The 57,671-nt window shown below is 41.3% G+C and overlaps 3 protein-coding genes and 1 pseudogene across 3 annotated transcripts; 2 read left to right on the top strand and 2 right to left on the bottom strand.

The window, feature by feature from the left end:
• Window positions 1-12,941: 12,941 nt before the first annotated feature.
• LOC121875443 lies at window positions 12,942-16,721 on the top strand. Its single transcript, XM_042380002.1, has 7 exons — window positions 12,942-13,065; window positions 13,212-13,334; window positions 13,536-13,694; window positions 14,817-14,918; window positions 15,531-15,740; window positions 16,050-16,273; window positions 16,371-16,721. The coding sequence occupies exons 1-6, from the start codon at window positions 12,967-12,969 to the stop codon at window positions 16,233-16,235; spliced, it is 879 nt and encodes a 292-aa protein (XP_042235936.1). The 5' UTR covers window positions 12,942-12,966; the 3' UTR covers window positions 16,236-16,273; window positions 16,371-16,721.
• An 11,247-nt stretch (window positions 16,722-27,968) lies between these two features.
• LOC121875445 (glutathione S-transferase 1-1-like) lies at window positions 27,969-30,736 on the bottom strand. Its single transcript, XM_042380004.1, is given in 6 exon segments — window positions 27,969-28,122; window positions 28,125-28,252; window positions 28,285-28,301; window positions 29,599-29,740; window positions 29,871-30,078; window positions 30,590-30,736. Coding segments are annotated over 6 exon segments (732 nt in total). The 5' UTR covers window positions 30,708-30,736; the 3' UTR covers window positions 27,969-28,003.
• Window positions 30,737-31,343: 607 nt separating this feature from the next.
• Window positions 31,344-41,758, top strand: LOC121875444 (survival of motor neuron-related-splicing factor 30-like). The gene is made up of 6 exons (XM_042380003.1): window positions 31,344-31,448; window positions 32,559-32,664; window positions 35,494-35,614; window positions 36,756-36,923; window positions 38,392-38,527; window positions 40,953-41,758. Exons 1-6 carry the CDS (start codon window positions 31,395-31,397, stop codon window positions 41,097-41,099), a joined length of 732 nt encoding a protein of 243 aa, XP_042235937.1. The 5' UTR covers window positions 31,344-31,394; the 3' UTR covers window positions 41,100-41,758.
• A 7,418-nt stretch (window positions 41,759-49,176) lies between these two features.
• Window positions 49,177-49,295, bottom strand: LOC121875446 (annotated as a pseudogene).
• Between the last annotated feature and the right edge of the window lie 8,376 nt (window positions 49,296-57,671).

Below are 57,671 nucleotides of genomic sequence, written 5' to 3'. Positions count from 1 at the left end.
AGAAGCCATTGCTACGGCAACTCCCCAATTAAAGACAGAAGAAGGCATCCTTCAGCACTAGAAAGAGCACTACCATCTGCCGGGCACAACCGAACACTGGATGGGATGTCCTAACTATCCAGCAGGTCCCCAGCATCCAGAGCTGACCCTCCTCAGCTATCCTAAATCCCTGGATGAGGTAGCTACTGCCATCAAACAGATGAAAATAACAAAGCCTCAGGGCCTGTAGAATCCCAGCCGAGGTTTATAAAGCAGGATGATCCTCTGCTTACCAGCCGTCTCCACTCTCTCCCGAGAATATATGAGCATGATAGAAATCCCCAAGCCATTAAAAGACGCTCCATTGTCAATATTTATACAACAGGTGAGAGACTGGTCAGACTGTGGCAACTACCGTGGGACCCGCTGCTGTCTATAGGCCAAGATTATCGCCCAGATCCTCCTGAACAGACTTCTTCCTGGAGGCGGAAAACTCTCCCAGAATCTCAATGGCTTTAGACCATCACGCAATTCACTGACATGATCTCTTTGCTGCCCGTCAGATACAAGAAAAGGTGGAGAACAGCATCGTGACCTTGTAGGCCTTGACCCAACCATACCTCTGACCATCACCGTGCGTTACTGCCTGCTCCAATTATTTTCACCATTGTGAGCAACCCACGATGGCATGAACGGTAGTAATCCTGCACAATGGCACCTAGTCTGGAGTTCTCCCATCCAAAACGAGGGTAAAAACAAGGATGTGTACTGGCACCTTCAACTCTTTTCCGATTTTTGGCCCCTTCCTTACTTCCGTGCAAGTGCCAATTTAGCCAGCAGGGTGGACATTGGCACCGAATGAATGGGTCTTTTCAACATAAGATGATTCTTAGGTAGGGAACACAGACTCACAGCTTCCATTACTGAACCCCCAGTATGTTCTCACCCTTGCCAAGCTTACACTGAACGCGCACTCCACAGAAGATCCCTGAACACCTACACAGATGTATGTAACACTTGGTCTTTGAGGTGGTCACAACACCTAGATTCTCTTTCAATTGCCTTCTGGTTCAGCCACACTCCACCCATCTAATGTTACCCACTTTTGTCTCTGTCTCCCACCTGTTCAACACCATCATGACATCGAGGAAGAGATTCAACTTCAGATTAGATGTGCATCTCAAGCTTTGGCAGATCAGGACCTGCATTCAATAGAGCTGAATTATCTACAAGCTGCATATCAAGCAGTGGTCTTCCCCACCCTGATATATGGCATCAAATAAGGGCCAAGTATACAGGAGGCAATCTCCTCAAGGCACTTGAAAATCCTTTAACCCAACGTAGTTTACCTTCCATCCTCCGACATCTGGAAGACAAGAGAACAAATGCCAGTATTTCACTCGACACCAAATGTAGAAGCATCAGAGGGGCTACCATTATTCATGAACAACTGGCTGCTGATCCGGCCATGTTGCCCGCATGGACGACAGTAGACTGCCAGCAGTTACTTTACAGTCACCCAACGAATAGTACACGTAACGCTGGCGGGCAACTGAAAAGGTATCAGGACAACTGAAAAGTACCAAATCGACCTCTAACCTGGGGAGTCGATTGTTCCACACTGTAACGTCGAGGAGCACCACACGAGTTAGCATGACTGCATACCATACAGACAAGCACTCCAGCGCCAAAAGACCCCTGCTGCCGCCCTCCTGCACTATATATGTAGCTCACATTTGTCACACCTGTGAAGGACCCTGCCGGGTCCTGCAGGTATCGGCTCTTCTAGTCACCCGAACTCACCAACGTAGGTGAAGTATTCTCATTAACTCACATCATTGTATCATAGTTGATGATTGCTTACATCGATTCTGAGCATAAAAGTAGTAGTAGTAGTAGTAGTAGCAGCAGCAGTGTGTGTGTGTGTGTGTGTGTGTGTGTGTGTGTGTGCGTGTATTTCTATTCCTTTACCATTAAATAACAATAATAATAATTTTGTTTTGATATATTAAAGCATTAAACTTCTATGACTTAGATTTAATATCATAAATTGTTAATTCTACAAACACCTTATGATCTAGTAAAAATAATCAGGTAACTTATGGTTAATTTAGGTTAGATTCATATTAATGACATAATAAAAAATGTCATTTACAGAAACAGTTGATGGATATATAATAGACACAGACACAGACGTAGGCAAGATAGATAGTTAGTCACCACCACCCACCACTCCTGTAAACTGTCCAGGATAAGCCAATGGCTGCTGGGAACACCTTGCTTGCCAAACCTACTCGCCTAAATAGTCGTAGTAAAGGTCGTTCCTGAAGCAGTTAGTCATCATCCGAGGTAGAGAGATGAGGCACTCATACAGGTAACACTATACAGGTAACACTATACAGGTAACACTATACAGGTAACACTATACAGGTAAATACAGGTAACACTACAGGTGACACTATACAGGTAACACTATATAGGTAACACTATAAAGGTAAAAATAACACTCATATATAGTAACACTATGCTAACACTTTACAGGTGACACTATATATAGGTAACATACAGGTACACTATGTAAATAACACTACACAGGTAACACTGTACAGATAACACTACACAGGTAACACTACAGGTAACACTCATACAGGTAACACTATTCACGTAACACTATACAGGTAACAGTACACAGGTAACAGTACACAGTAACAGTACACAGGTAACACTATACAGGTAACAGTACACAGGTACCAGTACACATATAACAGTATACAGGTAACAGTACAGGTAACACTATACAGGTAACAGTACACAGGTACAGATTACAGGTAACACTATACAGGTAACAGTACACAGGCAACAGTACAAGTACCTTCCGTAAATAAAGCATTGTGTAATCCTCCTCCGGCCCAGACCGTCACCACCATGGCCATCACCAACACTAAACCGATCATCCTGTTACAGTGATGATAATGACAATAATAATAATAATGACAATGATAATAACGATAATAATAATGACAATTGTACTAATCACTAACTGTATAAAATGGTTGTAGTGTGTCATCACCAATCCTTAACTGGGATTCTTACCTGATTTCTGACTGTCTGAAGGAGTTTGACTGGAAGTGACAGGAGGAGGAAGAGGTGTCCTATTATATATATATTCATTGAAGGGAGGAGGGAGGGACACACCTTGATAGTTCTCAGGACACCCTCCCTCCCTCTCTCTCTCTCTCTCTCTCTCTCTCTCTCTCTCTCTCTCTCTCTCACCATCGCCTGGTAAGGAGAGAATTGAAGTGAGAAGTAGTGGTGGTGGTAGTAGGAGGAGGAGGAAGAAAATGTCAGAGAGAGTAAGATGAAGGAGGAGGAGGAGAAAGTAGAAGTTGAAGGAGAGGTAAGAGACGGAGAGAAAGGAGGAGGAGGTGGAGCAGGTTTCCTGGCAGCCACCAACGCAAAATGTTATACTCCATGTGTGACGTAATAGCTTATTATGAGAACTTAAGAGTGTTACAAACGTTCCACACACACACACACACACACACACACACACACACACACACATTACCCGTTCAACTACTCAAAGACCTTGTTACATTAATATAACCACTAACTACTTTAAGGGGTGTTGGGAGGTTAGGGGAGGTGTTGGGAGGTTAGGGGGAGGTGTCATGGCTAAATGGTCAAGGCGGAATTAATTATCCGTAGATGATGGAAAATCTCAGTCGAATTTGGCATGACATTAAACACCTGAGTTACGGTGGTGGTGTTAAGGTGGCTTGATGGGGAGAGAAGGAGGAGGATAATAGGAAGGAAGGTGAGGAAGAAGAAAGAAGAAGACGAAGAAAGAAAAAGCGAAGACGAAGAAGAAAAAACAGAAGAAGACGGAAGGTGTAAATCTAAACCTTCTTAAATAAAATACTCTACCATGAATCACGTCATTCAAAGGCGAGGGAGCGAGATACGAACAGTCTGTATTGGACACCACAAGGGCTCTAACGATGAACCACACACGTTATGCCCATCATTAACTCCAAGGCTACCCAGGACTTTATAATTATCCAGGAATAACAGAGAAAATCCTTCGAGGACCTTTTAGAATCATAATGGGTCTCTTGATTTAAATTATATACAATAACATAATGATACAAATATGATATATAATAACGAGGTGGGAAGCTCAAACTACAGGGCATTTCAACATAGTGACAGTGCAAAAGTAAGATTGACTGGGAGTGAACACACTGGTTGATTACAAGATGTTGATAATTTTACAGTGGTTGGGACGTGTGTGTGTTGTTGTGTGTGTGTGTGTGTGTGTGTGTGTGTGTGTGTGTGTGTGTGCACAGGGTGGTTTAATGCGTATAGTGTGGCAGCATATTAGTGTTAAGGTGCAGGCATTGCTTGCTCCTCTCGCTTTCAGCTACCGCCGCTGGCTAGCCTCGTGGCACAGAGAAGCATCTTATAAGTCTTCCCAGCCAGTACACAGCCTCTTCACCATCAACACTCCTGCCAGCCTCTCGTGGTAACACACGCAACTGGGTGCCTGGTGGGCCCAGGCTAGACCATCAGGATCTCAGGTAGCAGTGGGTACCCCAGAGGGCGGCTAGGCTCACTGGCATGTGGACACGTCCTGGCGCCTACCAACTTGCCTCGTTGTTTGGATTAACTTGGTAGGTATAATAGCCTGCAAGTAACCCGAACGAAAATGCGGTGGAGCCCCACTTCAGGCAGACATGCTTACACAACAAGACACGGCGGTATAGGCGGAAGAGGTGACCACTGGAACCCAACGACCCAGGCGGATGAAGGCATACATGATGGACAGGTTAAAAGGCAACCCAACAAACTAGGCTATCGGCAGTCCATTAATCTCCTCTCCCATTTGTGCGACACTTTCACAACTGGATCAGGAAAGAGAGAGCTCAAGATGTGTGGTTGCAGCCTGCGCCCTGCCTCACCACATATCAACTCACGCGCAGCCATCATCCAGCTCATCATACCTCTCATCATCATCTATTCATTCTCCTATCCGTCCATTCATCTATCTATCCATCCATACATCCATCCATCTATCAGTCCATCCATCCATCCATCTATCCATCAATATCCCCATCCCTTCCTCTCCCTATATAAAAAAAACCGTAAATACAACACTGCCGTCTAATTGGTCAAAAAGACATACCAGTATAGTAGCACAAATTTGAATAAGTTATCCTCTAATAAATGTTGGTTTTCTCTTTCATACTACTATAGAGAATGAAACTTTAATGGGTAACATGCACATTTCTGACTCCTTTTGATAGCTAACTAGTTTATTTATTTATTTATTTATTTATGTACTTATTTATTGATTTCCTGTGACGACTCGTCCCTCCTCACTCTACCACCACTTCTCCAACTTGACACAGGAGAAAAGCTGTTTCACGAAGCTACTAGGCAGTGAGCACAGATTAGAAAAGTGTGTCTGACTGGTAAGCTGAGTCTCTACTGTCTCTCTACGGCCTACAGTGTTCCTCGCTGATGGTGTTGTGATGGTTGATGGTTGTGGACTACGGCGTTAATCCCTGGTTCTGTGGTTGTGCCTACTAAACTTGCTACCCGAGCTGCCATTTCTATCAAGTTTTGTGTTGTTGTTGTATACAGTAGGTGTATTTATGTTTTAAAGTAAGAATAATTGGGTAATATTCTGGTGTGTTTTGTAGATGTATAGATGTTTACTTGGTTATTTAATGTACCTAATTAACTAACATAATCATAACTTAATATAAATATTATTAAATGACTTAGTTTACATAATAAACCCACCCTTTAATAACTTAATTTGTCTGCCACCAACAGTTATTCTTGTGTGTTCTTCCTTGCCTCCTCCACGTATGTCAACCCCTACATTAGTCACCCATATTTTTACTTGTCAACTTTACCTTTCCTCAATATTATTTATTTATGTATTTATTTATTTTAATTTTACCACCTATAAACTTTTGATGTGAGACAGACAGATAGACATATAGACAGATAGACAGATAGATAGATTGATAGATAGATAGATAGATATAGATAGATAGAAGAGAGGAGGTGATGAAGAAGAAGAAAGAAGATGACGAAGGAGATTTAACATGTGGAGGAGAAGTATTATTAGGTCTGTCTGCTCTCTCTGTCTGTCTCTCTGTCTGTCTGTGTTTATGTCTCTGTCTGTCTGTCTGTCTGTCTGTCTGTCTATCTGTGTTTATGTCTCTGTCTGTCCGTCTGTCTGTGTTTACGTCTGTCTGTCTTCGTCTGTCTGTCTGTCTGTGTTTATGCCTGTCTGTCCGTTTGTCTGTCTGTCTGTATGTCTGTGTTTATGTCTCTGTCTGTCCGTCGTCTGTGTTTACGTCTGTCTGTCTGTCTGTCTGTTCGTGTTTATGTCTCTGTCTGTCTGTCTGTCTGTGTTTATGTCTGTCTGTCTGTGTGTGTTTATGTCTGTCTGTCTGTCCGTTTGTCTGTCTGTCTGTATGTCTGTGTTTATGTCTCTGTCTGTCTGTTCTGGTGTTTATGTCTGTCTGTTCGTCCGTTTGTCTGTCTGTCTGTATGTCTGTGTTTATGTCTCTCTTCGTCCGTCTGTCTGTGTTTACGTCTGTCTGTCCGTGTTTGTCTGGTCTGTATGTCTGTTTATGCTCTGTCTGTCCGTCTGTCTGTGTTTACGTCCGTCTGTCTGTCTGTCTGTCTGTGTTTACGTCTGTCTGTCTTGTCTGTCCGTCTGTCTGTGTTTATGCCCGTCTGTCCGTTTGTCTGTCTGTCTGTATGTTCGTGTTTTGCTCCTGTCTGTCCGTCTGTCTGTGTTTACGTCTGTCTGTCTGTCTGTCTGTCTGTCTGTCTGTCTGTCTGTGTTTATGTCTCTGTCTGTCTGTCTGTCTGTGTTTATGTCTGTCTGTCTGTGTGTGTTTTTGTCTGTCTGTCTGCCGTTTGTCTGTCTGTTCGTATGTCTGTGTTTATGTCTCTGTCCGTCTGTCTGTGTGTGTTTATGTCTGTCCGTCTGTCCGTTTGTCTGTCTGTCTGTATGTCTGTGTTTATGTCTCTGTCTGTCCGGTTCGTCTGGTTTACGTCTGTCTGTCCGTTTGTCTGTCTGTCTGTATGTCTGTGTTTATGTCTCTGTCGTCCGTCTGTCTGTGTTTACGTCTGTCTGTCTGTCTGTCTGTCTGTGTTTACGTCTGTCTGTCTCCGTCTGTCTGTCTGTCTGTGCTTATGCTCGTCCGTCCGTTTGTCTGTCTGTCTGTATGTCTGTGTTTATGTCTCTGTCTGTCCGTCTGTCTGTGTTTACGTTCTGTCTGTCTGTCTGTCTGTCTGTCGTCTCGTCTGTCTGTGCTTATGTCTCTGTTCGTCTGTCTGTCTGTGTTTATGTCTGTCTGTCTGTCCGTTTGTCTGTCTGTCTGTATGTCTGTGTTTATGTCTCTGTCTGTCTGTCTGTCTGTGTTTATGTCCGTCTGTCTGTCCGTTTGTCTGTCTGTCTGTATGTCTGTGTTTATGTCTCTGTCTGTGTTATGTCTCTGTCTGTCTGTCTGTCTGTGTTATGTCTGTCTGTCTGTGTGTGTTTATGTCTGTCTGTCTGTCCGTTTGTCTGTCTGTCTGTATGTCTGTGTTTATGTCTCTGTCTGTCTGTCTGTGTGTGTTTATGTCTGTCTGTCTGTCCGTTTGTCTGTCTGTCTGTATGTCTGTGTTTATGTCTCTGTCGTCTGTATGTCCGTGTTTTATGTCTCTGTTCGTCCGTCTGTCTGTGTTTACGTCTGTCTGTCTCTGTCTGTCTGTCTGTCTGTGTTTATGCCTGTCTGTCCGTTTGTCTGTCTGTCTGTATGTCTGTGTTTATGTCTCTGTCTGTCCGTCTGTCTGTGTTTACGTCTGTCTGTCTGTCTGTCTGTCTGTGTTTATGTCTCTGTCTGTGTGTGTTTATGTCTGTCTGTCTGTCCGTTTGTCTGTCTGTCTGTATGTCTGTGTTTATATCTCTGTCTGTCTGTCTGTGTGGTTTATGTCTGTCTGTCTGTCCGTTTGTCTGTCTGTCTGTATGTCTGTGTTTATGTCTCTGTCTGTCCGTCTGTCTGTGTTTACGTCTGTCTGTCCGTTTGTCTGTCTGTCTGTATGTCTGTGTTTATGTCTCTGTCTGTCCGTCTGTCTGTGTTTATGTCTGTCTGTCTGTCTGTCTGTCTCTCTCTCTCTCTCTGTCTGTCTCTCTGTCTGTTCTCTGTCCGTATATCTTTGTATCATCTCTTTCACTCTATTTCTCTATCTTTAAAATCCTCCTTTACTTTCTGTCTTTTCTTTTCAGCCTATTGAATTTTGATGATAGATAGATAGATAGATGGATAGATAGATAGATGGGGGTGGAGAAGGAGGAGGGAGGGGGAGAGGGGGCCACAAAATGCAAGTCACGATTACGTTCATTTTCTGTGTATGTACATGCGGCCGTTCTCCCTACACACACACACACACACACACACACACACACACACACACACACACACACACACACACACACACACACACACACACACACACACACACACACACACGGACGATAGGACAACGTAAGTGAGGGTGGTGGTGGGAGGGGTGTATAGCTATGGGTGTAGGTGAGGGTGGGTGGATGAGGTGGGTGTATAGCTATGGGTGTAGGTGAGGGTGGGTGGATGAGGGTGGGTGGATGAGGGTGGGTGAGATACTGAAAACAACAGCAAAACAACAGATAAAAACAATCTAGCAACTCAAAACTTCAGCCCAAAAGACAAAAAAGGAAAACACAGGAAAACAGAAACAAAACACTCAAAACCATTAACTAACTGAGATAAAACATGTTGAGGCCCTGGGAACACCGTGATGCAGAGTAACAAATGGCCCGCTTGCGTAACTCACTCACCTACAGCAATCCCGTGTTGTGAGGCCCTGACCTCCTCTACCTCTCTACGGACCTCCAGGGACCTCCCAGTGATGCCCAGGGACCTCTATAGTGATGCCCAGGGACCTCTATGGTGATGCCCATGGACCTCTATAGTGATGCCCAGGGACCTCTTGTAATGCCCAGGGACCTAATAGTGATGCCCAGACCTCTCAGTGATGCCCAGGGACCTCAATAGTGATGCCCAGGAACCTCTTTAGTGATGCCCAGGGACCTAATAGTGATGCCCAGGGACCCTCAGTGATGCAGGGACCTCTATAGTGATGCCCAGGGACCTCTTAGTGATGCCCAGGACCTCTTAGTGATGCCCAGGACCTCTTTAGTGATGCCCAGGGACCTCTTTAGTGATGCCCAGGGACCTCTTTAGTGATGCCCAGAGACCTTTCAGTGATGCCCAGGGACCTCTTTAGTGATGCCCAGGGACCTCTCAGTGATGTCCAGGGACCTCTTAGTGATGCGCACATATGTATGTATGTATGCATGTATGTATGTATGTATGTATGTATGTATGTATGTATGTATGTATGCATGTATGTATGTATGTATGTATGTATGCATGTATGTATAGTATGTATGTACAGTGTATGTATGTACTGTATACTTAAATCTGAGTTAATGAGGGGAATGGCCGGTCAGGACCACAACTGTCACATAACACGAGGACAATTACCATAAATGTAATACCTGAAGGAACAATGTCTTCTTCTTCTTCTTCTTCTTCTTCAGCCTGCAGGAGTACCAACAGTAAGTCAAGACAGAAACTTATGTAAATATATAACATAACCCTCCAGGGCTACCAACATACTCCTCTAGGGAGGAGGGAAGGTTGGTAACACTGTGTGGAGGGCTGGTAGGGTTGTGACGTCACTGCCATATTTCATGCCACTGTCATAAATATTTTCTGCAACACAACTGAACCGTAAGGCCGCCATGTTGGTTTATTATAATGATGTAGCCGGCCATCATCAGCTGTTATACTGTCACGGCGCCGCCCGTCAGAGAAAAGCTGCCCAATCACGGTGGTGTGTGTGTGTGGGTGATTATCAATTACGGAAGTGTCATCAACCTGAAGTGTCAATCACCTACGACCAATCACAGTGCTTCTAGTCTATGATGTCATTTCTCAACAACGCTTCTGACCAATGGTGAGGTTTATTATCTCAATGTCACAATGCTACGTCACGAAACTTCTGACCAATAGCAAGGGTTTATTATCTCATGGTCACGATGATTCTTCAGGTTATAACCAATCACTGCCCAATAAATTCTGAAATGACGATCGGTAAATATTTTTTGTAACTTTTTCAGTACTTTTAACCAAATCAAGGATGACCACAATTATAAAGCTTCGTTAAAAGTATTTAATAGCATAGTGTCCCATTGAAAAGAAATTCTATGTAAAAAATCCACCTGACTTGCTAAGTGAGGGCTGCCGTGAGCTTGACTGAGTTCTGATGTTCGGTGGCAGCAAGCTCCTCTGGATCAGTAAATCCCATTCCTACTACTTTAAAATTAAATATCCTAATACATAAGTAGCTACCCTAGCTGTGTTGAGTTAGTTGAACCGCAGATCAGTGCGGCATTCAGTGACTGTTGCCTCAGTCAACATCTGCAACTGTTGTCGGCTTTGGGGCTGATGCCTTTTCCCTGAGGCAGAGCAAAGCCGACCTAAGAGAGAGAAGACAGTCGACAGCTCATCCAGGCTGTAACATAACTTCTGGGCTGCTGCTTCAGTTCGGATAACACCTCCGCGAGTTCGCGTAGAAGCATCTTGCACTTGGGCCCATCCCACCAGAGGTTGTGAACACTAGAGGAGTGAAGCTGCCTTGATCAACGTTCTGAATTCTCTACTACTACTACTACTACTACTTCTACTACTACCCGTGAATGCTTCGTGTCTTCATATCCTCCCCAACCACCCAGATGTTGACCCCTATTGACCTTCACAACTGCCGACCCTCATAAGCGCCGAGTCACGCTGACGGTTTTAGGTCATTATCGTTCCTGTGGCAGCCAGAAATCGAGAGTACTGGTTAATGTACTCAAGAGTAAAGTATTGTACTAAAGGATGTTAAATTGTCGTACTCAAGGATTGTCATCGTACTCACGGATATTAAGTCATCGTACTACGATATTGCCACCCAGATTGGGATATTAAGTTATCGTACTCAAGATTCTAAGTCAACGACTCAAGTCGTCGTACTCAAGGGATTAAATCATCGTATATATATATATATATATATATATATATATATATATATATATATATATATATACAATTCCCACAATTATATCGACACAATCTCAAGAAAAATAATATATTATGAAAATTCTCTCCTATTTTCCGATTCATATGAGAACAATTTTCCAAAGTCTTGAGATTCAGTTCCTGTTACAAAGTTGAGCAATTTGGTCCATTTCGGAAAATAATTATAATGGTGATAATTTTCACCTATAATCGCTAAGACCTTGATCCTCAGGTGAATACATTAAGAATTATATAATAATTTGTAGGCAGCCCCAGGTAGTTATATATTATCATTTAGTAGGAACCTTTGAGAATTCATCTTTGGTCGTAGCTATGAGTCAGTTAGATAGGTTCTCACATCACCAGTGGAGGAGAAGTTAACCTTAGACTTTAAATGAGAATATATAAAAATCTACTTGAGACTGACAACTTTGGGAGGAAAATGACCCGACAGAGGAGAGTTTGAGGGCGTCAGTCTAATGGTGGAGGAGGAAACGTTAATTGTGTTTATACAGAGTCATCTTACCTGTGGGGTGATATACAGTAGGCAAGGTGGGAATCTCGTCGGGGAGGAGGGTGAAGATGGGAAGGGCAGGAAACACACACACACATACTGTACACATACATACATAAACACACACACACACACACACACCCACACACACACACCGAGACATATACATGAGCACATACTGTACACATACATACATAAACACACACACACACACACCGAGACATATTCATGGGCACATACTGTACACATAATACATACATAAACGCACACACACACACCCATATACATGAACACACACACACACACACACACACACACGTGAGCGAGCGATTTCATTATATGTGTGTGTGTGTCTGTGTATCTATGTGTGGGCGACCTGTGGTCAGCATGCTCGCCTCGCAAGCGAGTGGACCCGGGTTCGATCCCCGGGCAGGATGAAGTTATGGGCAAGTTTCTTTACGCCATTTTACCCAGCAGTAATTGGGAACCTGGATGTTAATCGATTTGCGGATCGTATTCCGGGGTAATGGTTAGCCAGTGCAGTTGGCGAGTTGTCCGGTCTTCTCGGACTACTCCTTGACACTGGGTCATGCAGCTTGTTAACTCAGGGTGTGGTTGTTGTGTTGGCGACAGCTTCTACACCTTAACAAATTCACGCCTAGGAGGCCCTTGGGCCGGCCATCCTCGATTTCGAGGGGCTTTCAGTATTATTATTATTATTATTATTATTATTATTATTATTATTATGATGTGTATATGTATGTGTCTGTGTTCATGTAAATGTTTGTGTGTGTGTGTGTGTGTGTGTGTGTGTGTGTGTGTGTGTGTGTGTGTGTATGTAAGTTTACATCATTTAAACAAGCAATAAATCCACTTTAGAAATATTAAGTAATTTTTTAAGTACATTATTTAGACTTGAGTATAATATATAAGCAATAATAAATAAGTAGTGGGTGTTAAGTGACATTTAATCAATAATAAGTGTAATTTATAAGTATTCGGTATAGAGACACTTATATCGAACAATATAAGTCATTGTTTATAAAGTTTTAAGTAAATTAAGAAAAAACAATATATTTCTAAAGTTACGTAATTTGATTTAGAGAGAGAGAGAGAGAGAGAGAGAGAGAGAGAGAGAGAGAGAGAGAGAGAGAGAGAGAGAGAGAGAGATGCGTGCGTAGACAGAGAGAAAAATTGAAAGAGAGAAATAGAGAGAGAGAAAAAGCGAGAAACCGAGAAGGAAATAGAGAGAGACAAAAGAGAGAGAGAGACACACACTGAGACACTCACCTTTGCAGTATGTGGGTTCACCTGGCAGTGTTGGTCGCCTCCCTCGGCTCCGTCCTCACCTCTATGAGTCCACCTGAGGCTATGTTGAAGAAATACGCTTATATAAAGGTAAGTCGTCCAATTAGCCCCTTAATGTTTACTGTCTTCATCTCATTAGTGTTCTATCTATCTATCTATCTATCTATCTATCTATCTATCTATCTATCTATCTATCTATCTATCTATCCCTAACATATGCATACTCTCCCATTAAGATCATGTCGAGCTGTGTAGGAGAAGAACCGGTGAGACAGTGGGGTCAGCAGATGAAGGCAGCGTGTGACAAGTGCCATGGGATTGACACTTATGACATCATACCAGACTTCCAGGATATGTTGGTGAGTTTATGACTATGTGGGAGTGTAATTAACCTGTGTAGATTCAGATCATATACCTGTAGATCACCTGTGGTTGTGTAGTCTTTGTTTTGGTTAGGTTTAGGATCTACGAGAGTCTTACGTGGAGGATTAAGTTGATGGTAGACTTTTAAATACTTGATGAGCTGTTGTGTTGTGTCTACTGCCTTCACGTCTTAACAGAATGAGTTGAGGAGGAACGCTTACCGCCGCCCGATGTACGTCCCAGTGCCTGTCTATTCACCCTACCAGTTCCCCCAGTACCCACAGATGCCCCAGTTCACCCAGTACGGCCAGGTGAACCAGTACAACCCCTACCAGAATGTAGCAGGGATGCGGACGGTGAGTTTGTGTGTGTGTGTGTGTGTGTGTGTGTGTGTGTGTGTGTGTGTGTGTCGCTTACAGCCGTCGTCAAATTGTCAGAGAAGATATGCAAAAAAAAAAAAAAATCTCAAATAGATACAGAACTATATATTGTACTGGAAACAGGACATTTAAGCCATAGAAAGCTGAGTTACATGCGTGTTAAACTTGTGTTCAGTGATGATAATGAGCATTTTCATAGACATTGTGCTAAAGCCTTCCATGCTCGAAATTGTATAGTTATACCTTAAATATTCTTAATATATCGCCGTTTTCTCTGATGGTTTGATAGTGAATTTATTTTATTAGATGTTTAATTTATTTTACTTTACTTTACTTTATCCTCTCGTCTTGAATGAGCTCACACGGCGCCGCCATAACAAAGTAACAAAGAACAGACCAACCACCTGAACGGCCAGTTAGATAATAAATAGTGAAATGATAATATAAAAAAAAAGTGAAATAATCAACGTTTCCTCCGGCGGTGCTACAGATAGATACATATTTATACAGTAAAATAGTCATATAAGTTTGTATTAATTCAGCTTGTACAGTATCTCAATGTGTCCAGTCTGTGTAAAACATTGAGACCACGGATGATAGATATTGGGACATGCGCTTTCCTGCCCTGTAGTTTAATATAAGTGATGCGCTGTATATTTATTCCGTAGTTAATATAATGTTCGGTTACCAACTGTAGTAGGATCAGTATGCCAACAGAGCCACGCATACCAACCCTCCCGGGACATCACGAACAGAGCCACCCATACCAACGCTCCCGGGACATCACGAACAGAGCCACCCATACCAACCCTCCCGAGACATCACGAACAGAGCCACCCATACCAACCCTCCCGGGACATCACGAACAGAGCCACCCATACCAACCCTCCCGGGACATCACGAACAGAGCCACACATACCAACCCTCCCGGGACATCACGAGTTACATGTAGCATTTCGGAAGTCAGATAATTTTCTTTTTTTGAGATACTAGTCATACACAGTGGAGGTACACACACACACACACAATGTACAGTACATAGACCGTATATATCGGTACACAAAGGTAAATAATCTGTTTTCCATGACGTGTTGACAGAAGCGGTTTGCCCCCCTGAGTCCTGAGAAGATTGAAACACTGAAGGAGAGAATGACGGCCAAGATCAGCAACATTACCTGCGTCCTGCGGGAGGTGAAGATGGTGAGTCCTATGGGGGGTGAGGGAGGAGTCCTTGGTGAGTCCTGTGGTGGGTGAGGGAGAGTCCATAAGTGAGAGTCCTGTGAGGAGGTGAGAAGGAGTCATGGTGAGTCCTGTGGAGGTGAGAGTCCTTGGTGAGTCCTGTGGAAGTGAAGAAGAGTCCTTGGTAGAGTCCTGTGGGGGGTGAGAGTGAGTCCTTGGGGGTGAGAGAGTCCTTGTGTGAGTCCTGTGGGGGTGAGGGAGTCATGGTGAGTCCTGTGGAGGTGAGGAAGAGTCCTTGGTGAGTCCTGTGGAGGTGAGAGGGGAGTCCTTGGTGAGTCCTGTGGGGGGGGAGTCCTTGGTGAGTCCTGGGGGGGGGGGAGTCCTTGGTGAGTCCTGTGGGGGGTGAGAGGGGAGTCCTATAGGATTATCATTATGACAAACATTATTATTTCTCAACTTTCCCAAAATAATTTCCCCCACCAATTTTCCCCCACCAATTTTCCCCAACCAATTTTCCCCAACCAATTTTCCCCAACCAATTTTCCCCCACCAATTTTCCCCAACCAATTTTCCCCAACCAATTTTCCCCAACCAATTTTCCCCCACCAATTTTCCCCAACCAATTTTCCCCAGCTCGACTCCAACAACATGCCGAACTATGCCTACATCGGTCAAGAGATTCTGAACCTCCCCGTCGACGACTCCCTGAAGGCTGACTTCGGCGAGGCTCTGGAGACGTGTAGGGACTTCTCCATGTGTCTGCCGGTGGAAAAGGCGAAGAATCCCCTGAAGAAGGAACTGGGTACTGCCCTGGCCTTCCTCAAGTGTATGATGATGAAAGAGGTAGGTGTTGGAAGGAGGGAAGGAAGGAGATAGATAGATAGATAGATAGATAGATAGATAGCTAGATAGATAGATAGATAGATAATGGTTCAAATATACTGTAAATAAGTAAGAGGCATACATAAATAAATGGGTAAATTTATTGGTGGATAGATGGACAGATGAACCGAGAGAGAGAGAGAGAGAGATATTTTCAATGACCTTATTCACTTAAAGAAACCCAAACAGAAGTAATACACACACACATACACACACTCCCACAGACACACACACACACACACACACTCACCATGTCTACCGTTATAACAGGTGACAGCGTGTATGAGGGCAGATTTCCACAAGTACGCAGCAGAGATGGGCCTCGGTGACCAAGATGGAGTCCTATCCGACCCTCTCCTCGCTTCTGCCGGACTTGGGATGAACGCTGACGGACCCCACAGTCTCCTGGAGGATGTAGAGGCCCTTATGTTCTCTGGAGGGGACATGGTGTTCTGATTCAATGTTTTAGGGGAGGTTGGCTATTGTAGGGAAAGGTGTTCTCTAAGGTAATGTTCTCCAGTAATTCAATGTTCTCTAGTAATGTTCTAGGGTAATGAGTAATGTTCTCTAGTAATGCTATTGTAGGGAAAGGTGTTCTCCAGTAATGTTCTCCAGTAATGTTCTCAAGTAATGTTCTTTAGTAATGTTCTCCAGTAATGTTCTCTAGTAATGTTCTCTAATAATGTTCTCCAGTAATGTTCTTTAGTAATGTTCTCTAGTAATGTTCTCAAGTAATGTTCTCTAGTAATGTTCTCCAGTAATGTTCTCTAATAATGTTCTCCAGTAATGTTCTTTAGTAATGTTCCTTAGTAATGTTCTTCAGTAGTGTTCTCCAGTAATGTTCACTAGTAATGTTCTCAAGTAAAATAAATTAATCAATGATGGACATTGTATTTACAACTTGGAAACTCAAACTAATAAATATAATTGGATAAAAATTAATCACGTGTCTCGTTTAACTTATTTATACATGTAATTAATGAGAGGAATTATTTGTATGGGATAATAATAATAATAATAATAATAATAATAATAATAATAATAATAATAATAACAATAACAATAATAATAATAATAATAATAATAATAATAATAATAATAATAATAATAATAATAATAATCTACGAAGAACTGAACGATGAATTAAATAAAAAAAAGGTGTGGTTATTGCGACATTTGGCAACTCAAGGTCATCAGGGTAGGGCTGAAATTTACCATTCGATCACGACACCGCGTTCCAACTTTTATTTAACACACGCTAATACTGTACACGTAACAAAAGAAAAAATAATAAGAATAATATGAAAATAAGATAGAGATAAATAAGAGGAAATAGAGAAAGATAATGAGAACAATTGAAACTATTTTGAATGCGACGGAATGCAAAACAACAATAATTAAATATTCAATTATTACTGAATATGGTCTGACACCCACCACCAAGGCTTATGAAAATAATGCCGTTGAGTGGTGAGATTAGGATTAGTTTGGTTAGGTTAGGTTAAGTTAGTGTTAGGCTATATTAAGTTAGGTTAGATTACGATATGTTAAGTTAGGTAAGATTAGGATAGGTTTAAGTTAGATTAGGTTAGGTTATGTTAGATTAGGTTAGTGTTAGATTAGGTTAGGTTAGGTTAGGTTAGGTTAGGTTAGGTTAGGTTAGGTTAGGTTAGGTTAGGTTAGTGGTATGTTATATTATACACAGACATACAGACACATTAATACCTACATTATTTCATCTGATCACTATATGGCAACATCCATCTTCGTGCGCACCTGAGTTAGTGACCAACCGTTGATTGTGTACAAAGTAATGATTAGAAACTCACAACGTCAAGTATATCTTTATCTCTCATCCCAATATCAAACATCAAAGCCACAATATATATTTATATTATATAATACGACATATACTGAATATAGCAGCGGTTATATTAGTGTTTATATATTCAAGATAAGAGGGTAAGGTTGGTAGGCCTGTAGGGGTGGGCATGGAATATACCCAAGGAAGCGGAGTGAACACGACGCTCCTGGACCGACCAGGGAGTCTCGCGCAGCCTTGACAGTGACAACACTCTACTGGTGTAAAAAACAAAAACAAAAATAAAACCAATTAAAAAATAGTTTTATGAATTAATTTAGTGACAACTTATACAGCGGCAGTTGACCGTCACTATGGCAGCACTGAGGATCGGGTTTATTGGAGCTGGCAACATGGCACAAGCACTGGCGAAGGGGTTCATCTCTGCAGAACATTGAAAAGCTTGGCAGCCAGAAGGCTGAAAATATACAGTTACATATTTGGGGAATGGGTTACGAATTACAAATAATATACAAGTAACATAAATTGACACAAATAAGACATATAATAACTAGATGTGGAAAAGCTCCAAACTACAGTTCATTTCAACATAGTAACAGTGTGAGGTAGTGTTTACTGGGGAGTGAATACACTGGTTTTATTACAAGTTATTGATAATTTTTTACAATGGTTGGAGACTGGGCTGTTCTTATAACGATCAGTTCGTGCACGTATGGGCTGGATGCGGTTGTGGTGTCGAACCCAGCAATTCTCGGGCGCACCAAGGGATCTCCAGGTGGTAGTAAGGCCGGTGTCGAGATGGTGTGAACCTTCTTACTGCAAATTTGCAGATGAGGTCGTGGTGATGGTCAGTGAGAGTCGAAAGGGTCAGGGTGTTGAGCGCTTCTTGATATGTGGAGTAGGAAGGGGAGAGAATAATCTTGCATGCCCTCTTTTGCACTTCTTCTAGGTGTTTACGTTGTGTGGCATTTAGGGAGGAAGACCAGGTGGGGGAGGCATAGGTGAGCTTGGGAAGTATGAATGTTGTGTAAACACTGAGGAGCTCGTGTGCAGGAACTACGAGGGACTTGAGTCGGCGGAGGAGGTATGTGTATGTGTGTGTGTGTGTGTGTGTGTGTGTAAGATTCGTGCTTGTGTGTGTTTAATTGGCATCTTTGTCTAACTCTCTCTCTCTCTCTCTCTCTCAGCCTCTTCACCAGGAGGCTGGATTAGCTTAACTATCTGTAATGTGTTCTTATTATCTACCACTGTTATCGTTAATGTTATCTGCTGTTATCACTTGTTATCGTGAGAAAGAGATGATTACGCGACCTTTTATCTCATTGGTTTTCACTTTGGTTGGAATGAGTTGTTCTTATGGCTTGATCAGTACGAGACACACACACACACACACACACACACACACACACACACACACACACACATGCACACATACACACACACACACACACACACACACACACACTGTACACGTGATCAGATAAGCAGCCAAACCAAAGATGGAGAGGTGGGGGAAGGTGGGAGGGGGAGTAGAGGGAGGTAGGAGGTGGGAGATAGGGAGTGAAGGTGGGATGGTGGGAGGTGATGAGGAGGCGGAGGAGAGAGGAGAGAGGAGCGAGGAAGGTGGGAGGGAAAGTGGAATAGTAGGAGGGTGGGTGGTGGGGAGGAGGAGAAGGAGGGGCAAGGTACACATTGTGATATACAGAATCGCCTCATCCCCCTCCCCCTTCTCCTCACCCTCTTCCTTCACCTTGCCCCCCTCCCCCTTCCTTCTCCCCTGCCCCCCTCAGACTTCAGGCCACCTGACTTACTGTATCTTGAACTATGTAATTACTTCATTGAATCAGGTGTGCTTGAGGACATTCTTGCTGTTTACCCCAAATTTGCTAGCCCACACTGATTAGTCTTCAATTAGAATATGACTCCAATGTATGTGATCCACTGACCTATATATGCTGCTGGTGAATGTGATGTATTTCCTTCTTTGTGTACGAACCTCTGTCCTGCGTGGCAGTGAACAGTGGCATTATCCACATGAATCTGACCTATATATAGTGTCAATGACTATGATGCATTCTTTGTGTACGAACCTCTGTCCTGTATGGCAGTGGAAAGTGACATTACCCACATGAATCTGACCGACGTATATGTATGTATGTGTGCGTGTGTGCATGTATATGTACGTGTACATGTATATGTGTATGTATATACGTATATGTATGTATATGTGTGTGTGTGTGTGTTTACATATATTTATATGTACTGTCAATGAATATGATGCAACTCTTTGTGTACGAACCTCTGTCCTGCATGGCAGTGAACAGTGACATTATCCATTTGAACCTGACCTATATACATTCATAGTTGTTAATGAATATGATGTATTTCTTTGTGTGTGAACCTCTGTCCTGCGTGACAGTGAGAAGTGATACCACCCTCAGTGTCAAGACCTGACTGAATTGCTCAGAATAGGCAAACTGTACTACAAGCTCTGCCAATAAATTTGTTAAACTAAGACTAAACCCTCCACCCCCTTCCTTCTCCCCTTGCCCCTCCCCATCTTCCTTCTCCCCTTGCCCCTCCCCCCCTTCCTTCTCCCCCTTGCCCCCTCCAACCCCTTCCTTCTCCCCCTTGCCCCTTGCCCTTCCTTCTCCCCTTGCCCCTCACCCCCTTCCTTCTCCCCCTTGCCCCTCCACCCCCCTTCCTTCTCCCCTTGCCCCCTCCACCCCATTCCTTCTCCCCTTGCCCCTCCACCCCCCTTCTCCCCCTTGCCCCTCCCCCCCCCTTCCTTCTCCCCCTTGCCCCTCCACCCCTTCCTTCTCCCCCTTGCTCTCCTCCCCCCTTGCCCCCTCCACCCCCCTTCCTTCTCCCCTTGCCCCCTCCACCCCCTTCCTTCTCCCCCTTGCCCTCCACCCCCTTCCTTCTCCCCTTGCCCCTCACCCCTTCCTTCTCCCCTTGCCCCTCCCCTTCCTTCTCCCCCTTGCCCCCTCCACCCCCCTTCCTTCTCCCCCTTGCCCCCTCCACCCCCTTCCTTCTCCCCTGCCCCTCCCTTCCTTCTCCCCCTTGCCCCCCTCCACCCCCTTCCTTCTCCCCTTGCCCCCCTCCACCCCCCTTCCTTCTCCCCCTTGCCCCCTCCACCCCCTTCCATCTCCCCTTGCCCCTCCCCACCCCTCCCATCTCTCACTTGCTGACGATTCCAAGTTATTCAAGGAAATTAAGACCAAACGGACAGTGAAGCGCTACAGGAAGATGTCTCTCAGCTTCAGGAGTGGTCAAAGGCTTGGCTGACAAGATTCAATCAACGTCACAAGTGCAGAGGAGAGCACCTGGGTCATACCAACGGCAGGAGACGTATTACATGTCCCGGCGAGATGAAGTGTGAAATGGACCTAGGGTGTGTGTTGACAATGACCTGAAGTTCTCGGATCAATGTGAAAGTGACTCAAGCAACTCAGCTAGTGGGTCTTATAAGAAAGTGAGATACTTCCCTTCTGGAGTACTGTCACCCCGTTTGCTCCCCGAGATATGCTAGAGACTGTCAGTTGATTGAAAATGTCCAATGCAAGGCCACCAGACTGGTACCTGCACTACTGCACCTGAGTTACCCAGAGATGAGAGCGCCTGCAGTTCTGGCTTATACTATGGCGAACAGGTGGTTAATAAACACCATAGAGAACATTACTTTAGTCGAGTGTCCATACCTGGGACTGGTGGATGGCCGCCCTCTCACGGCTTAGGGATGAAGAAGCCACAAATAGGAGTTGTTAACTGTTGTAATAACCTGCCAGAGAGTGTTGTGACGGCACCGAGTGTTTAAGACACTTGACCAACACTGCCACAGGCACAGATACATCCTGGGTCAGTACATGCCCAGCAGCCCAGTTCTTGCCAACAGTCAGTATATGTCTATTGTCCAGTACTAACAAACAGTTTGTAACTTTACTAACTTGTACTTTTTATCCTCTTCACCAATTGATCGCCTCGTTAGCAGCTTGGGCGATCGGTCACGTCTCTGTCACGCACTGTTGGCAAGTACTAGTCATGAATTGGCTCTCTGTTACACTGTTGGCAGGCACTGGGCATGCACCGGCTCCTGAATGTACCTGAACCTGCTCCAGTGTTGGTCAAGTCTGGTCTTGAAAGAGCTCACACTCGGTGCCGTCACAACACTCTCTGGTAGATTGTTCCAAGAGTTCACAACTCTCCTCCGAAAAAGTTTGCCAGTACATGTCGAGTACTTGCAGCTAGTTAGATGATAAATGGAAAATTAAAAAACAAAACAATAACTCACCGCCTAAGGCGTGGCAGACTTATAACAAAACGAAAATCAAATAGGCCCCAGAGAGAATGGGTCTCTGTAGACTACAGTAAATAAATCGATAATTCAAGTTTGTCGAATGTTTGTGTTAATGGAACATATTTGTCAAAATTTCCATAAATCACCACACACACACACACACACACACACACACACACACACACACACACACACACACACACACCATGTATTGCACAATACGTAATATTTATCTTTACAACACCTATGTATTTAAGTGTATGTTTATTTATTGTTTAAACGTATGTATGTATGTATGTATTTATGTATGTATTTTCATTCTAATTTCATCACGGTTTAATAATGAAAGGGAGTCCCAGCTACGTTGGGTTAGGTTAGGTTAGATTAGGATAGGTTAGGTTAATTCAGGATAGGCTAGGTTGTTAGGATATTACGTTAAGTTGCTAGGTTAAATTAGATTTACGTTAGTGTGTTTAATCATCAGGTGAAATGCTGGGGTCATCCAGTAATTGGTGTCACTCATTACCTGTGTGTGTGTGTGTTTCAGGTGTCGCTGCCGGAGAACCTAGTCGCCTCCTCTCCCCTGCTGTGATGAACATTTACTGCAACAGATGAAGGTATGTGAGTACTCTGTGTTCTACTACTACTACTACTACTACTACTTTTTATAACGTGGCTTCCAGCCTCCCCAATAGCCACACCTTCACCATTTATTTACCTTAATATTAAATATCCTAATACATAAGAAACTATCTATCTGTGTTAAATTGTTGAGCCGCAGATCCATGCGGCATTCAGTGACTGTAGCCTCATAGTCGATATCTGCAGCAGTTGTCGGATTAGGGGCAGAAGCTCGTTCCCCGAGGCAGAGCAAAGCCGACCGAAGGAGAGAAGGACAGTCGACATCTCATCCAGGCTGTGACATAACTTCTGGGCTGCTGCTTCTGTTCGGAGATCAGCTCCGCGAGTCTGGCGTAGAAACATCTTGCACTTGGGCCCATCCACCAGAGGTTGTGAACACTAGAGGAGTGAAGCTGCCTTGATCAACATTTTGAATTCTCTCCCCATATGCCCTTCTCTTGTCGTTCTCGTTCTATGCGCAGCATCGAGAGTAGGTTACGGTGACAAACGGCCATGGGATCAAAAATCCTGATGTCGAAGAAAGTTCGCTGTCCCCGCGTCCAGAATCCTCGAGCACTGACGTCCACACGGGCTTCGTTAGATGTGTTTGATGTCCTGTGTTGGAAGATCTGCCATCCAGTGAAGGAGGGTCGGTTCACCATGACGTCCCGGCAGATTTCCTTCAACATATTTGCTGTGAGATCCCTACCTCGTCATGCCTCAGCATATGAAGCCCTTCTTGGAAACCATGGCGTGACGCCATCATAGAATAGCCACACGCATTGGGAGGGCTAACCATCTACTGGCCAACCGTACCTTAGAGCAATGGCATCTGTAAATTCTTGTTTGTTAAGGCTGAAACCATTTGCCCTTATCGGTAACGTAGTTAGCCAATTCGAGGCGCCCACCTCCTGCGCTATAGCTACTTTTTTGTCAAATTTTCGGAACCAGCAGCAATAGTTGCTGCAACATGTCATTTGGCAGTGCTGCCGATCTGTTGTAAGGACCTATGATTTATTAACTTCGCTGGTGTCCGCTTTGTTGCATTCTGGGCTATTATGTGGTCAGTGAGGGCTGCCGTGAGCTATGAATTTTGATGTTCAGAGTCGGAATCTCCTCTGGATTAGTTAGTCCCATCCCCAGTCTTGGTGGAAGTGCAAGAAGTGTTCTTTCTACTAGGTTAAGTCGGGTGTTTCACTAGTTTGGGAATGAACTTGACACTGATTGCTTCTTCCAAAGGGTGGAGGAGGGTCGGATCTCAGGATGGTACGCATCAGGTAGTTCCAACGATGCTGACTCATGTGTGAATGCTGCAAAGGCCGCATGTGGCTCTGTGTTAGCAATCTCGATAGAGCATGGATTTCGCTAACCACTCATTCACTTTTTCCCTACGTACTGGGTCTTGAAGTCCGTAGTGCCAATTACTGCGCCTAGATGTCTTTGGTCCTTAGTTATTTTGACCTCACTTTGCCGAAAACCTCCACTGCCCGATCATAATGATCTGGCTTCACGATGAGGAAGGATTTGCTGGCGTTAGGGTGGTACCCTATATGTGGACCTCGCGATGTTACCAGGTCCCACCACTTTTGATGTCCTCCACTTTTCCTGCTCTGTGAGGTCATCAGCATATGCCACTTGTTTGACCCCAGTTGTTTCATACTTTATTTTTGTTGGAGCACTGATAGGCCTATTGCATACATTGCTACTACTACTACTACTACTACTATTGCTACTACTACTTTTTTTATAACGTGGCCTCCATCCTCCCCTTATAGCCACACCTTCGCCACCATTTTATTACCTTAAAATTAAATATCCTAATACATAAGTAGCTATCGTAGCTGTGTTGAGTTAGTTGAAGTATAGTGTATTATATTATGAAGTTTGAAATGTTGTGTATTATTTATGGTGTATTTTGTATGACTAAGACTGTATAATACACCAATATTCATCACCTCATCACGCGTAGGTCCTAGGATGCACCACGACACACAACAACCAGAGGCCGCCGCGGACACAGACATAGTAGTGATCTGCGTCAAACCTAATATCATAGGTCAAGTCCTCCGTGACCTGCACCCGTGTGTGACCCTCTCTCCCGACCTCTAGTGACCTCCGTGGCTCTAGGAGTGACACTAGCTGACATCGAGACTGCCCTGCCCCGGAGAGTAGGGTGATAAGGGTCATGCCCAACACCCCTGCCCTGGTACAGATGGCTGCGTCAGTGTTTGCCAGGGTCGACACGCTACCTAGATGATGCCCGGCTGACCCACAGGTACGTTGATGTTGTATGGTGCTGGGATCCATCTTTGTGTCGTAGCTAAGTGAGTCAGTTAGATACGTTCTCACATCACAAGTTAGAGGAAAGTTTGCAGGGAACCTTTGAGAATCCATCTGCTTCTCCATCAGGATGCTCTCGGCTGTGGGAGAATGTGACGAGGTGCCTGAGACCTTCTGGACGCCGCCACGGACTAAGCGGTTCTGGTCCTGCCTATGTAAGTCTCAAAAGTCTGCCTTTATAGTAATAATTTATTTTGCTGTTTTAACCTCTTGAGTACGAACGACTGTACCTGAGTACGGAGACAACACCTTGAGTACGGAGACAACACCAGTAACCCCGTTTTCTATACCAGAACAGGACTACTTAGCCATGTTGCACAATTCGTTCAGTTATCCATTAAATTTCCTATTCAAGTGTCTCGTTTTCTTTGGTTGCAGATGTACGTGGCCCTGAGGCGCTGGCTGACGGTGGTGTCAAGATACCCCTCGATCCTTGGCCCTAAGTTAGCTGCCCAGACCATGATGGTAAGGAGATAAGTTTCAGACGGGATAATATTGGTAGGGTAAACGTCAGGTTAGGTCGGTCAAATATGCGTCGGCTATATGACCTAGATCCGACTTTGTATAGCTGAGCTGACCCATGACCAGAGACCCAAGGCACTGAATAAACTGGACGTGGTATTGAGTCACCTACTATGAATGGATTTTGGATTGTTCTAATATGCCCAGTCCAATTCTAAAGTTGTGTTAATTTCCATATCTCATCTACCGGTAACCCCAACACTGAGGTAAAAAATAGGTATTATAATTTTTTTGTTAACCTAACTAGACAGTGGACTGGGGTGGTTATTCTTCAGGTGATCTTCCTTTACATATCTGTCTGTGTCTCTGCTCTTATTATTATTATTATTATTATTATTATTATTATTATTATTATTATTATTATTATCACTATTATTATATTATCATTATCACACCTGTTCGGCAGGGGTCATGCGAAGATGGTGTTAGCCACAGGTAAACATCCGCCAGCTGAAGGATGACGTCTGCTCTCCTGGGGGTGAGTCTCATATCTAACCTAACCTAACCTGCCCGCCTCACTAACCTAAACAATAGTGTGTAAATAACGCTGTTTATTCGTCTACTGCCCACTGCCCTGACTTATGTGTGGATCATATACAGGGGAAAGTTGTGGAGGCAAGTGTACCAGTTAGGTGGACAATTTAACGTAGGAACCTTTGAGTACTCATTCTTTGTGTCGTAAGTGAGTCAGTTGGATACGTCCTCACATCACCATGAGTTAATTAGATAAGGTATAGTGTGTGTGTGTGTGTGTGTGTGTGTGTGTGTGTGTGGTTTACGCTAATATGGCCCGTGTCTGTGTTCACTATAGGCTGCACCATCCAGGGGTCCACACACTAGAGCGAGCTTGTCTGAGGGCAGCGCTCATCGATGCAGTCAAACTGCCACTGCCAATTTCTGCTGCCGCCGGGAAGTAAGCTGTCATCGGAATGTAACTATTGTCGTGCACTTAATTTGGTTCATCTTTCCTGACGCCGATGCAGCTCTACTATCTGCCTCCCGCCCCTCCACACTCAGTCATCAATAGTTATATATACTTGCGTCAGCACAAACACACAATTTGTATAAGGATATGTTACTTTGTTATGTTATATTTGGATTTTAGTATTTTGTAATTTTTTTATATATATATAGATAGATAGATAGATAGATAAATAGATAGATAGATAGTGTGTGTGTGTGTGTTTTTACAGTACAATGTTTTTCCACACTAGCTAAAATGTTCAATCAATATCACTGATTTTGTACTGCTCTACTGGACTGTACTACACTGATTGTAAGGTACTGTACTACTGCACTGTACTGTAATACGTTACCTGCACTGTCTACTACTGTATGTTGTATACTATAATGTGCTGTAGTATACTGTACAGTACTGTATTGTACTATACAGTGCAATAAGGAACTGAACAGCACTGAACTATGCTGTATTGTTGTTTGAATTTACTGTACTGTAGTGTATTGTAATATAATGTACTATACTTCACTGTAATATAGTGTATTGTACTATACTGGACTGTTATAATTTACCGTACTAAGGATATACTGTAATGTTGTGTATTATACTGCACTGTAATGTACTTTTATACGCACTAATGTATGTTGTGTAGTGAATTGTCATACACTGTACTGTACTCTGCTGTTCTTACATATATAAACAGTACTTTCATCAGACCTTTGTTTATCTTTAGTTTACTGTACAAGTTATCAGGATTTACTGTAATTTACAAGAGCTAAGCCTCACCTAACCAACCCTAACCTAACCAAACCTACAAACGACTGAAAGTGTCAATATTCTCTGTAGACCCTTGTGTGCATATTAACTTGTAGCGTGGGTCACTTAACTACTTGAAGACACCAAGTGGCGGAGAGCTTGTTGAAACACAGCTGAAGATTTGTTCTTATTTATGGCGCTCAACACTTTATAAACAGTCTTAATTACGGGTAGCAATAGTTGTGAGCGCCGTGGTTGGACTTTTGGGACTTTGGGGTCATAGTAAGAGGGCAATGAGGTGATCTTCAAACCTACTGCGGCCGAGGGGATATTTATACAAGTGGGTAATCCTGAGGAGATGATTAACTCCAGAAGGCGTTGTTCAATTTTGTTCACCTCTCCACAGATGTTCTTATCATTATAGTAAATATTTTAAAAGAGGTGACATTTGCTAGAACCTGACCTAACCAACCAAAGAAACCTACCTAACCTGACCTAATTTCCTTGCCTGAGGTCCCCGTCACATTAAACAGGAAGTGCTTGTTTTAATATATTTTGAGGCGTCATGGTGTAATATTCTGTTTCTTTGTGGACGTGAGATTTTCTGAGAGTATTTACGGTTAATTAATTTTTCACGTACAAAGCACGTACAGACATAATTATAGTGTCATACCATCAGTTTTTCGACGTGTTTACCCCGTTTCCTCATCCTTCATGCTCTGCCCACTGCGGGTGATTTATGATCGTAGAGAAAAACTATATAAAATACTGTATCAAAATAAAAAGTTGTCGCCTCTAAAATACTTACTATAGTGATAAGAACATCTGTGTTATCAATGAACTTACATAACGGTGCTAGAACAAGCCACTTAAGGTATAGAGGGTCACTTAGGTACAGTAGATAAGTGTCACTGTGGCTGTAACTTAGCCTTGAGAATCTCGCCGAAGCTATTGGCTCCTTCACCGTTGGCTTCAGCGTAGCCTGGCATGGTGCTCTTACACCTGGCCAGCCACTTGACCACACGAGGTACTTATCAATCTCTACACCAGCCGCCACTATTGTTGACACAGTGGCCACCAGGCACATGTCCGCCACCGTCGTCTTGTTGCCGGCGGTGAAGGCGTAGTCCATGAGGAGGTGTTGAGCCAGCCAGAGCCTCGGTAACTTGTCCAGTTCTCAGGGCCTGGCCGCCCCCAGTACGGATACTGTCACATACAGTTACCTTAGGTTAGTGTGTGTTGATAGGTTAGTGTAAGCTGGGTTATTAGGTTAGGTTATGTTGGGTTAGGTTAGGTTAGGCTGGATTAGTTTAAGTTATGGTGGGTTAGATTAGGTTGGGTTGGGTTAGTGAGGTTAAATGGGTAACAAAATATTTTTATAAGATGTGTAATACATGATGCAAAGCGATATAGCTGTTGCTTAAAGGTAATTGATAATAATAAACTATGATGTGCACAGGAGGGCACCGCTGCCTCCACCACCCTACTCCTGCGTGGGGTTGGCGGTGGACAAATTACTACAGACCATTACAGAGTAGAGTAATGTTGTGTCGTCTTACTCCCATGAGGCGAGTATGATGAGAATACACATACAAGAAGTGATACTCAAGCAACGGTCACGAGCATGTGAAGTAAAATAATTTGTTTGATAATCCATTATCTGGAAGTAGACCACGTCAGCGTGTGGAAAATAACATTTATTCTAAATAACACTTAATAATGTGAACGAGTAGCAGAGATTAATAAGACCTTTAAACAACAGCTTTATCGTTTGGCATCATAAATTGTACAGTTAATAATAATAATAATAATAATAGTATTATTATTTTGTACCCAATTTAACCTCCCTCCCTCTTTGGCACAACTGAACTATGTGGTGCGCGGATTCTACACCGGACAGCCGCCAACTGAACTATTTTTGTTCATGTCCAGTTTGTATTACAATAAATGTGTTACCCACTTCCTGACTGTTTTAATTGCTAATTAATCCCTTCGGTACGATGTATTTTTAACTATTTTATTATGGCTGCTGCCAGTCAAAGGGTTAAGCAAAACTTCATTGTTTCTACAAGATATATATCCAAATACTGTTTATCCATAATCCATTTGCTTTTAAATGCCCAATTTTGCAAAGGAACTCCTTACCTAGATCATGAATTCTTCCCCCTCCCATTCTATTGTAACTTCAGCATTTTCATCTGGCTAGCACTTGACGATTACTTTTAGCAGAGGAAACCCCGCCATGCAGTATTGTCAAAATGTTATCTTGCATTGTGATCTCTTCCAACTGATACACAGCACATTTTTTGTCCTCATCCCTCTACTCGTACCCTGCCTCCTCCCCACAGCAAGACACCTACCCCGACACACCCCTCCCTCCCTCCCTCCCGCTTCGAATTCACAGTTTGGGGGTTCAGACCTCGGGGGGAGAGAGGACTGGCATCGCTAAGTGGTAAAGTCAGGAGTGGAATCAACTGTACTGTACACCCACCCATATACTTACAGCATACTCCGCCCATCGGTGATTTAAGGTCCCCATATCAAAGTCAAGTCGAGCGTCTACCAGACAACGCGCTCGTGGGTTGCTGGGGTAGAGGGAGTCGTTCTTACCGTACTGTGTCGCCAAGTAGGTGCAGATAGCGCGGCTGAAAATACGGTCAGCATTACTACCATACCATAACTTATCACTACCATACAATACCACGTCACTACCATACAATACCACGTCACTACCATAACTTATTACTACCATTAAAGTAAAATAACCCATCTTACCTCTCCCACAACTTCAGGTTACCGTCAACCATGGTAGGGATGGTGTGTTGTGGGTTAATAGCTATGAACTCTGGCTTGAGTTGCTCGCCGGCCAACACATCGACTTTCTTGAGCGTTAGGGAGAGGTTGAGCGCCTTGGCAGTAAGCAACACGGCCCTACTTGGCGGTGATAGTGGGTGGTAGTACAGGACGACAGCCATTGTTGCTTCTGTGGGCGTGAAGAATATATTTATACTATCTGTCTACTACCAACCTCCACCCAGAGATGATAAATATATTTTATTTTACTGATTAGATAATAGACATGATATTACCACCACTACTATCCATGGGAGGGGGGGGGGGAGTCCTAGGGGTTCCGGACCCTCTTTTTCACCAGATGTTGGAGGAGTATGAAGGAGTACAGTACCACCATTACCACTACCACCACTACTAAACACTATTACAATCACTGTCACTACAAGTACTACTACAATCATACCACCACTAACACCATCACCACTACTGCCACCACTACAGCCATCACAACAGCAATCACTACACCATACTACATATATCGTTATACCTTCACCACACCACACTACACTATACCACACTACACATACCTTTATACCTTCACCACACCACATTACACCACACTACACTATACCACACTACACCTACCTCTGTACCTTCAATACACCACACCACACTACACCACACTACACCTACCTCTGTACCTTCACTACACCACACTACACCACAAGACGTATTATCTATCAAGACAGCGTACTGTTCTTGTGATGTGATATGCCTCCACTTGAGATAACCGATCACACACACAGTTGCAGGGGACATATGTTTTTGTGAATATTTGTTCTGTGTACGTGAATGCTTCTCTGTATGTGTGTGTGTAAATACTGTATAATATAAAGAGTTTCTCTAAAAACCTACACAAACAAAAATATTACAATAACGATAAAGATAAGAACAGAAAGGTGTTTGGTTCATCAACAATATTGGAAGTTTCTTAATATATGAAGCATACTGATTACAGATTTGCTCTGAATTTTCCTGTAATACGTCTACTGTAGTTATCAAGTTATTAAAAATCTTATATGCAGATATTAGAATTGTTAACCTGACTAACCAAGTGCAGTTCAAGATTACAGCAGTGGAATCTCCTGCGCAAGTTTGGTAATTACACTATTCTAACAACATTTAATAAAATATAATAGCAAAAACTCTCAATGTAAAGTTACGAAAAATTATTGAACTTGAATTAACACAAGAGTGAGGGAAACGTTTATTGGTTCTGAGGAGTGGAAACGCTTACGATTTTCTTCTTTGTGGTTCTCGCAATTTAAAATATATATATATAAGGATTGGTATCTAGAATAAAAATGATTATTGATATATTATAGTCACTTTTTCTTCCATTATATGTGAGATATTACGTAGATGGTTTATAAGCGAGTGAGAGGTTCTGGGGGTGGTTGGTGTTGTCTCTTGGCCTCACACAACAACCTATAGTAAACAAACACAATGGCGGAGGATTTGGGTCAGAGTTTACAGACTTATACCGTTCAGCTGGAGCAGGTGAGTGTGTTGATGAGTGTGGTGAGTGTGGTGATGAGTGTGGTGATGAACAGGTGAGTGTGGTGGTGGTGAATGTTCATGGTGGTGAGTGTTGGTGGAGTGTGTGTGTGTTGGTGATGGAGTGCGTGTGTGTTGGTGATGGAGTGCGTGTGTTGGTGGAGTGCGTGTGTTGGTGGAGTGCGTGTGTTGGTGATGGAGTGCGTGTGTTGGTGATGGAGTGCGTGTGTGTTGGTGATGGAGTGCGTGTGTTGGTGATGGAGTGTGTTGGTGATGGAGTGCGTGTGTGTTGGTGATGGAGTGCGTGTGTTGGTGATGTGCGTGTGTTGATGGAGTGCAGTGCGTGTGTGTTGGTGATGGAGTGCGTGTGTGTTGGTGATGGAGTGCGTGTGTGTTGGTGATGGAGTGCGTGTGTGTTGTGTGATTGAGTGCGTGTGTGATGGAGTGCATGTGTGTTGTTGTGTCGTGTGTGTTGGTGATGGAGTGTGTGTTGATGGGTCGTGTGTGTGTTGGTGATGGAGTGCGTGTGTGTTGGTGATGGAGCGTGTGTTGATGGAGTGCATGTGTTGTTGATGGAGTGCGTGTGTTGGTGATGGAGTGTGTTGATGGAGTGTGTGTGTTGGTGATGGGTGTGCGTGTGTTGGTGATGGAGTGCGTGTGTGTTGGTGATGGAGTGCGTGTGTGTTGGTGATGGAGTGCGTGTGTGTTGGTGATGGAGTGCGTGTGTGTTGGTTCAGGAAGACAATGTGTAGATCAAGAGTTAACGTTAAGTATGTAGCTAAATGAAGTACCTGGTAATTTATATAGGACTAACCCGTGAGTGAAATTGATTAAAAACAATTATAAAAACTCTGGATTTTCATTGTTATATTATAGTGGATACTGTTGTAGCCCTGGCGGGTTAGTTCTCTGTATTAACCATTTATATTTATGAATTTAGGAAAATGTTATAGAGTATAGAGACAAAAAAGTGATGTAAGATGTTTGGGGTAAATGGGAAACTTTCGAAGGATGTCTCCACAGTTTTGATGAAGGTGTCATTTGAACTTCTCAACTGCCTCAGTATCACAGAAAGTTGCCCCCACAGGTGTTAATGACAGTTATTTTGTGCAGGTGGAGGCGGCGCTCACGTCCGACCCAACCAACGCCGAGCTCCTAAAGTTGAAGAGCGACCTGCAGGAAGTGATCAACCTCACTAAAAACCTCATCGAGACACAAGGTAAACACAATGCCTCGGCTGTTTTGATTATGAGTAAATATTCGTCCATTGGCTGTCCTCAGGTTTTGATACCAAAATAGTTTTATTTGGTGTATTATGGTGTGTCTTACTCATGTCTGACCTTCATCTCTTGTGCATATTAGAAGTTGTTGAAAAAAATTAAGATTTTCATTTGTAGCCGAAACTGCTAATAAGCACCAAAATGGCAGTCAGGTTTGAGTAAAATACGCCATAAAAAACCCTAACCTAACCTAACCATTTTTTGGAGCTAACCTGCTACTGTGGTGAAGGATACAGCTGGGTGAAGGAAGTGGTGGAGGATGGTTTCTTGATTCTTAAAATCAGATTGAAATAAATATTGAGCCAAATATTTATTATTGTGCTCCTTCCTGATGCCTGAATGCACGTGTCTTGAAATAAACTGACCTGAAAAGCACATCTAATAACTCGCTTTGACTTCTTGTCGGTATGCATATGGTTACAGACAAACGAATTTCTGTCTTTTCTTAGAAGTAAAAAGTTTTCACACGTAGGACACAGTCTTGATGTTGGTAGGACGCCGTGATCATGTGGATTGCTTAACTATTGTTCTGATAAACTCGCTAAATAACAGCTAGATAAGGGAGAGAGCACTTTTCACACGGCATCACGAGCCTTCAAAATTATTGGCCAGCCAAGTCACATGACACGATACTTGAAGATCATTGGTTGTCACGAAGAGGAGGAGGGGGAAGGAGACAAGTGACTCTGGCAATATGGCGGTACTGAAATTTACGCCTAGAAATTTGTGAGATACATTACTCCGTTAAGATCGATTTGCACAAGAAATGATATGAAGTCATATTTATGTTTTTAAGTCTTTGTGTGTTTAATATTGAAAATTGGAAACCTGCTGACAGCCAGTGGATGAATATTAACCTGATTATGTTCCTACGTAGTTGAGTCTTGGCCGATAGTGTTTTGTTTCTGTTGCCACGTGTTGTACAACAGCTAGACCTGTACTGTACTGTACTAGTAATACACTAAACTCCTTCTAACCCAATCTCATTTAATCTGGATCCAGCACCGGATGCATGTATCCCCAACCCAGAAAAGCCAACCAAAATCTTGTTATAGTGTGATTTTTCCCAGCTGAGAAGAGATGCCCCGGCCCCTCCTCAAGAGTTACAGCTGATTTCATCTTGAAGTGAAGATGTATTTCTAAATGAGTTTATTCATAATCGTTGGGATGACCATTTCTGACAAGAAAGATATTTAGCTAAATTATATAAGATACATACTTTCATTATTTCAATCATCAGCAAGTAGGAAGTTTATCAGAAATCTTATACATGAATTAACTGTTAAACTCGGGTAGCAAATTCATGCTTTAGGAGGACGCATTTAATATATACTTATTTTTACCCACAATAAGGCATACTAAGACAAATTACGTTTCAGTAATGCTACATTTTGCAAAAACTAACAATTTAAAAGATCAGAATCACATTGAAATATTACACAGTCCCTGAAAGTTGGTGGATGACTGTCAGACTGGGAAGCTTGGCCGCTTGAGCCGTTGGCAGAGGCGGGAAATATGAAGTTGTTCACAGTCATATTTCCCGCCTCTTCTGACGGCCGTGTAATATTAAATATGATTCTGATCTTTTAAAATGTTAGTTTTTGCATATTGTAGCATTACTGATACGTAATTTGTCTTAGTACGCCTTATTGTGGGTAAAAATACACTTGGAAAAAATACACTATAGTATGGGAGAAAGTTGGCCTAAGTGGTGGAGGTGGTTGTTGAGGAGCACTAAAGTGAAGTGTCTATGAAATGTAAATAGTGTACAGTACAGTCAATGACATAAGGAGTGGAGTCATAACCTCCTCTCCACCTTCAGTGGTGTACAGTGTGAGTGTTGTACACTCACCTCCTACCTCAACCATCTCCTGACCTCAAGAATGAACTGCCTCATGATAAGTGAATAATTATTGTAATTAGTACATAATTATTAACAGGTATCAACAGGTATATTAGTGTAGTAATAATGTGTACCATATAAAACACTTCTCTACTTGGTATGATTCTATTTTCACTTTCCTTATAAGGTTGCAGCCATTGGTGAAAATATTTATGGCTAATGAAAATGTGTATAAACTCATTTGATCTAATTGTGTTAAAAATGAATTTGGTATTGTAATGATGCTTTAAAATTCTCTACAAGTTTGTTTCAATAAAAGATCCATAAAAAATATTTTGACATTGTAATGATGGGAAGTAATTTTTTTATGAAAAAACATAAGAAATGTTTATGGCAGTCTAGAAAATCAGTTCTAATTAAGTTAGTACTGTAACACCAATTTTTTACCAAACTGATCCAGAAAAGTTCATTTTTAAAGTTTGTTTAAATAAAACAAAAACTATATGATATGGGCCTTCAAATGGAGGTATTTGAATGGAACTGTGTGTCACAGCCAAAACAGTACACACTACTGCCAAGCGTTTGAGAGCTCCCGGCAACTCCAGCTGCTGCAGGAATATGTTACATCACTACAAAAATAATCTCTATGGTATTATCAGTTTGTAATATTCTTAGTTGTATTACAGGTACAGTACACTGCAGTATATACAGTATTCGCTTGTTAGCTAATATATGACACAAGTTACCCAGTATATATTTATTGATATTTTCTGTTGAGTTATTGTTGGGTGGTGGTGCTGGCAGCAGGTGAGGTACTGTACGGTACTTAACTCAATTTTCACATTAAATATTATCATCATTGTTGTTTACAATCACTAAAGTATGGTGAGTAATGGAGTTCTTTCATCTTTTTCACTCTTTACAGCCAATTCAGTGACAAGTACTGCTGGTCTCAGCTCTAAGGAGAGCAGCAGCGAGCCTTCACCCATAAAAGCATGGAAAGTCGGGGACGAATGTCTGGCTGTTTGGTCAGAAGACTCACAATGGTAAGTGTGTTTGTGGCTGTCAACCTTAAAACTGAACACATTGTTGGCTCAACACTTATCACACACACAAGGACTGGACAATCCAAGTGGTGAGCTTAATTACTGTAGGATGCCTTGGGCCAGCCATCCTGTACCTCATTCCCCCACCCTCTATTTACTATCTCCAGCTTAATGAAATCTACAGAGATAAAGACATGAATTGTGTGTGTGTATATCATAACTCAGGAGGTGTTGTAGATATTTTACAGGACATTTGTATACAGTTTAAAGTAGTGATCGAAAAATGTTAGTTAAATGTGTATACTATATTTGGTTGTCAGTGTCTTAATGTATTGTTTCAGTAGCTATTATCAGTATTAATGTTTCAGTAAAATGTGGTAGTATGGGTGTCAGTAGTTCAAACACCCAGAAAATTAAGCAGGTTAAGAATGACACAGGGAAAGGTACTGTAGTAAGAAATGACATCAGAGTTAAGAACCTGATAAGAGAAGCTGCAAGAGACTGTACAGTGTGTAGAACTATCACCAGGAAATCACAGCTAACCCTCGCTAGAGCTTAAAATGGCTGTAAAACGTTGATGATGATGTCTGACGTGCACAGATATTTTTTTTTATAAATTGGATAATTTTGATATATTCTTACTTTTATTCTGGCTTAATTTTCACATCATTGCTACGACTTAAGTCAGCAGTCAGCAACATCCTGCAGTCTGCTATTTACACCACTGTATCTCTTGTGTACATGTCTTCCTCACACAATGAACATTATTTAGTTGCTGCCATCACCTTACAGACAGCCACTAGTCAGTACTTTTGTTTTTGCCACATGCACTCTCAGGCCCTTTGACTCAATTCTAGCCTTCTTTTTCTCAAATTTCTCTACTGTCTCTACAATACTATCTGCTCTCAGCACTATATAAGTCATCAGCAATACAACAACTTCTAGGGCAGACCAGTTTTAAAAGTACAGGTTACTGTGATATTGCCTCCGGCTCCCTTACTTTCACTTTACATTCCTCACTTTTCTCTCCGTATACTCTCACAGGGGATCTAGAGCCCTCATATATGGGTTGGGTTAGGTTTGTATTTTATGTTAAAGAAGACGAAGAAGCAACAGTGTATTAATTGGTACCATTTTGCAGGTACGACGCAGTTATCGATGCCATAACAGACGATGGCCTTGTAGCGGTCAGTTTCGAGGGCTACGGGAATTCTGACGTCACAAAACTCTCCTTGCTTAAAGAGAGAATCCCAGGAGAGAAGCGGGGACAACATCACCCAGGCTTCTCATCAGAATCTGAAAAAAATAAGTAAGTGATTGCAGTAAGTCTGATTAGAAATTGGATTATCTGAAGATTAGTCTTTCCAGGTTATTATTACAGGAATTATCCCCAATTGCCAGAACAATTGGTGCAGAATGTTTCTGTGTTCGAGAGATTTCAGGGAATTGAGATGAGTTCTTATACCCGGAAAAAATTGCACATTCAGAAGTTGCAGGGATCGAAAAGTCCAGCTATCAGGAATATTACTGTATAATAGATGATGATCTCATCCAGTTTCTCATAAGTACAGCACAGACAGAAAACTAATATTGTACAGTACTCTACAACAGTTATGTTTATTATTGACCAATAATCATTGTGTACAGTAAACCATTGTTATTTGCTGGTTTATGATTTGCAGTTTTGACTATTTGCAGCACAACGAGTCACCCCCATGTGCCCTCTGTGTCTCCTCTCTCTTGTTTGTGCTCAACCATGATGCAGTATCTCTTGTGTTGTGCTCAAAACTTTAGTGTTTGTGTGAAATGGCCCTGAAAAGACTGCCTAGTGTCAGTGCTAGTGATGCTAGTGGAATGAAATTTCAAAGGTAGAAGCCAGTGATGACTCTGACAAAGAAAGTTGAATTATTAGATAAGTTAAAATAAGGACATGAGTGCTGCCGCAGCTGGTCAGTTGTTTGGTATTGGTATACAGTAGTGCACTAAGGTAGTATAAGTTGCTGTTGACGGTTTTGCCTATTCATGCCATTCCTTGGAACCTAACCTCTGTGAATAACAAGGGTTTACTGTACACTGAAACATGTTTTGTGGCATTTGAAGACACTTTGAGGATTTTTATATATTTATTTTATTTTTTTGAACGTATCTCAACTTTTACAATGGGAGGCTCGAAGAAACAGTGTGTTTTGATAATGAAAAATTGATTGGAGCTCTTTTATAAATTGGGGAATGCCTCTACTCCACTGTACTGTACTTCATTCAATAACATCCATTTTAATGATATTGTAATAGAAATGTTCTTTTACACCACCAAATTATACATTACTCAAATCAAACAATGTTTGCATTACTTTATACCCAAACTGTATGTCCTCCTCAAATGGGTAGCTATATAAATTACATACACAGATCATGTTTGTAAACTCAGACACAGTTAATTGTTCATAATGTTTTGTCGGTTTAGCTTTTGGTTAACGTAGGTTAGGTTTGGTTTACATAGGTTAGGTTAGGATGGCTTCAGTTAAGTTACATTAGGTCAGGTTAGCATAAGGTTAGGGTAGTTTAGTGATCGGTTAGGTTAACCCCTTTAATATGGGGATACCACTTAATATTTTATTTGGCAAATGCCAGGCAATTTTATTCAGCAGAGAGAGCCTGTACATATGTGGTTAAGTTTGGTTAGCATAAGGGTGTTAAATCATGAGCAGTAATAAGGCAGGGGTTAACATGTGATGCTTTCATATACACAGCTGGGTGCTTGTATTTTATCCTTACAGAAGAAAACAACTTGAAGCCCAGCGTCAACAAGCCAAGAAACGGAAACAGCGAAAGCACGACCGTCTGAAGCAGATAGAGGAAGCCCATGAGGCAGACAAGGCCAAGTGGCAAGCTTTCTCCACTAAAGTTAGAGGGGTAAGTCTTTTGTCAGTTAACCTAACCTAACACACTCATGGTCCTTGGCCCCACTACCTAGAATTCCCTCTCACAGCCAACTAAAATCTGAGATATTGGCTGCTCAGTGACTTTTTATTTTCACTGGGGTGAGGTGTTAGTGGTCTCATGTTACTGATCTGAAGATGTCTTGAATAAAGACAAAAGCTAAGGTGCTCCAGTGTTTCCCTGTTTCTGTACAGTATGTGGTACTTTCACACTTGCTGTTTGTACAGTACAGTATACATAACTCTAATCACTTTTTGTCTTAACACTGCTTTAACACTATTGTTGGCTGATTGTGTCCTGGTACAGTAGTGTACACTACTGTACAACACAACAGTAACTAGAGAGAGAACAATCTTCTACAATGGCAGCAAAATATGGAGTAAGAATCCATGCAGCTAGGCCACTCATGCGCCTGGCACGTGGGGTCATATTGGAGTGTACTGCAATCTCTCGGAAATTTGTTCTTAGGCTCAGAACGGCTATTGGAGAGTTCCGGGGGGCAGGAGATTCCAGCTAATGGCGATGTTACTAGTACAGGGGGCCCCCAGATTCGTGGGGGTTAGGTTCTCAAACATTTGTGGACGGGGGTTACATTTTTATGTGTGTACAAAGAAATGTACATTCCCTTTATGTGTTTGCCCTTAGGACAATTATTTCTTTTACCTGTAGTATTTGTATATGTATATATATATATATATATATATATATATATATATATATATATATATATATATATATATATATATATATATATATATATATATATATATATATATATATATATATAACACAGATAAAGGAAATTACTGTCTCTAGAATGAATGGCTCCCTGTCCCAGCCGCAAAAATTCCGGCAACTTTAAAACTACCCACAGACATTCTTGGGTACATCCAGGATGTCATCCGCGAATAACCGAGAACCACAAAGTAAAAATCCTCGAACTTGGGGGGCATACTGTACTCACCAATAAACATTGCAGCAAATAATTAAATTTCTTTAAAGGGAGAGGTAGGAGGGGAATTAACCCAATATTGCTGCACTGAATGGTCTTTAGAGTTGAGACGTTGCTGTTTGTAGCCTCACTCACTCCACACAACAACCCTCATACTCTTCACTTTCAGAGGTATCTAAGTCCCCTATTATTATTACTATGAATTAAAGCAGACTTAGTTTCTTTATTTCTCCTGAGCACTCAACAAGGTATGATGAGTAATGATAATGGGGTTTATTTACAGTTGGTATCACAATATTCACTAAACTGAAGGAAATGTCACCAAATATTCCCAACAATTATCCAAAATATGCAGTCACTCGGAATCGAATATGACGATCATCCAGCTATGATACAATGATACGAGTTATTAAGGATGTCACCGACGTTGGCGAGTTCTGAGGAGACTAAAGAGGCCTGATGCGGAGCTCCACCACAGATTTTTCGCTCGGGGTTTACTCCCGTAGCCTTATACCAACCAAGGTTAATACGCAAGGCAGTGGGGCAGTGGTTGGTAGGCACCAGGATGTGCCCACATGCCAGTGGACCTATGTGCATTCCTTTTGGGACCCACTGCTACTTCGAGATCCCGTGCTGGTCTAGCCTGGGTCCACGAGGCACCCAGTTACCGTGTGTTGCCATGAGGAAGCACAGCAGGGGTCTTGATAGTGAAGAGGCTGTGTACTGGTAGGGGAAGACTTATGCAAGTTGCTTCCTTGTTCACCGCGAGGGCTAGCCAGCGGCGGTAATTGAAAGCGAGAGGGAGCAAGCAGTGCTTGCCCCTTAACACTAGATGCATTACACCACCTTGTGTGTGCATGCACACACACACACACACACACACACACACACAATGTAATCTAGGGGATGGAAATGTGAATTTGAATAAAATTATCATGCGGGCAATGACCAAGAGGGTGCTGGAGGTACACTCTTACCAAAAACTTCTCTACACTATAACCACCATGCAATCTGAAAAATGAACGGAGAATCAGAAACAATTCTGAGATGACAAGCTGCATTCTGCTCATTCTCACATCCATTGTGCCCAGGTGTTGGAGAAAATTTTGTTGAGAGTGTACAGTACATTTACCATGGATCTTTATGCTACAACCTGTAATGTGACCAAATTACATGCTTCCATGGTGGATATTTATTTTTTATTTTTTATTTTTATTTTTTTTATACAATTATTTGTAGCTTGTGGATGCAAACCGGTGAGTTCAAGACTGTGAGCGTAGTGCAACCTTTCAGACATGTCAGTTGCATCCAAGACCGTGAATGTTAACCTAACCCACCAAAGTTAGAGGGCTAAGTTTTTTTGTTCATTAACCTAATATAACCTTATTTCTCTCCTTTACTAAGCTCAATCATTTCCTTCCCCTCAACACCATCTTTATATTACAGACCAAGAAGCTGAAGGGGGTGACGAAGAAGTCGATCTTTGCAACGCCCGACGCGGCGAATGGTAGAGTCGGCATCGGCACCTGTGGCATCGGCGGGAAACCAATGACAGAATACACACACGCGGAAAAGTGGCGGAAAGGGACCTAAGATGCGGGTGGAGACTTTGTCGAGCGTTCTAATAATACATTTATACCGACGGACTGAAAGCTGAAAATATCTCGAGTGGCGGATAATGGACCCTAAACTGTCAACCATACCGATACATTTGTACTGACGAAGTGAAAATGTTGAGTGACTGGACCACCTCTGTATGTGACGACGCTAAGGTTAACAAGTGTCCAGGACGTGGGATGTACTTAACGTCAACTTGTTCATCACCTTCAGTTCGTTGTGTATTTATATTGTGTATCTATCTTTATCAGTTTTTGAATGTAGACGTAGAGAGAGTCAAATTTATACCTTAAGTTCCGTTAGGGAGAGAAGCTGTGTGTACAACAACCAGAAAGTTTAATATCAAAACCAAAAGGTTTAATAACAACCAGAAAGTTCAAGAATAAGCAGGTAAGGAACAGAATCATAACAGTGGAATGCATACGTTCATTGACACTATAGTTTATTTTTGGTTAGATTATTTTTGTGTTGCGTTACCTCGTTTCTTGGTGAACATTATAAACATTATTATTTGTTGTGTTAAAATGTCCAAACTCCTGTAGAACATCCTGGTATAGTGGCTTGCTTGTGTCTCCCTATGTTTTATTACTCTCTTCATCAGATGTAAAACTTGTAATGAAAACTTTTAATCAGAATGTTGTATTTTCATCCCAACCTTCAACTGTCCATCCCTTTTTTTTTATTGTATTATAATTAATTTCCTCGTGAGCTTTAGGAAAACTTATGTGACCTGTTGGATGGTATGGTTTCTTTTCGTTTAACTACTGGAGCTTCGCTCATCTGGAGGCAACAAATTGTCCTCGTTAACTACTGGAGGGAACAAGTTGTCCTCGCTCAACTACTGGAGGGAACAAATTGTCCTCGTTCAACTACGGGAGGGAACAAGTTATCCTCAATCAACTACTGGAGGGAACAAGTTGTCCTTGTTCAACTACTGGAGGGAACAAATTGTCCTCGTTCAAATATGGGAGGGAACAAGTTGTCCTCATTCAACTACTGGAGGGAACAAATTGCCCTCGTTCAAATACGGGAGGGAACAAGTTATCCTCAATCAACTACTGGCGGGAACAAGTTGTCCTTGTTCAACTACTGGAGGGAACAAGTTGTTCTCATTCATCTACTGGAGGCAACAAATTGTCTTCGTTCATCTACTGGAGGGAACACGTTGTCTTTGTTCATCTACTGGAGGGAACAAGTTGTCCTTGTTCAACAAGTGGAGGCAACAAGTCGTCCTCGTTCAACTACTGGCAGTGTAGCTGAGACCATTACCACCAATCCCAATTGTATCATTTAGTAATATGTTTGTACTACATTGAGTGTTTTAAGGATAAATTTTTTAAATAAAAAATTAGGGCCTCTGTTCCTTCAAGTACAGGAATAATAGTTGTTGAAAGTCATAAATGATGAAGAGTGAGTGTTATGTTAAGTCATGGAAATATTTGCCAACTAATATTGGTGTACTGTATGTGTACCAACTACCAAATGATTTGTATCGTTCTCAATTTCATGATATAAACATGAATTAAATATAATGTACACACTTTATTTCTTATTTATTTACTGGAGTCATATCTATTACATCAGGCTCAATCATATCCGTGTATTTTAACGGGACAGTTACCCTGAGCCCAAGTGCAGCCAGGGGCCCACTGCAGTGCCTTCCTGGTCATGACTACAGTATATCATGTAATGTGGTCAGGTCAGAGAAGCTTTAGTGTTATTGGTGGTCAGGTCAGGCCCGGTGCTTAGGGGGTGCAGCAGTGAGAGGAACCCGGGCTTACCAGCAGAGGTTTGCCCAGGGCTCCACCATAAGTGTTTAAAATGGCCCCAGGTGATAAGGAACAACTCAATCACAATGAAAACATTAATTGGTGCGTGGTAATATAAAGCATATGTGGAGTGGGATAACGTGTTCTAGTTATTGATTTAATGTTCTTATAGTTTCTTACCTTTTATAAGAGTTATGTTGGTGTCTCCATTTTCCATCACTGTATTGGTAAGAGAGTTTATCACTGGTGAGCTGTTGTACAATTGGGTGTTTTCTAATTATTACACACACTATTTTATACAGTTTGTACAAGGAAGATCTGTTATGGCTATTCTTCCTATCAGAGTTTATCACAGGTAAATGCTAAGGCTCAAGTTCTGAATGATGTCTGCCATTTTTGTTTGCCGAATTTACTTCCCTTTTATTTTTACTTACCTGGGAAATCCCTTGTTATGTTACAATCTTCAGTACTCACGCTAGCTGCCACCACCCAGGTTTCACTACCAGGTGATAGTAACAGGACACTTGGGTGGTAGCGAGTACTAGGGCATGTGGGTTTATTTGTGCTTAATGGTATCAAGGTGTGGGGAAAGAAACATAGGAGAATGATACGCCTAACATACAATAAAGATAGTTTATTGAAAATTTAGTTGAATACCGGACACTTTACCAGAACATCCACCTATGAACCACCCCTTTGGGTTCACTCAAGATTTGGCCAAATTTATGTTAACACTGATACAACTCCAAAAGTCACTTGGTCTTCCACGACAGCCAAACAAGTATTCATGCCAACAGGACCAATGTTCAGAATTAAACTCATGTCAAGTGCCTAGAATGGCAATACATTGTGGGTGGTGCGGAGCTTCTGACCACTACATCCGCCAGGTCCATGGGTATAAGTTACATTTCAAAGTGTCTACCATTGACAGCTTATTCCCTCAAGATAAACGAGAATCTTAACTACAAAACTGACAGCAACTTCACTACTCTCATCAGATATTCTGAGGTCTGCAAATCAAGGAAATTAACTGCAGTTTTGAACAGTCATCTCATAATTTCACACGAAACATAAATTGTTTCCACCTGGAAACTGAACACTCAAAAACATTTCTTAACACTATGTACTCTACACATAAAGATATATGACACTTTCAACATATACTCAATACATCTTGAATGCTTTATCTCACTGTAGGTATATCTGACTTATGGCTACTCATATAGGTTATCTCTTAAATTTAACTTTACATTGTAATAGTGACACCAAAACTTTAGAAGAAAACGGATAATACCTCTCGCTAGAGAAAATAAGTCTTTTTCTATGGGTAACGCATTAGTTTCGCACATGTTTTGTGGACGGTGGAGCATAATATTGTTATGCCGAGCTGTGATGACATTACCCTGTGAGCAATGTTGTGAATAATTAGTGCTTATTAAAGAATACTTCAGTGCACAAGTGTGTTTCTGTGACCAGGTGGAAATCTACCTGCCAGTTGTTTGTCTGTACACTGATACCGATCACCGGGAAATTACCGGCGGAGACTGGCAGGACAGCCAGTGGTAATTCGACGACTCCTGTGAGATATCTACTGCTTCTGTACATACGACCTTGGCCGCTGGTAACCAGCAATGGAAGCTGGGTAATCGGTGAAAGTGGGGTCGTCACAAAACGAATAATTAAGTGTTGAAATTACTACCCATACAATTGTGACCATGACACAAATGCACATTTAAACACCCTCACACACTCAAACACTAACTCAATTGAATGAAAGGATTTTAAAGCTCATAGAGCTCTATTGAAGTGAATTTTACGATCGCACACATCGAGTTCGTCCTCATGCAGCCACAGGCGTGACGCCACGCCCGTTTAGAAGACTGACAGGGTAGATCGTTCTACTGGGGTTCACGTATCCGGTGCATCTACTTGTTGAGTTTATTTATTTTGGTCCTGCATACCTAGCATGTCCCTCAGCACCCAGAGCTGGCACACCTCAACAATCCTCCATCCATGGATGAGGTAGCTACTACCATCAAACCGATGAAAAATAACAAAGCCACAGGACCTGGTGCGAACTCAGCGGAGGTGTATAAAACAGGAGGACCCCTGCTGACCAGCTGCCTCCACTCTCTCCTGGATAATGTATGGGAACAGGAGGAATTCCCCCAAGACCTCAAAAACTCCACCATCGTCAGTCTATAAGAACAAGGGAGACCGGTCAGACAGTGGCAAACGCCGGGTTTCCTGTCTCTTGAATTGAACCCATAGTAGTTTATTTTTTATAATTAATAGTTGTTATCCCAACCTAACAATATGCACTTGATAATAGGTGATAGTCGTTAGAGGACCACCCACCAGTGACAGTGTTGCCCCCCAGACTCTGACGCTGAGAGCTGCTGTGAGTCACGCCCTCAACCAGTCTTCTGGCCACTACAACTTATTTAAGCCCTACACACAGACGATCATAATATTAGTGTGTGTATATACAGTACCTTAGCCTAAATGTGATGATAAATTTACCTAACTTCTAATTACCTTTAACTTTTTCAATGGAGTCTCACTCTAAGTGAGTCAGTTCGACATACTGCCATTGTCTGCCCTATTACAGTACAGTACGTCATATAAACACGAAAAGATTCCTATGGTTGTGACAATATTAATATCAGTATTAATTTTAATATTAACAGTAACATTTGTAATGAATCATATCATATGTGTGTTACTACCCCGGCAGATATATCCTTTAAGGACTGTACTATCATGACTTTCTAAACCTGTTCAATTTACACCTATAAATTTCCTATACTTATACTATACTTATTATTATGATGATATACGACACCTGATAGATTTCTTTCACACATCTATTTATATTGATTTTATTAATATTATTTCTTAATATACTGCAACGGAACACAAACTGAACATGATAAAGAAAAAAAGGTTGAAGAATTTAGCCAGACAACTAGTGTTCCTTGATGACCCAAGACTATTGATGGGGAAGACAGGAGAGGGGGAGAAAACGCGCCAGAGCCTTGGTTACCTAAGTTCTGTGTGGCTTCAATAGATGACGATAGTTGTCAAATGAATTTGTCGTCTGCATGTTTACATAAAGTGACCCGGGAATTTTAATACATGTTAGGATGAGTGGAAGAGGCCATCGGTGTTTCATATGTAACCGTCAAAAGAAGAAGAATTCAGAGGTTGTTTTTCATGTATTTCCAAAGGATAAGGAAAGAGAAGGATGACTTTAATTAAATATTCACAAAAAAAAACATACATGTTAAACTGTACACAGTAGATATCATAAGAAATATATGAGTCAGGTTGATAAGCATGTGTCATTCATAACGATACTCAAATTTGTAGCAGTCATTCACATATATGAGGCCCATGACAACTAGAGCAGACTTTCTAAAATAAATTTGAATCATATTCCACGAGGACTTGATACAGTGCACTGAATATTAATGGTAAATTGTCCATCTCACTCACATTTATGATAAGTTCTCCCTGTAGTACTGTAGCACTTTTCAAACACTATTGACTGATAATTATGAAAGATGAGGATTTTTAAATAACTTACAATAATATATCATATCTAATGGACATTGATATTCCATATTCAGCTTCTTTACTTCATTTTTTAGAGCATTGTTAACTAGGAATTATATAAAAATTGTCCTAACTGAAACTGAAATAAAAATAGAGACATGTTATTTACTAATACCCTGTATATTACTGTTTGTCATTTTAAATTGTAGTTTTCAGATGTCATGCATGGCTGAGAGCATTGAGTATGCAAAAGACTTTAGAAAATTTAAACAAGAGCCATATAGTATGCAGCCACCATTTTTCAGAAAATAATTGTATAGGTAGAAAACCAAAGTCAAGGTTCTGTTTGCATGAGAACCTAAGAGGTGTGTACTGTATTATTGGAATGGCAATAAATGCAGATGGAGCAACATGTTTCATTTTGTATCTTTTGGAAGACATTGCCATGATAGGTTTTATTTTTTTAAACATTACGATAAGATTTTCCAAGATAATATATAAGAAATTATGTTCAAGGAAAATATTAGACAAAAGTTAGTAGAGTTAATTCAGGACAGAAATGTCCCAAGAAATAGAATTTGTGAAGTGGCCAATGAACTTATTACCAACAAGTATATAACAGTGAGACTTTATTACTTTGGAAAAATTTCAATGAAGACAATTAGAAAAAGGAAAACAATTGGCAGTTCTTCATATTGTACAAGGAAGAAACAGAAAACTTGCAAAAGTAACTCACCAGTAGTCTTTTGAAATTTATATATTTATTTTTTACTTACAGAGATGTAAGTATCACCGAATGATTTTATACAAGTGTACGTATTGCATGAATTTGCAAATGTTTTTACTTAATTGTTTGACTTTGGTTAAGAATGTACATTACCTTTCTATATATAAACAAATAAATAAATAAATAAATAAATAAATATATATATATATATATATATATATATATATATATATATATATATATATATATATATATATATATATATATATATATATATATATATATATATATATATATATATATATATATATATATATACATATATATATATATATATATATATATATATATATATATATATATATATATATATATATATATATATAAGGAGAGAGGCAGAGAAACCGAAAGCAAAATGCTATCATTCCTCGGGGTAGTACAGTAAACCCGTATACACGAAAATAGTTTTGCGTGTGATAAACAGATGGCGGTGTTCGACTCGCTGGTGTTCATGTTTCTTTTATAGTTATAAGAGGGCTCTTGCCTGTCTCTCCAGTAGATAGTCTGCTTGTTGACTGTCGGCGCCTCCTACCCTATCTCCGTACTCCGTCCAGTGTGGCAGTATCAGCCAGACTGGCAGGGCCCGCCGGCCAGATGACACCATTACTAGGGATAACTAACCAGTTATCCACATGTTCTGCGGGCGTGAAGTATAACAAGAACCAAACAGACCAGCCATCAGTGTGACCATGACACTGGGAGTGGGTAAGTGATCATTAGTTATATTGCTTAAGTGAAAATTAATTATCTCTGTTAAGTGAAAATAAGTGATCTCACTTAAGTGATAAATAGGTGACCTCGGGATGACGTCACCAGTGAGTATAGTTACTATTTGTGGCTAATATGGAGGACTTAACTGCCGCTTACCCCGTCTCAGTAACAGTTAGTTCTCACACGGCAGGTGTTTAGTTATGTTAGGTTAGGTTAGTTTAAGGTTAGGTTAGGTTAGGTTTGGTTATATTAGGTTAACTTGAACTTTTAAATAAATAGTTTTAACACATTTGCGATAACTACCACAGTTGCCGCTATAAAACACAGTGAAATTGCAGCGTTTTTAAATTTGTTTTTTATGAAAAATCAGCGGCTGTGAAGTCGTGAATAATTACCCTATTTTTTTTATAATTTTAGTGAAGAAATATTGTCAGGTAGCTCTTAAGGCCAGATCACTCGTGTAAACTATTACTGAGCAAACATATTATGGCAAACTATTATTATATTCTTCAACTTTTTGATGACTTTAACGGATCTTCCAGAAAGCTCAACACTAATAGTGATACAGAGGTTTACTGTGGACACGCCATAAGTGGGTACAGTAGTTTGTTTCTCTGAACAGAGACAAAGACAAGACTTTTTGATGTTATAATGTTATTATTGCACTCCAACAACTAAGGTCTTTAAGCACCTAACAAGCACTCTATGCCATCAACAATTAAATATTATGAGATGGCACTCTTAGTAGTAGGACCAAGCGGTGCTGCAGATGGTGTAAAATTTAACTGCGATAGAATGAAAAAAAATAAGGAACGTTGAAGAATAAGTAATAACGGGTAATATTTAGGATTTTATTTCTCCACAAGTTGAATAAATATCACACAACACATCGGTGTAAGAATGCAACTTGGTGCTGCACAACAGGTGCCCCGGGCGTCTGTTCAACCACAGCTCCAACTTGGAAGCAGTTAGTGACCTTAAACTTGATACACATATTACATGGGTGTGTTACCTTCCGTTTACCTGTTGTAATCAGTGATGAAGAGTCTGTAGAGTCAGTATGTACTAACTTTCCCAAAACAACACCGATAGTTTTTTTCTAATCTGTACAAAAGCACTCCTGTTAAAAATGTATGCACGAGAATGCGAGTTTATAGAGGGTTTGCACATCTGGTGCTGGCGGCCTAACCTAACAAAACCTAACCCGACTAAACCTAACTTTTTTTTATGCCAACATCATCTGGTGTTCCCAGGCGGTCACCCATCCAAGCACTAACCAGACCCAATGTTGCTTAACTTCGCTGATCGGACGAGAAGCCGTGTTTTCAACGGGGTATAGCTGTTGGTTTGACCTGACCTAACCTAACCTACCCTAACTAAACGTAACCTACCCTAAATATAACTAACCTACCCTAACTAAAACTAACCTACCCTAAATATAACTAACCTACCCTAACTAAAACTGACCTACCCTAAATATAACTAACCTACCCTAACTAAAACTAACCTACCCTAAATATAACTAACCTACCCTAACTAAAACTGACCTACCCTAATTAAAACTAACCTAACCTAACCCTATAACATCGATGAAGCAAGTTATACATACTCACACATGTACATTACAACACACACACACACACACACACAGACACACACACACAGACACACACACACACACACACACACACACAGCATAGAAATAGCTGGGGGGAATTACTTCAAGCTTACTCAAGCCTGATGACCACTTTAGGTCCTAATTTCCCTAAGGCATTTTCTTAATAGTAAAATAATATAAGGAAATAATCCACTTTTTTCCTTTTTTTCTTTATGAGTCGTTAAGTGTTTTTGTTTTTAAGGTGATGTTGTTGTTCTGTTGTTGTTGTTCTAGTTATTATCGCTTATTATTATTATTATTATTATTATTATTATTATTATTATTATTATTATTATTATTATTATTATTATTATTATTATTATTATTATTATTATTATTATTATTATTATTATTATTATTATTAATCTATTATTATTATTTTTTTTTTTTTTTATTGGTGTTATTTTATTATCTTATTATAATTATTAAAAAAATATTCGTCTAAGTGTCAGTTCTAACGTAGGAACCTTTGAGAATCCATCGTAGCTTAAGTGAGTCAGTTAGATAGGTTCTCGCATCACCAGTTAGGAGGCAGTAAGACAAGTTCAGGTCATCTACATAATGAACTTAAAGTTTAGTTAAGTGAGTCGCGCATGACACCCCGCCCAGCTACCTGAAGATGACCTGAAGTGTATGAGTGAGTGTATGTGAGAGTGTAAGAGTGAGTGTGTGAGTGTATGTGTGAGTGTAAGAGTGAGTGTGAGAGTGTGATGTATGTGTGAGTGTAAGAGGTACGTGTGAGTGAAGCGTGTGGGAGTGTAAGAGTGTATGTGTGAGTGTAAGAGTGTATGTGTGTGAGTGTGGAGAGTGTGAGTAAGAGTGTAAGGTGGGAGTGTAAGAGTGAGCAAAGAGTGTATGTGTGAGTGTAAGAGGTATGTGTGAGGTAAGAGTGTATGTGTGAGTGTAAGAGGTATGTGTGAGTGTATGTGTGTATAAGAGGTATGTGTGAGTGTAAGAGGAGTGTAAGAGTGTATGTGTGAGTGTAAGAGTGTATGTGGGAGGTAAGAGTATGTGGGGGAGGTAAGAGTGAGTGCAAGAGTGTGTGTGAGTGTAAGGAGTGTATGTGTGGGGAGTATACGAGGCATGTGTGAGTGTAAGAGCATGTGAGCAGAGTGTATGTGTGGGAGGTATGTGTGTGTATAAGAGCAAGGGAGGTAAGAGGTAAGAGGCATGGGAGGCAGAGGAAGAGGTATGTGTGAGTGTAAGAGTGAGTGCAGAGCATGGAGTGAGCAAGGTGTGAGACATGAGTGTATGTGTGAGTGTAAGAGCATGTGTGAGTGTAAGAGTGTATGTGAGTGTAAAGAGTGAGTGTGTAAGAGTGTGAGTGAAGATGTGTGTGAGTGTAAGAGTGTATGTGAGTGTAAGAGGTATGTGAGGTAAGATGAGGTAAGAGGTATGTGAGTAAGAGTGTATGAGAGAGTGTAAGAGTGTAAGAGGAGGTAAGACATGTGAGTGTAAGAGCATGCAGTGTAAGAGTGTAATATGGGAGTAAGAGTGTATGTGTGAGTGTGGGAGGTATGGGGAGGTAAGAGTGTATGTGTGGAGTGTAAGAGGTATGTGTGAGTGTAAGAGGTATGTGTGAGTATAAGGGTGTATGTGTGAGTATATGGGTGTATGTGTGGAGATAAGGGTGTATGTGTGAGGTAAGGGTGTATGTGAGCAAGAGGAGGTAAGGGTGTTTCAGTGAGGTAAGAGTGAGTGTAAGGGTGTTAGTGTGAGTGTAAGAGTGTATATGTGAGTGTAAGAGTGTATGTGTGAGTGTAAGAGTGTATGTGTGAGTGTATGAGTGTATGTGTGAGTGTAAGGGTGTATGTGTGAGTGCAAGAGTGAGTGTAAGAGTGTATGTGTGAGTGTATGTGTGAGTGTAAGAGATGTGAGGTAAGTGTATGTATGGAGTGTAAGAGAGTGTATGTGAGGTAAGGGTATGTGAGTGTAAGAGTGTATGTGTAAGAGTGAGGTAAGTGGAGTGTAAGTGTGTATGTGTGAGTGTAAGAGGTATGTGGAGGAGTGTGAGAGGGTGGAGTGCAAGAGGTGGAGTGTAAGAGTGAGTGTAAGGGTGTATGTGAGGAAGGTGTATGTGTGAGTGTAAGAGTGTGTGTGGTGAGTTAAGAGTGAGTGTAAGAGTGTATGTGTGGAGTAAGAGTGAGTGTAAGGGGTGGTGGAGTGTAAGAGTGTATGTGAGTGTAAGAGTGTATGTAACAAATATATAAATAAACGGTTTATTAATAGAGCGGTGCCGGTGGCTGAAAATATACAGACTTACATTTGATTTAGACATAATGATATAATATGCATTGAACACATTTACAGGGCTGTACAGTACATAAATCAGGAATTGTTTATTATTTTAACAATAGATGGATGGTGCTGTTCTTATATCTATCGGTGCGGGCTCTTATGGGCTGAATTTTGTTGTAGTGGCGACTGCGGCGATGGGTGGGGGGCAGAGGTGGCGATGGCGGTGGTAGTAGTCCACGGCCAAACCTTCCAGTGCTTGGTGGTGAGGTTACTGAGGGATGGCATTCCAGGGTGGAGAGAGAGCGTTGGTGTTGCCGGAGTATTCTGCGCCGAGCATGATTCTGCAGGCCCTTTCTGTACCTTCTCTAGCCGACGTTGTTGGGGAGTTGAGAGAAGACGACCAGGCTGGTGACGCATACGTTAGTTTGGGAAGAATAAAGGCGTTGTAGATGGTCCTCAGCTGTATGTATGAGTGTAAGAGTGAGTGTAAGGGTGTATGTGTGAGTGTAGGATGTGTGTGGAGTGTAGTGGTATGTGTGAGTGTAGATGGTATGTGAGTGTATGATTGTATGTGTGAGGTAAGTGTAGGAGGTATGTATAAGTGTAAGAGTGTAGGTGAGTGTAGAGGTGTAGGGAGGTATGATGGTGGGTGGAGGTATGATGGTATGTGAGTGTATGAGTGGTAAGTGTAGGAGGTATGTATGTAAGAGTGTGAGTGTAGAGGTATGTGTGAGTGTATGATGGTGTGGTAATGATGGTATGTGTGAGTGTATGATTGTATGTGTGGGAGTGTAAGATGTATGTGTAAGGTAGGAGGTATGTATAAGTGTAAGAGTATGTGTGAGTGTAAGAGTGTATGTGTGAGTGTATGATGGTATGTGTGGAGTGTATGATGTATGTGTGAGTGTATGATTGTATGTGTGGAGTGTAAGAGGGTGGAGTGTAAGAGGGTATGGAGTGTAAGAGTGTATGTGTAAATGTATGAGGTATGTGTGAGTGTAAGAGTGTATGTGGAGGTAGAGTGTATGTGAGTGTATGATTGTATGTGTGAGTGTAAGAGTGTATGTGTGAGTGTGGAGGTAAGAGGAGTGTGTGAGTGTATGGTGGTATGAGTGATGATGTATGTGGAGTGTATGAGTGTATGATGAGTGTATGTGTGGAGGTATGAGTTTATGATGAGTGTATGTGTGAGTCTATGAGTGTATATGTGAGTGTAAGAGTGAGTGTATGAGGTATGATGGGTGTATGTGTGAGTGTATGAGGTATATGAGTGTATGAATGCAAGTGTATGAGATGTAAGAGTGAGTGTGTGTGTATGAGTGTGGATGAGTGTATGGGAGGTATGAGTGTATGTGGAGTGTAAGAGTGAGTGTGTGGAGGTATGTGTGAGTGTTGAGAGGAAGGAAGTGTATATGTGAGTAAGAGTGTGAGTGAGTGTGAGTGTAAGAGTGTATGTGAGTGAAGAGGTATGTGTGAGTGGAAGAGTGTATGTGTGAGTGTATGAGTGTATGTGTGAGTGTAAGAGTGTATGTGGAGTGTAAGAGGTATGTGTGAGTGTAAGTGTATGTGTGAGTGGAAGAGTGTATGTGTGGAGAGTGTATGGAGTGTAAGAGTGTATGTGTGAGTGTGGGGTGTAAGAGGTATGTGTAGAGTGTGAAGAGTGCATATGTGTGAGCAGAGTGTGTGAGTGTAAGAGTGTATGTGTATGCAAGAGTGTATGCAAAGAGTGTATGTGTGAGTGGAAGAGTGTATGTGTGAGTGGAAGAGTGTATGTGTGAGTGTATGTGTGAGTGTATGAGTGTAAGTGTAAGTGTATGTGTGAGTGTAAGAGTGTATGTGTGAGTGTATGAGTGTATGTGTAAGTGTATGTGTGAGTGTATGTGTAAGTGTATGTGTAAGTGTATGTGTGAGTGTATGTGTGAGTGTATGAGTATGTGTAAGTGTATGTGAGTGTAAGAGTGTATGTGTGAGTGTATGAGTGTATGTGTAAGTGTATATGTGAGTGCAAGAGTGTATGTGTGAGTGTATGAGTGTATGTGTAAGTGTATGTGTGAGTGCAAGAGTGTATGTGTGAGTGTATGAGTGTATGGGTGTTAAGTGGTGTTTTCTGTATTAGTGAGTGTATGATTAAGTGTATGAATGAGTATATGCGTGGGTAAGAGTGTATGAGTGAGTGTACGAGTGTATAAGGGGTGTATGAGTGTATTAGTGAGTTCATGGTTGAGTGTAAGTGTGTGTATATGAGTGTATGAATGGGTATGAGTGAGTGTATGTGTGAAATAAACCTGAGAGTGTATTTGTGTAAGAGTTAGTATGTGTGTTTGTGAGTGTATGAATCACTGTATGAATGTATAAATGATTTTGTGAGTGAGTGTATGAATGGATGATCGAGGGTATGAGTGTATTAGGTGTATGGCTGAGTATTTGAGTGTATAAGCTTATGAATGGGTGTATGAGTGAATGATCAATGGTATGCGTTTATGAGTGTATGTTTATGAGCAAGAGTATGAGTACGAATTTTGTTTACATATTATTCATGAGAGTAGTAGTAGTAGTTATGATAGTAGTAGTAGTTATGATAGTAGTAGTAGTAGTTATGATAGTCGTAGTAGTTATGATAGTAGTAGTAGTTATGATAGTAGTAGTAGTAGTTATGATAGTAGTAGTAGTTATGATAGTAGTAGTTATGATAGTAGTAGTAGTAGTTATGATAGTAGTAGTAGTTATGATAGTAGTAGTAGTTATGATAGTAGTAGTAGTAGTTATGATAGTAGTAGTAGTTATGATAGTAGTAGTAGTAGTTATGATAGTAGTAGTAGTTATGATAGTAGTAGTAGTTATGATAGTAGTAGTAGTAGTTATGATAGTAGTAGTAGTTATGATAGTAGTAGTAGTTATGATAGTAGTAGTAGTAGTTATGATAGTAGTAGTAGTTATGATAGTAGTAGTAGTTATGATAGTAGTAGTAGTTATGATAGTAGTAGTAGTTATGATAGTAGTAGTAGTAGTTATGATAGTAGTAGTAGTTATGATAGTAGTAGTAGTTATGATAGTAGTAGTAGTTATGATAGTAAGAGTGTATGAGTCTTGTGTAGTAGTAGCAGCACTCAATACAGCAGCACTTACCTGCACCCTTAGCAAGAGGGAAAGAGGACTTAGAGACGTGTTTACAGCTACTGACAGACGTACTCTAATAAGGACAGGTTGCCGGTTAAGCTTTAATTATCCTTGAATTAAAACATAAAGTATTATTGTATCTGAGTTTTCATTGGTGTTATTATTCTTGCTGGTCACTAACTGGTCAATTACTAACACTCGTTCACTGACTGGTTGATTGTGCTCAGTGATCGGCTGGTGAATGGCCAAGCGTGTTTAGTCGTTCTTTTATTGGTTGGCTGTCGTCCGTGCCGACGGCTGATTGGCCGGGAGGACGTAGTCAGTTCACTCATTGGCTGGAGCCGCAGGAGAGAGTCCGTGCAAGAAGGACGCCGTAGCGCACATCTATCTAGCCAGGTGAGGCTGGTGGCGGGTCGATTGTCATCCCACACCAGACACCCCAATTTCGAGCCTTTTTTACTCCACTCCTAAAACACCTATGGTATCGTATTTGGCGACTATCAGGATAATTAGAGTCCATACACTACGCTCTTTACCCCTAAAACTACGTGGAAGTGGAAAGAGAGGCTGGAAATATTACCCCTTAGTGTGGGCGGGTGGCAAGACGTAAGGGGGCTGGCGCAAAGGTGGTGGTGAGGGGCGGAGGAGCTTTAGTCTGCGTCGTGACACCGCGCCGTCAACACCTCCTGCTGACCACGTGGCTGTTGGCTCCCGGCACCCACTCCCATCTCATCGTCAACCAAAACGGTAATAACGGTCAGTTCACAGCGGTAGTAAGTCTGCAACGGTAATAAATAAATTACTTCATAACAACAGAAGTGAGTAACGGTAAGGATGATTCATAACTCGTTACAGTTAATGACAGTCTTTAAGGTAAATGGTGTTAACGGGATAAAACGGTCATAACAGTTATTGACAATATGATCTGTTAATAACGGTCAACAACAGATAGGGCACATCCATTAATAACAGCCATATCACATAACTAATTAATCATTGCAGTTAATAACGGTCTTAACAGTTAATAATTGCCTTAACCTGCTAATAAACGTAATGACGGATAAGTTCATAACGGCTAATAACGGTTAATAACGGTCACAACTGATATAACTAATAACGCTCTTAACGGCCAATAACTTTCTTAGCAGTTAATAAAGGCTAATATATGTAATAACGGTCTTAACGGATAATAACGGTCTTAACGGATAATAACGGCCTTAACGGATAATAACTGTCTTAACGGATAATAACGGTCTTAACGGATAATAACGGTCTTAACGGATAATAACGGCCTTAACGGATAATAACTGTCTTAACGGATAATAACGGTCTTAACGGATAATAACGGTCCAATAACCATTTAACGGTTACTAACGGATTTAGCGGTCATAGCCGTAAGAAAAATCATAACGCACTTCAGGTTAATAATGCTAATAACATTTACTATAACGGTTACTAACGGTCATAACAGTAACTTCAACGCACTTTTATAACAGACATAACGGTTATATGAACTTTAAACGGTCAAAGCGCGAAGTGACTTATAACGACTATATAAGTTTCTGTTATAATGTTAAATAACGGCCAAAAGTTAACAGCTCTTAACGGTCATAATGTTAATTAATGACCTTAAATGTCTTAACGGCTAATAAAGTTTAAAACGGTAAAGAAAGGGCAACGGTAAAACTTTCATATCCGTAGAAAGAGTCAACGGTTAAAACGGTCATAACGAACTTGTAAGTAGATAACTGTCATAATGATAGTTTGTTATATAACGGTAGATAACGGTAGATAACGGTAATAACGGTAATAACGGTAGATAACGGTAATTGATAAACAAACCTGGGTTAAGTTGGGCTGGATTAAGTTAGGGTACACTAGGTTAGGTTAGGTTACACTTGATTATATTATGATAGATTTGGTTATATTAAGTTATGGCAAGTCAGATCATGCTAGGTTAGGTTACAGTAGGTTAAGTCAGGTTAGGTTAGGTTAAAGTAGGTTACATGTAGGTTAGGTTAAAGAAGGTTACAGTAGGTTAGATTAAGTTAGGATAAAGTATAGGCTAGGTTAAGCTAGGTTACATTAGGTTAGGCAAAGCTATGTGTGTTAGGTTAAGTTAAAAGTAGGTTAGGTTAGATCACGTTAGGTTAGATTAGATTAGGGGAGGTTAGGTTAGATTTGGTTAAGTTAGGTTAGTGAACAAATTATAACCGTAAGTGTCACAATAAGAACACCCAAATTGGCACCCTAATATAACCTGTAGTATGACTTGATATAACCTGTAGTATGACCTGATATAACCTGGTAGTATGACCCTATAAGTACAGTATGACCTGATATACCTGTACATGCATCTGATATAACCTGTAGTATGACCTGATATAACCTGTAGTATGACCTGATATAACCTGTAGTATGACCTGATATCGTGTATAACCGTAGTATGACCTGATATAACCTGTAGTATGACCTGATATAACCTGTAGTATGACCTGATATAACCTGTAGTATGACCTGATATAGCCTGTAGTATGACTTGATATAACCTGTAGTATGACCTTATATAACCTGTAGTATGACCTGATATAACCTGCCGGTATACAGTTCAGCATGTATATAGACAATGCAAGTATATAAATACTATACCTGTACAGGTATAAAACACTATACCTAGACGGTACAGGATATACAAATACTATACCTAGACG

Source organism: Homarus americanus, unplaced genomic scaffold, assembly GCF_018991925.1.
Source record: "Homarus americanus isolate GMGI-L3 unplaced genomic scaffold, GMGI_Hamer_2.0 scaffold12668, whole genome shotgun sequence".
Lineage (NCBI taxonomy): Eukaryota > Metazoa > Arthropoda > Malacostraca > Decapoda > Nephropidae > Homarus > Homarus americanus.
This window is presented reverse-complemented; position numbering and strand designations above follow the sequence as displayed.

Excerpts from the sequence above, each read along its gene's own strand:
- LOC121875443 (XM_042380002.1), top strand. The coding sequence starts at position 12,967 with ATGTGGGTTCACCTGGCAGTGTTGGTCGCCTCCCTCGGCTCCGTCCTC. Across the intron at positions 13,695-14,816 it reads ATGTAGCAGGGATGCGGACG|AAGCGGTTTGCCCCCCTGAG; the intron begins GTGAGTTTGTGT and ends ACGTGTTGACAG. Across the intron at positions 15,741-16,049 it reads AGTGTATGATGATGAAAGAG|GTGACAGCGTGTATGAGGGC; the intron begins GTAGGTGTTGGA and ends CCGTTATAACAG.
- LOC121875444 (XM_042380003.1), top strand. The coding sequence starts at position 31,395 with ATGGCGGAGGATTTGGGTCAGAGTTTACAGACTTATACCGTTCAGCTG. Across the intron at positions 32,665-35,493 it reads AAACCTCATCGAGACACAAG|CCAATTCAGTGACAAGTACT; the intron begins GTAAACACAATG and ends CACTCTTTACAG. Across the intron at positions 38,528-40,952 it reads TCTCCACTAAAGTTAGAGGG|ACCAAGAAGCTGAAGGGGGT; the intron begins GTAAGTCTTTTG and ends TTTATATTACAG.